General features: G+C 38.8%; 3 protein-coding genes across 4 annotated transcripts; 2 read left to right on the top strand and 1 right to left on the bottom strand.

Annotated features, from left to right (window-relative positions):
- On the top strand, window positions 23,141-26,554 carry LOC109233398 (cytochrome c oxidase subunit 6a, mitochondrial-like). 2 transcript variants are annotated; one of them, XM_019399256.1, is made up of 4 exons: window positions 23,148-23,354; window positions 23,918-24,024; window positions 25,300-25,342; window positions 26,323-26,554. In XM_019399256.1, exons 1-4 carry the CDS (start codon window positions 23,237-23,239, stop codon window positions 26,355-26,357), a joined length of 303 nt encoding a protein of 100 aa, XP_019254801.1. In that variant the 5' UTR covers window positions 23,148-23,236; the 3' UTR covers window positions 26,358-26,554. The 2 variants fall into 2 exon arrangements, with proteins under 2 accessions (XP_019254800.1, XP_019254801.1); XM_019399255.1 differs by lacking the exon at window positions 25,300-25,342 and having other exon boundaries at window positions 23,141-23,354.
- Window positions 34,161-37,767, bottom strand: LOC109233395 (dentin sialophosphoprotein-like). The gene is made up of 2 exons (XM_019399253.1): window positions 37,347-37,767; window positions 34,161-36,626 (listed from the first exon to the last, which is right to left on the bottom strand). Exon 2 carries the CDS (start codon window positions 36,590-36,592, stop codon window positions 34,433-34,435), a length of 2,160 nt encoding a protein of 719 aa, XP_019254798.1. The 5' UTR covers window positions 36,593-36,626; window positions 37,347-37,767; the 3' UTR covers window positions 34,161-34,432.
- LOC109233396 (cysteine desulfurase, mitochondrial) lies at window positions 38,037-39,804 on the top strand. The gene has a single exon (XM_019399254.1). The coding sequence runs from the start codon at window positions 38,074-38,076 to the stop codon at window positions 39,442-39,444; it is 1,371 nt and encodes a 456-aa protein (XP_019254799.1). The 5' UTR covers window positions 38,037-38,073; the 3' UTR covers window positions 39,445-39,804.

Below are 70,571 nucleotides of genomic sequence, written 5' to 3'. Positions count from 1 at the left end.
ACACCGGCGTCAAGCCACTTGATAACCTCTTTCTTTACCACTTCTTGCATCGCCTCATTTATTCTTCTTTGATGTTCAAGGGAAGGCCTTGCATCCTCCTCCAAGATGATCTTATGCAAGCAAAATGCGGGGCTTATTCCCCTAATGTCCGCCAGAGTCCATCCTATTGCCCTTTTTCGCCTTTGAAGCACCCCCAAAGTGGCCTCAACCTGCAAGTTAGTGAGGCAAGAAGAAAGAATAACTGGAAGAGTTGAATTAGAACCCAAAAATTCATACCTGAGGTGTGGAGGAAGTGGCTTCAACTCCAACACCGGTGGCTCCTCAATGGATGGCTTAGTTGGTGAAGTTTTGCGGTTTTCAAGATCCAAAGATAACTTCCTAGGCTCATATGAATATGAACCCATACCATGCAATGCATTCACGCACTCCACTCTACTAGCATCATCATCGACATCCATGTCAAGAAGCACGGCCTCAAGAGGATCTTCAACATTTATCATGGAACTTGTGTCATCCACTATCACAGATGTGACAATGTCCACAAGTGAACATACCTCCGTGCTATTGGGTTGTCTCATTGATTTGCAAACATGGAATACCACCTTCTCATCTCCCACTCGGAATGTCAACTCACCCGCTTCAACATCAACCAAAGCCTTCCCCGTAGCTAGGAAAGGTCTCCCAAGAATAATCGGCACCTCAAAGTCCACTTCACAATCCAATATGACAAAGTCGGCCGGCAATATGAATTTGTCCACCCGGACAAGAACGTCATCAATTATACCCAAAGGCCGCATCATCGATCGGTCCGCCATTTGAAGTCTCATCGAGGTTGGCCTAGGTTGCCCAATTCCCAGAGTCTTGAAGACTGAATACGGCATCAGGTTAATGCTAGCCCCCAAGTACAAAGGGCCTTAGCAAACTCCGCACTACCGATACTGCAAGGGATAGTAAAAGCTCCAGGGTCCTCAAGCTTCGGGGCCATAGAATGCACTATCGCACTGACTTGGTGAGTCATCTTTATTGTTTCACAATCCATGGAACGCTTCTTTGTGACCAAATCCTTCATGAACTTCGCATAGCCCGGCATTTGTTCAAGTGCCTCCACCAAAGGCACATTGATTGTAAGGCTTTTCATCATATCTATGAATTTTTTGAACTGATTGTCACTCTTTTTCTTTGCTAACCGCTGAGGATAAGGTGGAGGTGGTCTAGGCAAAGGTGCCTTGGCTTTTGGCACCACCGGCTCCGGCATGTCGATTATGTGCTCCCTAGACGGGTTCACGGCTTCTTGAGTTTCCACCTCGGCCTCATCAATATCTATCCTCACCTCATTGTTCACATTTGTCTTAACCACATCTTCAACAATCAAAGTACCCACATCTTCTTGGACCTCAACATCATCATCCACAACTCGATCTTCATTCGATGCATGCACATCACCGCCTCTTCCGCTTCTCTTTGTGACTGCCATCACATGATTGTTACCTCCCTTCGGGTTCACTACCGTATCAGTTGGTAGCGCACCCTTAGGTCGGGTATTCAAAGCTTGAGAAATTTGTCCTAGTTGCACTTCTAGGTTCCGGATAGATGTGTTGTGGGAAGCCAATTGAGCATCGGAGTCTTGGTTCTTCTTCATCATTTGTTCGAACATCATTTCTATTCTCCCCATATCACTTCCTGAAGAACTAGACCCTTGAGATTGAAACGGAGGCGGATTGTTCGGTTGTTGATACATTGGGGGCCTTTGAAAACCTTGCCCCCGGTTGCCTTGGTTTCCATTGTTATTCCACCCCCCTTGACCATTGTTGTTGTTCCAATTATTATTGTTCCCGTTCCAATTGCCTTGATTGTTACCTTGGTTACCCCAATTGTTGTTGTTCCAATTGCCGCCACCTTGTTGTTGGTTGTTATTATTCCAATTAACGCCACCTTGTTGATTGCCCCAATTTCCTTAGGGGCGCCACTGTTGATTCCCTTGATTTCCTCTATTCCCTTGGTAGTTATTGACATTCCTCGCTTTGATCATCATAGCACTCATTCGAATAACCACCACCATCATTGTTGTTGTCAAATTGCTCACAATTACCTTGAGGTTGTTGTTGCCCTCTTTGCCTCCTTTTTAACATAGAAACACCTTCCATTGCATTGACTTGGCGTGGGTTTTGGACTTGTTGCAATTGCGCCTTCGCCAATTGATTCATAGTTGTTGTTAGCTCGGCAATATCTTGGCCATGATCGTTCAATTCCTTGTGCAAATGGATGACCATGGGGTCACCTTGGGGCACATTCGCTCGGCTTTGCCATGCCGAAGAGGTGTCGGCCATTTCATCAAGTACTTCACATGCCTCTTGGTAAGAAAGTTTCATAAAGTTCCCTCCGGCCAATTGGTTCACAATGCACTGGTTCGTGGTGTTGATGCCCCGATAAAAAGTTTGTTGTATCATCGCCTCGGTCATGTCGTTATTAGGGCACTCCTTCACCATTGTTCTATATCTTTCCCATATTTAGTGCAAAGGTTCCGTTGGCATTTGCTTGAAAGCTAGAATCTCATCCCGAAGAGCCGCCATATGACTTGGAGAAAAGAACTTGGCAATAAATTTGTCCGCCAATTCATCCCATGTGGTGATAGAATGATTTGGAAGCCTTTCTAACCAGTCCAACGCTTTACCCCGAAGAGAAAACGGGAAAAGCCTCAATCTCAACGCGTCCTCTGACACGTTTGTTTGTTTGCTGCCCCAGCATGTATCTACGAACCCCTTCAAGTGCTTGTATGCATTTTGATCGGAGGCGCCCGTAAAATATCCTCGTTGCTCGAGCAGTGTTAACATGACATTTGTGATTTGAAAGTTCCCCGCCCGGATTCGGGGAGGAACAATGTCACTCGCGTACCCTTGATTTGGGAGAACTCTTGGGACTGCTCTTGGCGGTGGCGGAGGAGGGTCTGGAATAGGATTGTTATCATTGGTCTGACGACCTCTACGTGGAACTTGAGGTACGGGAACCTCATCATGATCAATATCTTCTACCTCCTCCCCCGCCATGGCATTGCCAATAGGATCATTAGCATTTAAAGCCATAGTACCTGAATGATCGACACAAACAAAATTAGTAAACAAGAAGGAAAGAGAAGCAAAACACAAAACGAACCAAACAGATAGTCAACACCGTAAGCTCCCCGGCAACGGCGCCAAAAAGTTGATCGCTGCCGACTCGACACTACGCTAAGGTAGGAAGAGCGGGTCGCAATAGCTTTTACCCGAATAGTGGTTCGGGATCGAATTTCCACAGGGAGCTAGTAGTGGAGTTGTATTGTCTGTCTAGTTTAGAATTGCGGTTGTGCTCCTAATGTCACTTCAAACATTTTTGGTTTTTGATTTTTATATCTACTATTATAAAACTAATGAGTAAAACTAAATTATGCTACGAGAATATTGCTAAGTTGTATTTAATATAGAGAAAGGCACTAGGGTCGTGGCATTGCCTAGGTGGCTAATTAACGGGTAGATGCTACTAAGGATAGATTGACATATTTGGGGCTTATGCTATAACCGTTACACAATTGTACCCACTCTCACACCTCTCGGTAGAGAGAGTGATTTTGCCCAATTGACTCTCTCGAGACCAATTGGGTAGGCCAATTAGACCAAGCAACTAGGGTTCAAGTAGGGTGATTACTCTCTCGAGATTTAACCCGTTAATTTGGACTACCATTTCTCATGGTTCCATCCCAATTCCTTGTTGGGTCAATTTTGGGGTCATAGACTCTCTTTCTCAAGAAGAGTTAAATCCACCAAGCTAGAATCAGTGTTTGCAACCACCAATCCTTAATTAAAATCTAAAATTAACCCAAATAACAAACACCCAATATCAATCTAACCTTAGATGGCAATATCCATCAATTACCCACACTAGGGTTGAGCCACAACCCTAGCTAGTGAGTTTAGCTACTCATGCTAGATACAGAAATTAAAGAAATAGATGAAGAAGTAAGCATATTAATTAATTGCTAGGAAGGAAATACAATAATGAAGAGCAAAAGTGCCAAAAATGGCTACAATATTCGGTCTCACGAGCTCAACTGCGTTCAGAACATAAAACTTAACCTAAAAATGGAAAAAGGTCCTATTTATACTGAGCTGGAAAAACTGGACAAAAATACCCCTGCGGGGTCAGCGCGGACCGTGCAAACATAACCGCGGCCGCACTGGCTCTTGAACTCCTGGTTTCTGCTTCTCTGAAGTTGAGGACCGCGGACCGCGTAAAAATGTAGCGCGGCCGCGGTGGAAGTTGGCGCAGCCGCACAGAAATGAACGCGGGCCGCTTTGCTTGGAATTGGCCAAATTTTTAGCTCTCTGAATCTCTACTCCGCGGACCGCGTAAAAGAGTAGCGCGGCCGCGGAGCCTAACTGCGGATCGCGTTGAAATAACCGCGGCCGCGTAGCATGCTCCGTTGAATTTCCATCCTCTGATCCTCCTAGTGCAGCCGCGTTCACAGTTGCGCGATGCGCACTAGGTCCTCTTTTCCTCAACTTACTTAGTCTTTGACACTTGAGCAGGTTTCACTCCTTTTAAAGCCGATATTTGACATTCGTCGCTTTGTCGATCAAACCTACAATCAAGTACAACTTGTGAGCATTTTGGGACTATTTTGTAGCAATTTATAACCAAAGCATAGGCAATTAGGGGCATAAAACACGTTAAAATCCTAACGTATCAGCCGCACCTGCGTGTGTGCGCTTGCAGAGCACCGTCCGCTTCTCCGGTCATTCTCCGCGCCTGTGATCCCTTTAGGCGCATCTGCGGGCATCGCAGATGCGGTACATCCCTCGCACCTACGATCCCTAGTCGAGCCTCCAAACTCCGTATCTCCACCCTTCACTCCGCACGTGCGAGTCTGCACCTGCGGTCTCCCCACCGCAGGTGCGAAAACACCATACCAGCAATTTTAGAAATTGCTTAAGTTCGATATTTCATCCGTTAAGCATCTGAAACACACCCGAGGCCCCCGGGACCTCAACCAAACATACCAACCAATCCTAAAATACCATACGAACTTAGTCGAGCCCTCAAATCACATCAAACAATGCTAAATTCATGAATCACCCTCCAATTCAAACTTAAAGAACTTGAAATTTCAAATTTCTACAACCGATGCCGAAACCTATCAAACCACGTCCGAATGACCCCAAATTTTGCACACAAATCATAATCAACATTACAAACCTACTCAAAACTTCTGGAATCAAATTTCGAGCCCGATATCAAAATTTCCACTACCGGTCCAAATCTCCAAAAAATTGACTTTCGCCATTTCAAGTCTAAATGATCTACAGACCTCCAAAATACAAGCCGGACGCGCCCCGAAGCCCAAAATAACCAAACGAAGCTAATAGAATCGACGAAATTCTATTCCGGAGTTGTCTTCACACAGTTTCGGCTACGATCCAAATCCTAAGACTTAAGCTTCCGTTTAGGGACTAAGTGTCCCAAAACACTCCAAAAACCAAAATGAAACCTCCCGGCAAGTCACACAAGAAGAAAAAGTTACGGGGAAGGCAGTTAATAAGGGATCGCGGCTATAACTCCCAAAACGACCGACCGGGTCATTACAACCTCCCCTTTTTAAAATAATCGTTCGTCCTCGAACGTGCATAGAGACATACCTGAAGTGGTGAAAAGATGCGCATATCCTGCTTGGTATCCCGAGTCGCCTCCTCGACCAGTTGACCCCTCCACTAAACCTTCACTGATGAAATGTTCTTTAACCATAGCTTTCGAACCTGCTTGTCCAAAATAGCCACTGGCTCCTCAACATAAGATAGATTCTTGTCCAACTGGACTGAGCTGAAATCCAACACGTGAGACGGATCACCGTGATACTTCCGGAGCATAGAAACATGGAATACCGGATGAACTCCTGCTAGGCTGGGAGGTAAAGCAACTCATAAGCAACCTCCCCAACTCGCCGCAACACCTCAAATGGACCAATGAACCTGGGGCTCAGCTTGCCCTTCTTTTCGAACCTCATAATGCCCTTCATAGGCGAAACTCAGAGCAAGGACCGCTCTCCAACCATGAATGCGACATCGCAAACCTTCTGATCCGCATAACTCTTATGTCTAGAATGGGCTGTGCGAAGACTATCCTGAATCACATTAACATTCTCCAAAGCATCCTGAACCTAGTCTGTGCCCAATAATCTAGCCTCGCCCGGCTCGAACCAACCCACTGGGGAACGACACCGCCTACCATACAAAGCCTCATACGGTGCCATCTGAATGCTGGACAGATAACTATTATTGTAGGCAAACTCCGCAAGTGGTAAGAACCGATCCCAAGAACCTCCAAACTCCATCACACACGCACGGGCATATCCTCTAAAATCTGAATAGTTTGCTCAGATTGTCCGTCCTTCTGAGGGTAAAATGTTGTGCTCAACTCCACCCGAGTACCCAGCTCATGTTCTACGGCTCTCCAGAACTGTGATATAAACTGCGTACCCCGGTCAGGGATAATAGATACTGGCACGCCATGAAGTCTAACAATCTCGCAGATATAAACTCGAGCTAGTTGCTCGGAAGAATAAGTAGTCATCACAGGAAGGAAATGAGCTGACTTGGTCAACCAATCTACAATCACCCAAACTGCATCAAACTTTCGCTGAGTCTGTGGGAGTCCAACAACGAAATCCATAGTGATCCGCTCCCACTTCCACTTCGGAATCTCTAACTTCTGAAGTAATCCACCCTGCTGCTGATGCTCATACTTCACCTGCTGACAATTTAGACTCCGGGCTACATATTTCACTATGTCCTTCTTTATTCTTCGCCACCAATAATGCTGCCTCAAGTCCTGATACATATTCGTGGCACCCGGATGAATGGAGTACCGTAAGCTATGAGCCTCCTGAAGAATCAACTCTTGCAATCCGTCTACATTGGGCACACATAGCCTGCCATGTATCCTCAATGCACCATCATACCCAATAGTGACCTCCTTAGCATTATCGTGTTGAACCGTGTCCTTAAGGACAAGTAGATGAGGGTCATCATACTGAGGTTCCCTAATACGATCATAAAGAGAAGACTGGGAGACCACACAAGCCAAAACTTGACTCGTTTCAGAAATATCCAATCTAACAAACTGGTTGGCTAAGGCTGAACATCCAGTGCCAATAGCCTCTCTGCTGCTGGCTAATTGCTAAGCTCCCCAAACTCCCCGCCCTACGACTCAAGGCATTGGCCACAGCATTGGCCTTTCGGGATGGCATAGAATAGTGATACCATAATCCTTAAGTAGCTCTAACCACCTCCGCTGATGCAAGTTAAGGTCCTTTTGCTTGAATAGATGCTGCAAACTCCGGTGATGAGTGTAGATCTCACAAAGGAGACCATACAAATAATGCCTCCAAATCTTCAAGGCATGAACAATAGCCCCTAACTTAAGGTCGTGGAAAGGATAGTTCTTTTCATGCACCTTCAGTTGTTTGGACGCGTAGGCAATCACCCTACGGTCCAGCATCAATATCGCGGCGAGACTAACTCGCGATGCATCACAATAAACAGTATAAGACCCTGAACCTGTAGGCAATACCAATACTGGGGCTGTAGTCAAAGCTATCTTGAGCTTGTGAAAGCTCTACTCACACTCCTCCATCCACCTGAATGGAGCACCTTTCTGGGTCAACCTAGTCATAGGTGTTGCAATAGATAAGAATCCCTCAATAAATTGACGCTAATAACCCGCAAAACCAAGAAAGCTCCAGATCTTTGTAGCTGAGGACGGTCTGGGCCAACTCTGCACCGCTTCCACTTTCTTCGGATCAACCTTGATCCCTTCACTCGACACCACGTGACCCAAGAATCTCGAGATACGCCCAAATGCGGGGCAAAATTAGAGGACACATAGGATTAAGTGGAGCCTGGATTGAATAGAATCGATGCATCTCTATGACAGATCGGAACAATACTTGTAATGACAGAATCGGAAGCAACAGCCTCTGTACGAGCAGGAAGGGCATAGTATCTGGCCTGGCCTCTTCTAGGGTGACTTCTACCTCCCCGACCTCCACCTCGAGCTGGCTGAGCAGGTAGAGTGGCAGCTTGTGCCGTAATCATAGCCTGGGAACCCTGTGGAGCACGCTGTAGAAGTTCACCCCTCCTAAGTCTGGGGCAATCCCTCACCATAAGGTGTGTGTCGCCACACTCAAAACAAGCTCTAGGAGGGCATGGCGGCTGTGGCTGGCTCGGGCTAGGTCTGCTGGACTGACCGCTAAAAGCACCCCGTGCAGGAGGTACACTAGATACTGGAGGTGCATAATAAGGATCCAGAGGTCTAGGAGGAATCAGAATACCACTAACGACTGGAAGAGCTGAATGAACGAGGTGACTCACGTAACCCCTACCATGACGAACTGCAGCTGGGGCACGGGCACCAGAATAATGGCCAGACTCTCGAGACCTCTTGGTCTCTCTCTCCTCCCTATCCCGAGCAAGCATGCTCTCCATTCTCCTAGCAATACTCAACACCTACTGATACGGGATATCCACCTCTAGCTCCCGGGCCATGCTAATCCTGATGGTGGGGTGGAGTCCCTTAATAAACCGACGGATCCTCTCTCGAACTGTAGAAACCAAGGCCGGTGCATGTTTAGCTAAGTCACTGAAACAGACTACATACTCTGAAATAGTCATAGCACCCTGGCGCAACTGTTGAAACACTGTGCGCCATGCGTCCCTAAGGCTCTGAGGGACATACTCTCTCAAAAACATGTCCGAGAACTTAGTCTATGTAAGGGAAGCTGCCTCAGTCGGACCGTCCAACTCATAAGTACTCCACCACTGATAGGATGCTCCTCGAAGCTGGAAAGTAGTGAAAGAAACCCCACTCGACTATGCTATGCCCATAGGGAGGATACGGTGGCACCCCTCCAAGAAACCCTAAGCATCCTCTGATGCTAGACCATTGAATGCAAGAGAGTTGTACTTCTTGTACCTCTCGAGCCTACGATGCTCCTCCTCTGAAACTGTTGCCCTACCCTCTGGATGAACTGGGCTACAGGTGGTGCCAGTATAACCTCTGGAATCTGATCAACCTGAACCCGCTGCTCTAAGGTGCGGACGGCGGGAGTCTGTTCTCCTCCCCCGGGCCTGAGATGTGGCTGGAGCAAGGGGAATCAACCCCGCCTGATCTAGAGTACCGAACATGCTTAGGAACTGTGCAAGGGTCTCCTAAAGAGTTGGTGTAGTGGTAGTAGGCGTCTCAAGTGCCTGTGCTTCGATTGGAGCTACTGGTGGCTCCTCGGTAGCAGCTTGCTCGGGTGCTCTGGCTGCACCATGTGGGCATCCTCAGCCATTATCCCGGCCCGACCTCTAGCGGCTCTAGTAGGGGGTACGCGTGCCTGGTCATCTCCGGCTGCACGTGTCCTCGCCATCTGTGAGAGAAAAGAAGACAAAAGTTCAGAATTTCAAAGTCAATAATTTTGCCCGACAAGGAATCAAATAAAGTGGAATTTTCCTAACAGTTCCATAGCCTCCTGAAGATAAGAACAGACGTCTCCATACCGATCCGCGAGACTCCAATAAACTGGCTTGTGACTCACGAATCCTATGAACCTAGAGCTCTGATACCAACTTCTCACAACCTAAGTTCTCCCTCCGTGAACCATCGTGACGGCACCTAGTCTCTACGACTAGGTAAGCCTAACATTTGTGGAAAAATGAAATGAAAACATAAAAGCTAACAACTAAAAGGGAATTTTAAATAAGAAATTAAGATGTCGCTCGGCATATACAATAATCACTCTCGAAATGTACATAAACTCTCCCAAAACCGGGAACATCGTAAGTTACAAACTACTGAAAGAAAACATTATTCCTATACTCCAGAGTCTAATACAAGAAGTGTTTGACATAAGGGAGAGTAGAAAGGGACTCCGAGGTCTGCAGACGCGGCAGATATACCTTGAAGTCTCTAAAGTTGTCTCGCCTTACTGATAATGCGGCTGATAAGCGGTACCTGGATCTGCACACGGAAAACATGTGCAGGGAAGGGCATGAGTACACCACAACGGTACCTAGTAAGTGCCAAGCCTAACCTCGGTCGAGTAGTGACGAGATCATGTAAGGGCACTACTGGTATATATATATATATATATATATAATAAAATAAGATAGAATGAAATATCGCAGTAAGAATAAATACTGAAATTTAACAACAATATAATCCTAGAAAGGCAACAACTCAGGTCACAGAGATAACAACAAGGGATCTCTCGAGATACTATCTCGTAGTCCAAAACGTAAATGTGCAGGGGGATCTCCCGGAATACCATTCCGTAGTCCCAAAATAAATATGCAGTGCAGGGGGATCTCCCGGAATACCGTTTCGTAGTCCCAAAGTAAATATGCAGTACAGGGGGATCTCCCAGAATAATGTTCCATAGTCCCAAAGTAAACATGCAGCTCAAACAATAGCGACACAACTACAACACAGAATCCTACAATTTAGAGTAAGTGCAAGTCAAGGAAGAAGCAGCAAATTCACTAAGCTTGCTGCACAGAGTTCATATAAGCAATTATGACACATAGACATGCTGTTCTAAACTAAACAGGATAATTACATATGCTAGTGTAGCTCAGTTAAAGGGAAAGCATGTATTTTACTTAATGAAAAGGGGGTTTTGCAATAATAGCCCGTCTACGCACTCGTTACCTCACATACACAGCGCACATATATCAAAAGCAATACCAAATCCTAAGGAGAGTTCCCCACACAAGGTTAGGCAAGCCACTTACCTCGAAGCTCAATTAATCAGTCACAATGCCTTTCCCACGAATATCTAGCTCTGAGTGGAATCTAGCCAAAATCAATTACATAACATAGATATAACTACAAGGAACTAATTTAGCTAATGAAGTCAAAGCTAAAGCATGAAATTGGAAAATCGTCCAAAAAGCCTTCCCGAGCCCACGGCTCGGAATCGGGTAAAAGTCACCAAATATGAACACCCATTCACTAACGAGTCTAAGCATACAAGAATTACTCGAATCCGATCCCAAATCGACTTCCAAAACTCGAAATTTAGACTATGAAGTTTCTACCATTTTCCCCCAATTTTCCAACTCAAATCCCTAATTAAATGATAAAATCAACAATGGATTAATGGAATACAACCAAAAGCGAGTTAGGAATCATTACCCAATAACTTCCTCTGAAAATCCTTCAAATTATCGCCTTAATCCGAGCTCTCAAGCCCCAAAATTGAAAATGAGATAAAACCCTCGGAATCCTCTCTTTTCTGCTCAGCGAACTCGCTTCTGCGAAGCTTCAACCGCACCTGCGGTACCGCACTTGCAGAAAATCCATCGTAGGTGCGAAAATCACTTAAGAGTGTTGGGTCCGCATCTGCGGCAAGGGAGCCGCACCTACGTGTGCGCTTGCGGAGCACTGTCCGCTTCTACGGTCCTTCTCCGCGCATGCGATCCCTTAGGCGCCTCTGCGGGCATCGCAAATACGGTACTTCCCTCGCACCGGCGATCCCTGGTCGAGCCTCCAAACACCGCATTTGCGCCCTTCACTCTGCATGTGCGAGTATGCAACTGCGGTCTCCCCATCGCAAATGCGAAAACACTAGAAACCAGCAACTTCACAAATTACTTAAGTCCAATATTTCATCTACTAAGCAATCGAAACACACCCAAGAACCCGGGACCTTAACGAAACATTCCAACCAATCCTAATACACCATACGAAGTTAGTCGAGCCCTCAAATCGCATCAAACAACACTAAATTCACGAATCACCCTCCAATTCAAACTTAAAGAACTTGAAGCTTCAAATTTCTACAACTGATACCGAAACCTATTAACCATGTCCGATTGACCCCAAATTTTGCACACAAGTCATAATAAAAATTACGGACCTACTCCAACTGTCGGAATCGAATTCCAACCCCGATATCAAAAATTCAACTACCAGTCTATATCTCCAAAAATTCGACTTTCGCCATTTCAAGTCTAAATGAGATAGAGACCTCCAAAACTCAATCCGGACACGCCCCTAAGCCCAAAATCACCCAGCGAAGCTAACGGAATCGACATAACTCAATTTCTGAGTCATCTTCACACAGTTCTAGCTACGATCCAAATCCTAAGAATTAAGCTTCCGTTCAGAGACTAAGTGTCCCAAAACACTCCGAAAACCAAAACGAAACCTCCAAGCAAGTCACATAAGCAGAAAAGATACGGGGAAAGCAGTTAATAGGGGATCGAGCTATAACTCTCAAAACGACCGGCCGGGTCGTTACAAAAGCCCAAGAAGCGATCAACGTTCTCATAGTCATCCCTCAAGTGGAACTCAAGGTTTATTCATCCAATGGGATTAACCAACTCGAGTCATTGCTTTTATTGACACTGGAGCTACTTGTTCACTCATGAATCCTGTTGTTCTCCTGGAAGATCAATGGGTGCCGCACTTTAAGGATTTCAACACTGCATCAAATGGAATCTTGACTACCACCGTCATCACAAAGAACCCGGTCATAATTGAGTTCTTTCAAGGATTGAAGTACAGAACCAAGCTGATAGGGTCCGATGTGCCAGGGAAAGATCTTATTGTTGGATTCGACATTTTTAGACAACTAAAAGATCAACTCCATATCAAGGCTAATGGAATAACCTTTAAGAAGCAGTTTAAACCTTATTCTGAAACTCCAAGGCTATTCCAAATACAAACGACAAATAAATCAAAGAGATTAAACAAAATCTCAGTGAGCATTCATGTGTTGAATCCCACAAGGACTTTATGAAGAAAGAGAAAAGCCCATTATGGATGAAAGGAGAACTTTTTATCAAGCTCCTTTTCAAGAAGAATGAAAACATCAATCCAACAGAATCCAGTCATTCAGGCATGAATCCAGATCATCTTCAGCTTGCAAAGAAAGATTGCGAAGAACTTTTGGAATTCGATCTAATAGAGCCATCAGATTAATAATGGGCATGCGAAGCATTTTATGTCAACAAAAGAGTTGAGCAAACAAGAGAAACACTCAGGTTAGCCATTAACTACCAACCACTTGACAACTTCCTCCGGGATGATAAATTCCCTATCCCAAATAAACTCACTCTTTTCTCCCACTTAGCCAAGGCCAAATGTTTTTCCACGTTTGATCTTAAATATAGATTTTGGCAATTGGGAATCCACCCCGAAGAAAGAGCCAAAATGGGATTTTACATCCCTGATCATCACTTCTAATGGAAAGTCATGCCCTTCGGATTAAATACCGCACCCTCCTTGTTCCAAAAAGCCATGATAAAAATATTTCAGCCCATCCTCCATACCTCTTTAGTTTACATTGATGACATCATGTTATTCAGTGATACATTGGAGGAACATGTCAACTTGCTTTGTCAATTTGAGGCTTTGGTAACACAGTATGGGATCATGCTTTCAGCAAAAAAGATGGTTCTTGCTCAAAAGGAGATTGATTTTCTCGGAATGCATTTTGTCCAAGGTGCATACAGTCCAGGACTACATATATGCCAGGAACTACTCAAATTTCTAGATAACGACCTCACAACAAAGCAGATCCAATAGTTCTTGGGTGTAGTAAATTATGCAAGAAATTTCATCCCAAATATATCTACATACATTTCTCCGGTCATAGAGATGCTCAAGAAAAAATGCTCCATCATGGGGAAAGAAACAAGATGAAGCAGTCAGAGAAATAAAGGAGATATCTAAAAATGTCAAGTCCCTTTACATCCCTTCAGAAGGCAAGAAGATACTGCAAACAGATGCCAGGAATGAATATTGGAGTGCCATTCTATTTGAAGAAATGGCCAGAGGAAAATATGCGGATATGCCAGCGGAAAGTTCAAAGATGCCGAGAAACATTATCACTCCACTTTAAAGGAAATTCTTGCAGTAAAAAATGGAATCAAGAAATTCAATTTTTTCCTTATTCATACAGAATTTCTAATAGAGATGGATATGAAGGCCTTCCCAAAGATGATCCAGATAAATGCAAAAATTATTCCCAATACTCAGATTCTCAAATGGACTCAATGGTTCTCTCCATACAAGTTTAAAGTCAAGCACCTGAAAGGAAAGGATAATATTCTCGCAGATTTTCTATCTCGACCAGAAGAATTCTCAAAAAGATTTTCCCCAACGAAGGTGATGTCAAAGCAAAAGTTAATCAGCCACATCTTCATGTTTTCAAATGTACCAAGAACAAGTTCTTTAAAGCCAAAAGATCATCCACCGGAGTTGTTCCACCTCATGGATCCCTTTGATCCATCATTTTTAATGGAAGAAGAACTTATTATGAGCTCCAAGTTTTCCGACAACATGGAGGATCAATTCTTAAGCCTTATGGGGTTAATCCAGACTATCCATTATGACATATATTCATAGCACAAGCCAAGGATTTCCACAAGAACTATTATGGTTTTTCTCGTACCTATGCCATCGGTATTATATTTTCATGTAATTCAAATGCAACGTCTTCAAGGATTTTGATAACATTGAACCAACTCTCAAAGTATTTTTGCTATGGTTCAAGCCTAGAAGATATTAGATAAAATGTTTCAATGATTCCTACACAACAAACGTATTCATGTTCCATAGGCAAATAAAGATTATTAATGAAAAAGTCCGGGCACAAGCAGAGGCATCATTCTGGTGAAAATTTCCCGTGTCCATTTTATCCATGGAAGTAGAATATAGTGAAGCACAAAGAATTATCTTCCAGCAAAACAGGTGCATCCTAAGAGAAATATGGCCAAAATATTGGGCAAGCTGGAATTATACCAGCACTCATCCGCACTGGGAAAGGGTACCGAAAGCAGCAAAGGAAAATCAAACCCCATACGAGGTCATCAGAGAAAAAATCACTCACGACATCTCCAGATTAAGGTTGCAGATTACATCTCTCAATCCAAAGGAGAAAGAACACAGCGAAGAAGGATCGTCAAGTTCCAGGCGTTACTACACAAGGTCTTTGAAAAGATGCCTAGAAGACAAACCCAGAAAATCAATGGAAGATAATTATCTAAATCCCTGCTAATCCTACCATAATCCTACGTTACCTAACAAATAACCCTAAAAAATCATCTACCCATGCCAAGACAAATTTCCACATCTTTCCACACTATCCGGCCCCACTTCCACTTGTTTTCACATGTTTCCACATGCTTCGTCACATGCAACACCCTACTTTCACATGCCGTCACATGCTCCTGCATATTTTCACATGCTATACCATGTATATTTCACCTCTTTCACATGTTTTCAGGAGCTTTTTATTTGCTTTGCCTAAGGTCCTTCACATGCTAAAAGGGACCCACTTGTAAATATGTTTGCCATGTAAGATAGGTTTATTTTATAATATAGGTACCAAAGTATAAGGAACAGAGCAAGAGACACCAAGAAAGCAAACTAAATCATAGATACGAAAGTTTCCCTACAAAGGGGCTGGCTTCAACAACCCATAGGGGACGGCTAGCCAAGCTACAAAACTCAGAAAACTTTTGTACTATAACCAACTTTAGCTGTTATAACTCAGAAAACTTTCTTACTACAATAAGCTAACTTTCTTAGAGTATTCTTACTCTATTTTCATACATGGACCGGCCTTTCCATCCATTCAAAAGAAACAAGAGGGATGTTTAGAAAGAACTCATATGTAATATATCACAAAGATTTACAAAGGTTACAAGATGATCTTACAACTACTACATGGCCTCCTTTATATAGGACTGAGAGGTTATTACAAGACAAACTTACATTATAAAATAAACCTATCTTACATGGCAAACCTATATACAAGTGGGTCCCTTTTGGCATGTGAAGGACCTCAGGCAAAGCAACTCAAAAGCTTATGAAAACATGTGAAAGAGGTGAAATATATGGTATAGCATGTGAAAGTATGCGGGAGCATGTGACGACATGTGAAAGTAGGGTGTTACATGTCTCGAAGCATGTGGAAGCATGTGGAAGTGAGGCCCGGATAGTATGGAAAGATGTGCAAATTTGTCTTAGCATGGGTGTATATGATTTTTAGGGTTTTTTTTTTGGTAGGTAATATGGGATCATGGTGGGATTAGCAGGGATTTAGATAATGATTTTTCATTGATCCTCAGGGTTTGTCTTCTAGGCATCTTTTCAAAGACCTTGTGTAGTAACGCCTGGAACTCGACGGTCCTTCTTCGCTGTGTTCTTTCTCCTTTGGATTGAGAGATGTAATTCGCAACCTTAATCTGGAGATGTCGTTAGTGATCTTTTTCTCGGATGACTTCGTATGGGGTTTGATATTCCTTTGCTGCTTCCCAGACCCTTTCCTAGTGAGGATGAGTGCTGGTATAATTCCAGCTTGCCTAATCTTTTGGCCATATCTCTCTCAAGATGCACCTGTTTTGCTGGATGATAATTTTTTGTGATTCACTATATTCTTCTTCCATGGATCAAATGGACACGAGAAATTTCCACCAGAATGATGCCTCTACTTGCGCCTGGACTTTTCCATTAATAATCTTCATTGGCCTATGGAACATGAATACCTTTACTGTGTAGGAGTCGTTGAAACATTTTATCAATTATTTTCTAGGCTTTAACCATAGTAAAAGTACTTTAAGAGCTAGTTCAATGTTATCAAAATCCTTGAAGACGTTGCATTCGAATTTCATGAAAATATAATACTGATGGCATAGGTACCAAGAAAACCATAATAGTTCTTGTGGAAAATCCTTGGATTGTGCTTTGAGTATATGGCAGAATGGATATTCTGGATTGACCCTATAAGGCTTAAGAATTGATCCTCCATGTCGCCGAAAAACTTGGAGCTCATAATAAGTTCTTCTTTCCATTAAAATTGATGGATCAAAGGGATCCATGAGGTCGAACAACTCCAATGGATGATTTATTGGTTTCAATGAACTTGTTCCTGGTACATTTGAAAACATGAAGGTGTGGCTGATTAACTTTTGCTTTGACATCATCTTCGCTGGGAAAAATCTCTTTGAGAATTCTTCTGGTCTAGACAGAAAATCTGCGAGAATACTATCCTTTCCTTTCAGGTGCTTGACTTGAAACTTGTATGGAGAGAACCATTGAGCCTATCTGAGAAATCTGAGGATTGGTAATAATTTTTGTATTTATCTGGATCATCTTTGGGAAGGCCTTCATATCCATCTCTAATAGAAATTCTGCATGAATAAGGAAAAAATTGAATTTCTTGATTCTATTCTTTACTGCAAGAATTTCCTTGAAAGTGGAGTGATAATTTTGCTCGTCATCTTTGAACTTTCCGCTGGCATATCCGCATATTTTTCTCTGGCCATCTTTTGCTTCAAATAGAACGGCACTCCAATATTTATTGTTGGTATCAGTTTGTAGTATCTTCTTGCCTTCTGAAGGGATGTAGAGGGACTTGACATTTTTAAATATCTCCTTTATTTTTCCGACTGCTTCATCTTGTTTCTTTTCCCATGATGGATAATTTTCTTGAGCATCTCTATGAGCAGAGAAATGTATGTAGAGATATTTGGGATGAAATCTCTTACATAATTTACTACACCCAAGAACTGTTGGATCTACTTTGTTGTGAGGCTAGTATCTGGAAATTTGAGTAGTTCCTGGCATATATGTGATCCTGGACTGTATGCACCTTGGACAAAATGCATTCGGAGAAAATCAATCTCCTTTTAAGCAAGAACCATCTGTTTTGCTAAAAGTATGAACCCATACTGTGTTACCAATGCCTTAAATTGACAAAGCAAGTTGACATGTTCCTCCAATGTATCACTCAATAACAGGATGTCATCAATATAAACTAAAGAGGTATGAGGATGGGCTAGAATACTTTTATCATGGGATTTTGGAATAAGGAGGGTGTGGTTTTTAATCCGAAGGGCATGACTTTCCATTGGAAGTGATGATCAGGGATGCAAAATCCCATTTTGGCTCTTTCTTCAGGGTGGATTCCCAATTGCCAAAATCCAAATTTAAGATCAAACTTGGAAAAATATTTGGCCTTGTCTAAGTGGGAGAAAAGAGTGAGTTTATTTGGGATAGGGAATTTATCATCTTGGAGGAAGTGATTAAGTGGTTAGTAGTTAATGACTAACCTGAGTTTTCCTCTTGTTTGCTCCGCTAATTTGTTGACATAAAATGCTTCGCATACCCATTGTGAATCCGATGGCTCTATTAGATCAAATTCCAAAAGTTCTCGCATTCTTTCTTTGCAAGCTGAAGATGATCTAGATTCATGCCTGAATGATTGGCTTTTGTTGGATTGATGTTTTCATTCTTCTTAAAAGGGAGCTTGATATAAAACTCTCGTTCATCCATAACGGTCTTTTCTCTTTCTTCATAAAATCCTTGTAGGATTCAGCACGTGAATGCTCAATGAGATTTTCTTCAATCTCTTTGATTTGTTCGTCGTTGGTGATTTGTAATAGCCTTGGAATTTCAGATAAGATTTAAACTGCTTCATAAAGGTTTTTCCATTAGCCCTGATATGGAGTTGATCTTTTAGTTGTCTAAAAATGTCGAATCCAACAATAAGATCTTTCCCTGGTACATCGGACCTTATCGTCTTGGTTGTGTACTTTAATCCTGGAAATAACTCGATTGTTACCGGGTGCTTTGTGATGACGGTGGTAGTCAAGATTCCATTTGATGCAGTGTTGAAATCCTTAAAGTGCGGCACCCATTGATCTTCCAGGAGAACAGCAGGATTCATGAGTTAACAAGCAGCTCCAGTGTCAATAAAAGCAATGACTCGAGTTGGTTTATCCCATTTGGATGAATAAACCTTGAGTTCCACTTGAGGCATGACTATGAGAGCGTTGATCTCTTCTTGGGCTTTAGCTGCTAGTTCTGAAATTTGATAGTGGTCATCACCATGATCTTCGTATATATCAAGAGAGAATAAGGTGTCTTCAGTGGGTTCATCGTCCATAGAGAATATGGACTCGAGGTCTTCTTCTTTTTCGAGATGTATGCCAGTGTAATCTTCAGTTTCTTGCAAGAGTTTGACGGATTTCCTCGATTGAGAACAATTACTTGCGAATGTCCAATCTTGTGGAAAATAAAGCATCTGTTCTTTTTGTGAAAATTTCATGGTCTCCTTTGTCTGAAATATTTTGTGCGCCTCCTGGATCTTGATTTCCCATCTAGAACTCTTGGCCATCTGAACCTCCTGAATACTCTTCATCGCCTAGATGTGTGGTAGGAACATCCTGATTTGATGATCAGATCAAATATGTGGCATGCTTTGTCAAGCGCTGGATTGTGTTGGATAATTTATTTTAGGGAAGAGCGCTTCGTACAAATGTCATCCAATGCGACGAAAATAGCTTGCCTGATGTAGCCAACTTGTAGGATTGTTATGGACTGAAACTTTTCTTCAATGATGGTCATGGTTCGGCTTGCCAACAACTTTGGAAGGGATGAGACAAAGGCTTGCTTCAGATTGATGTCTCCACCGATCTTGAAGTATATCTTCGCCATTTTTTTAAAATGCTTGTCAATGTCATTTCTGTTGAGTGACACACACTTCATCTCGAAGAGTTGTCTTCGTATCTTTTCTTATTTTTGGCCAGTATATCCACAGAAAACTTCATGTAAGATTCTGATGTTGAAGGTAAAGTCCTGGGAAGTAATAAAAGTATTTTTGTCTTGAATCCCAATTGAGTTCCACTAATCTCTGAGGATTCTTGAGAGCCGTGAAGTAAGTTCTGACAGGATGATATACTTTTCTCGTTCCACCAGATTTTTGGTCACCATCCAAGTATAGAAGTCTTGGATCCTTTGAGGACATTTTGAAACCTTAACGTCATCTAAGGAGAAAGTATGGAAACCAGTTCCAACTGGTTTTGACACCATGGCTCATATCTTCTTTCTGGGATTTGTTCATCTGTCATGCCTTCTTGTTCCTCATCTACTTCAGATATTTCTGGCCTCTTGGCTGGTTTATAAACATTGGGGGAACGTCATCTTCGGAAGAGTTTGTTATGGATCCATTACTTGATTGAGAGCTATCTTCCATTGTTTCATCGTCTGATGAATTTAGGGATTCTGAGCATGTGGTATCTCCTTCTAACATGTTTCTTGGTTGGGAGACATAGAGATCTGGAGCCTTCTAATCAGAAATCATCAGATTTTCGGGGTTGGACCCTTTTGAACTTTCACCATGATCTCGCCTTTTTTGTTTGTTTTTGTGCTGCAAGAGCATCTTTTCTTTCCCAAACCATTTTTGCAATGTCAAAATCATGTTCTTCTTTTAAGGATTAGGTAAAAGAAATAGGATTTTGTGAGGTAGTTGGAAAAGTAGAAAAGGTGTAGTCCAATTTTGGTGGGAAATATGCTTGTGGCGACATAGGGAAGAAGGTAGGTTTTGAGGGGAAAATTGGGGTCTTTTGTGACTCAAAGAGGTCATTTCTCAAAAGTTGAATTTGTTCTCTGATGGAAATCGTCTCCTTTTGTTGTTGTTGGAAGAATTGGAAAAGTGAAGTTCTTGGCGAACAAATCCCATAATGTAAGGCTTTGATTAGTCCTGCATGATGAGACGATGTCTGCTCCACCTTTTTCTCAATTGTTTCCACTTTGCTCATCATTTTGTTTTGTGTATGGGCCACGTTCTTTATGGTGTTGCCAATGTTGTTCAGCACTTTATTTTGGCAGATGGAATTTTCTGACTGCAAGTTCATTGTTGCCTCGATATCACTTGTCGGGGTTTTTTTTCTCCAGTAGGTAGAACTATATTTTTCTTGGGGATTTTTGGAGCATGGCTTATACCCTCTTTTTCAAAAGGTTGAAGTGAAGGAAAATCTTGGGTATGACTGGAGCTTGAAGGGCTTAGCATGAATATCTGTGGTAATCTAGAATTTGGGGTTTTTTGAGTTGGTGAAGTTTTAGGTTTAGGTGGCTTTTTGGATCTAGGGTATGAGCTGATGGTGGTTTGAGTTTGGGTCTGGTTTCACTATCTTCCCAGCTTGGAGTGAATTTTTCTGGTAATTTTGGCCATTCCTAGGGTTTGTAACTGACAAGAAATTCATATTTACCTGGACGGCTTAATGAGCCAATTGAAAGATCTTTGTTTTCGTATTTGGCTCGAAATTGCTTGTCAGTGGTTTTTCCTTTTTTTCTTGGATTTTGTTTTGGTATCGTTGGGGCAAAATCTTCCCCATGACGCAGGTGGTGTTCATCATATTCTTCAATTGGGTCTTCCAAACAGTCTTGGCAGTCACAACCAAGATCCCAAGAGCGTAAAGGGGCATTTGAACCACCAAACTCGTTTTCCTTCTTTGTCAAAATGTTGACACCAGTCATGTTCTTCCATGATAGTTTGTATATTTCAGAAGGGTTCACTTTCAGGATGTATCTTTGGGTTGGATCATTTGGCAAGAAAAGATGGTTTTATTGGGTTTTTTGAGATGGGAATGGTCAAAGCTTATGGAAACAATTTTGTCATTTCTTTTGGTAAAAGTTGGCTCACCAGATTGCAGAGATTCTTATGGTACCCTTAACTTTTCATAATTTGTGATCCGGGAATCAGGAAGAATTCTAACTAGTTCATCTCTAGAAAATTGTCTGGGTATTTGGGTGCACATGGTGTTTCCTTTGGTAGCATCAATATTCAAGAGTAAAGCATTTTCTCCTCTAGGAAGGCAGCGATCCATGGCGTGATTTTGTACCTGTCATGCCATTTGGTGATGAAGAGTGGCTTGGATAGAATCTTTGGCTTGTGGGGCTCCTTGGATTTGGACTTGGATTTTTAGTGCTTCAGTTAAGTATGGGTCATAAAGGAACATATTAAAATTTGGAAAGATAGTTATGAAGACAGTCCCAGCATTCAAGGTAACATCTGCAGTTCCTAAATTTGCATGTTGGTACTCCAAGTATCTTGTATCTAGAAGAGAAAATCGAGCTACAACACGTTGACCTTTTCTTCCGTGATATGTTAAAGCGATTTGGATAACACCAAAATGGATATGGGTAAAACCATGATCTCTCCATTGTCTGGGAAAATCATCTAGGATTTGGAGGGTGATAAATTGTTCCTCTCGTGTGGCAAGAATAGGATGCTGGTCAAGTTTTGAGGCAGCAACATATTCTTTGACTCCTTTTGGTCCGTGTTGGACTAGGGAACGGATTTGGGTCCAACAATACGGACCCACCGAGACCGTCAAAATATGAATCCCGGTCCGTTTGCTCAAAATGTTGACCGAAGTCAACTCAAATGGATTTTTTGAAGCAAAATTTCATATTTTATTAGTTTTTAACATAAAAGCTTTTCGAAAAAATACATGGACTACGCACGCAAATCGAGGAAGGCTAAAATAATGTATTTTAGGCTTCGAAACACAGAATTAGGTTCTAAAACATAAGGTGACCTATCGGGTCATCACAATTGTATATCATGTGTTCTTTTTCGTCTTCTTCGAGTTTCAATCTTAAACTCAACCAAAATCAAGTCTAATCTTCACCAAACACCCTCAAAATTGAGATATAAACTCCAAATAATATTCTCAATTGTTTACAACAACACCATATCCAAACAAATAATGATTTTTGAAAACTCAAATTCGAATTCAAAGCTTTAAAGCTTTTTAATGGCTATCAATGGTGGAGAGTCAAACACCTTCAAAATTTATTGATTGACAATTTAAATTTGAACACTAATTGTGCAACATGAAATGAAATTGCTAAGTTAGAACTCTATAGTAAAACGATTGAAATTCATCAAAACTATATACAAAAAATAGAGAACATTAAAATTCTAGGAAGAAAAATTGGGGAAAGAACAGAGAATGAGAGATTGAGAGACAGAGAGAGGCGGAGAGAGAGATGGGAGAGAGAACAAGGATGAAAAATAAATGATTCCTTATTCAATTCCTAATATAAAGGGATACTCATTTAAAACTAATTTGTATATAATTAGTAAATTGTATATGACCATATAATTAAATTAAAATTTGATTAGAGAGGGTAATAAAATTTTAAATATTGTATAGGAAGTAAAAATCCCTTTTGGAAATTCTCGAGCAAACGCTACCTTAAACTTAGTCAACAGTCCAAGTGGGCTACAAACCCGGCCCTTAAAAGATCTTCACACGCGCGAGAACGGAAAGCGTGCGAATTTGGTGTTTAACAAGGGCAAGGGCAGTAGTCTACACAGAGACGGAAAGTTCAATCCACCAGCACAGAGAACAAGAGAAATCCCTAAATGGCGACGGCGATGTTCAGATCTAGTATTCGCTCCGCCCTCCGCGGCGGCGCTTCTCGTGTAACTCCGGCTTCCAAGAGGACCTTCTCTTCTCACTCATCCGTTGAGGAAGAGGCCCGTATGTAGTCTCATTCATTTTTAATTTGAATTAGGTTTTATTCATTCGTACTGCTTTGAATCCGATCTTTAATTTTCAATATACAGCTTTTTCTTCTTTCTGGATGCGCTTTCATATGCTATTGTTTATTCACTTTATCTAGATCTTATGCTCCGTGTATGCTGTATTTACATGTTTTATTGGAATGTAATTAAGTGAAATTGACTTAGAGTTACATTTCATAAAAGAAGGCAAGATGTTGGAATAAAATTTGCCTGAGCCGAATTAGTAAAGAAGACTTTTGTAGCGTATCCTGACTAGTTTGGGATTGAGGCTCAGTTGATTGATTTGTTGTGTTTAAAGTGCTATATTTACATGTTTTATTGGAATGTAATTAAAGTGAAATTGAATTAGAGTTACATTCTGTAGAAAAGACAAGTTTCTTGGAATAAAATTGGGCTGAGCAGAATTAATATAGAAGATATGTATAGCTGATCCTAACTAGTTTGCGATTAGTCCTAGTTGCTTGATTCGTTGTGCTTAAAGTGATTAACTTGGATGTGTATCTTTTATGATGTGGCCAGGTGAAGCCTCTAAGTGGGAGAAAATTACTTATGTTGGAATAGTTTCCTGCTCTATTCTTGCTGCGATTTGTCTGTCAAAGGGTCACCCTCACTCTGATGAGCCTCCTGTAAGCATTTTCTTTGAAGTTCTTTTAATTTATTTAATGTCAGGAATCTGAACTTTTTGTGTTCAACAGTATGTTCCTCTGTCTCTCTTTCAATTTTAGATGCTGACCTTAGGCTAAAATTAGAAAGTCATATTGGCATTATCGATCGGAGGGATTTTCACTTCCCTTCACGTAGTGGAAAAAATCCTCTTAATGGCCTAGAAACAATGAATTCACCACATAAGTGCAATGTGAAGAAATATATCACATATTCATGATGAGCCGTCAGCCTTAAAAGGTTTAAGCAGCTGGAAAATTGCCAACACTTACGAATGCAAGGAAGATATTTAAGTTTCTTTTGTATTAATTCAAAAAGAGAATTGTGACAGAACATTATAAATCCATAATGGAGGTTTTGGTTGGTTTTCATCGATAATATATACAACTATGAATAAGATGACATAAGTTCTCTCTATTCTGAAATCTCTCAGTTATTCCTCTTCTATGCTTGAGAAACTCTAATAATTTAAGAAGGTAGTTAACAATACTATTTGAAGCAAGATATCAACGCCCTAAAAATAGTGGATAAAGCGCAATAGGGTTGGCGGGGGTAGTAGGAAACAGTAAGTAGGGAGGTGCAGTTAAAGAAGAGTATGAATGTCTTCTTTAAGAAAGACAAAATAGGGGGAATATGGTTTTAATTTCATATTGTTAAATTTTCATTATTTGTTGATAGATCCAATGTAAAGAAAGGGTAGAATGTACTTATCAGGAAAAAAGAAAAGAAATGGTAGATTGTTATTCCAGCAATTCTATGTTATGTGACAATTTGACTCGTGTTATATAAGTGGTAGTTGAATAAAATATTAAAATAGTAGTTGAGAAGTTAAATTGATATGAGCGGAGTAGCTTCTTCATTTTTTTCTCTTATTTAAAGGGTTTGCGGGATTTCTGTTATAGAAGAGACTTTTGAACAGTTGAGTCATAGTATAGAGACACTTGCTGCAAGTGGCCTCCTGAGAAGCAAATATCTAACTTTTATTCCCGACAAGGTTTACTCCTGTTATGCATGTTTTGGTGATTTATTTGGGGTTGCACAAAGGGAAGTGGCTTGATGGGATTAAAAGGATAGTTGCAGGAGTAAAGTGTCTCGATCTGTTAACTTCACGATGACAATGTGGGAAACCGTTCTATTGTCATATGCTTTTGAAGTCAAGTGTGTAATATGTCGTTTCCCTCATCCTGTGCGACTTAATATTACAACTTCAATTATACTGTTGCTTATTCTGCTCGCAGGCTTACTCATATCTGCACATTCGCAACAAGGAATTTCCATGGGGTAATTATGTGACATAAGTCATTTTTTCATTTTGCTTCTCGATAATTTCATGTTACGGACTCTTACTTTATGGATTAACTTATTTAAACGTGATGGTTTAAAAAATTAAGTTGGCGTTTGGACCATATTTGGTTGAAGTTGAAAGAGTATTTGGATGTTGTTATGTTTGGATATGCATTTCATCCGGAAAAAAAGTTGACGTTTTGTGAATGAAAATCATTATTTCACTTGAAATGCTCAACAGGTTTTTCAACATTTCACCAGAATTTTAAATAGTATAGCTCAAAATTTGCAATTACTGATTGTCAAACAATTATTTGCAAATACTGAACTAAGAAAGATTTGGATCATGTGCCTCCAAGTAGTCTTTTACAATTACACTAATTAAAGCTAGAATTTGTCTCAATCTCACATAAAGTTTTAGAAGATAGTGCATTATATGAACAATTCAAAAATGTAGGACAAAATTTGCATGGCCCTTGAAACTAGGTACAATATATGCATTTTGCTCTTCAAGATTTTACCTATGTGATTGCTCTCTTGATCCCTAGTCCCTTTTGGAATTGCATAAATTGATTATGTGATTTGTTGAACTAATTACATATTGTCGGCACCATCCCCAGATAATGAAATGACTGGATTTTTTTTCTAGTTGCATCTGTTGGGAATTGGAAACTGTGAGCTGAAATCAAGAATGTCATGTTCTGCTGCATATCTATTCCTGTTTTGGTTGATCAATCCAAGCTCTGAATTGCCTGTGCTACAGGCCTTGTTTTCAATTTAACCATGATTTCACGTATTCTCATTATTTTAATAATTAATTCAGTGCTTATAGCATGTTATTATACAGTTTCGGTGGTATACATCTCTCTGAGGATGTAATATCCATGTTTGCCATATTTGTGTTTGCATTTAGATCTTCTGTCTGGCTACACAATGTTTTAATACCATACTTTCTCTCTGGCCTTTGGTGAATGCAGGTCCAGATGGGCTTTTTGAGGTCAAGCACCACTGAAACTGTGTGGTTTCTCTGTGAAGTCGTTAAAATAATTTCTGTCCATCCGCCAGGATGACCACATTTGTTGAATTTTCATTAGATGTCTACCTTTGGTTCTTTGCATTGCCTTTTCTTTGACATATTTCTATCTTTTGCTGTATACTTACAATGTGCTTTAAAGAATAAGAATTCAGGGATAATTATTTGTTTCGATATGGTTGCTCTAATGTCCCATTATTAGAGGGAATTATAATTAGGTTGGAGCTGAATTTCTACTAATTTGCATTCTGAATGCCTTAATGCACGACCTTCATTTACTGGATATTATTGACATAGGAGGGTGCGTGTCTGGTGATTCATGGTTTTTGTAAATCTTCTAAGATATGATTGAATCGTATCTTTCGAGTGATGGAGGTTGGTTATTTAGCTTGAGTAAGCCTGCTGATACATGTGATATAATTTGGTATTCGCGACAATGACCCTCGCCGAACTTTTGGTATACATATAGTTTAAGAGCTGAAAGATGACGGTAAACAGGTCTTCTTCGAACGCTTGAAATTCATTGTTTCTACTTCACAACCTTCAAATTGTTTACCAAACTTAAATACTTTATATACGGAAAGGGTCCCAGATATGCCAATAAATTGTACACATACGCCCGTCGTTTAAAGATGGACTCAATCTTGTCTTTGCCGTGTATAAGTTGGGTCACATATGCCTTATTTTTAAAGACCTCACTAATAAAATATTTAGCACCAGATTTTGACACATGTCACAATCTGGAGAACGTTACATCTATACCCTGATTTTAAATAATAAACCAATCGGATCCATCACTCTTACTTTGTTAAACCATCGGATCCATCACTCTTACTTTGTTAAACCGTGCGAACCCGATATTCTTTTTTAATAAATCCCATTCTAATTTTATTAACCCACTCTCTCACCTAGCTTTCTTCTCCCAATTTCTCCTCTCATCATAGATGCTCCATTAGGGGGTTTCCCCAAATTGTTGACCCAATTTCAGCATTACTTAGGGTATAGTCTTTGATTAAAAACAACCTTAATCTTTTATTTCTTTTCTTCATTCGTGAAATGCCGCAAACATCGAGCTCTTCTAACCAAAGTGTAAGGAATTGTCGATGTAGAAATGTTGTGCTCCATCTCACTTCGTGGACGCCTGAAAATCCTGGGAGACATTTCTTTAAGTGTTATAAACTTGATGTAAGTTATTGTTTTCTTTTAAATTTTTAGATTTGTGTTTATAGGTTTTTTTGTTTTGTTTTTGAATTATAACCAAATTTAGTTGTTATATTGCAGCCAATATCATGCGGCTATTGAGAATGGGATGATGACGAATTTCATCAAAGAGCCACTATTGTCATCAACAAATTGAAAAGGGGAAAGGATACTCTTGTTGGTGAAAATGATTACTTAAAAAAAAGCTGATTTTTTTAGAGAGAAACCATGTATTTGAAGGAAAAAGTTGTTGTTGTTCAACTTGAAACTAAATTGTTGGAGGATATAATTGCTGATTTGGAGGTATCTTCTGTTATTGATAGTCTTCCTTCCTCTACTGAAAATGATGGGAGATATGCAAAGAAGAGAGAAAATGTATTTGTTATGTTATTGTGCATCCTTGTTGGGTTTATTGTTGGTTATGTATTACATAATTAAGTTATGTAGCTTTTGAATATTGGATGGAATGTAATCATATTTTGTGATTATATGAATGAATGGAATGTAATGACTTTATGTAATTTTTTCTTGTGTAATGATTTGATCTTAATGTAATGAGTTTGCAACAATCTAGATGAAATGTTTAACCCAAAACGATGGTTTCAACTAATATTGTGCAGCTTAGAATGAGTTTCAAAAAACTGGTTCACTTGTTAACAACGTGTAAATGCAATCTGATCAAATATGCCCTTCAACTAAACGATTTTGATCAAATATGCCCTCCATACATATAAGTTCTTTCGAAACCTATACGATAAAACCACAAACATACACATGCTTTCTTACAGAAAACATTTCAACACAAGCAAAATCCAACAACTACAAACCAACAGCCAGAACAACAACCAGAACAACATTAACAATATTCATTTTCATAAAACTATTTCAAGTCAAATAGAAGGTTTGAATTCACCAAAAACCAACATCCAGAATTTCATCCATAATGTAAGTTCTTAACTTAAAAACATCTATCCCAAAGTGCTGAAATCACCAAAAACACAACAGCTAGAATTTCATCCATAATGTAAGTTTTTAACAAAAGGACATCTACCCCAAAAAGGTTCCTAAACTTGCTAAACTTCGCAATTTGTTGCCATCTTCAATTTCTTTTTCTTTTTTTTTGCTTCATCTTGAATCTGCTTGAGTGTGACAGCTGGTTTCCCTTTCCAAGTTGCGTTAGTTGGTGAGTAAGGCAAATTTGATGGCATTGTCACTCCATCTGCATCTTCACAAGATTGAATTCTTCTTAATCCTGTTGGTGGCCTTACATGCAGCTTTCTAACTGCAAGTCTTGTTTTTGATTCAGCAATAATCATTGGCTTTAGAGGTGGATCTTTATCAGTACCAATAACAGGACCATAGCCTTGTGATAAACCAGTTGTGGCATAAGAGGATTCTTGTGTCTGTTATGTCACAGGTTCACTATCCAAGTCCATTCCTTCATCTTCAGAAGCAGCAGATGCAAGTCGAAAATCTAGAGCTGAGGTCTGACTTGAACCACCTTTCTGGTGTTTCCTTTTCCTTGATTTTGAAGTGTCTGCATTAGTTTCTCCTGGCACCCAAGAAAAATGTATTAGAAGTTGTGACAAATCATAGAAGCCAAATCAGAATTCTTTACCTTGAAACATCCCCTAATATTGTGGTTTTCCCCACAACATTTGCTGCATTTCACCACAACTCCCTTTCTTGAGTAACTCCACTCCCCAACCCTCTTTCTTGCTTCATCTGATTCCCTGGTTCTCTTTGCTCTAGGTCTGCCCACATTCTTGGAAACATCAGGAGGTTCCATTGTCTGAGATGGTTCTATTTTCCAAAAAAATATTCCCCCTACTTTCCAAGATTAGATTGTCTAAGTTCTTGCCCCTAGGCCTCAAGTTTCTTATAGTCATCAATAAAACTGCCCTCTAAGTGCCAAATTCTTGGCCTTTTAAACTTAGATATTGACACATTTAATTCAAACTCAGTCTCTAAATCATTTTTCATTTCCTTCAGGTTATACTGAGGATTATACTGTACTTTTCTCTTTAATAGGTGTGCTAAAGTATTCTGATCGACTCTAGGATTTTTGAAGCAAGGATCACATGTATGGACATCTTTTCATGTCTTCATTTGATAGCTATCACTATTGTCATCCTGTGATATATAACATCTAAATGAACAACCAGTAGCACACTTATAGCTAGCCCTAGTTAAATCAGTTTTTGATCACCTGCAACCTTCTTCTATTAGCCAATGCATAGAGGTTGAATGTCCTTCTAGCTTCTTCAATATCCTTAAATGTTATACCTAACTCAACTCCTTAAAATGTTCTAACCTATCATTTACAACCCTTTTTTTCTTCTAGTAAGCTTTAAGTTTTGAATAATCATATTCAGAACCTTCTGAATCATCAAAACTACCACCACCCAAACTACTTTCACATTTAGAAGCTGCATCAATGTCTACAGAATATTTCTCTTTATGATGAATAATATTTGAGCAAACACCATAGCTTCAAACTCATCCACAACAAAAAAGTTAATCACATTGAACTCTTTAGAGAATAAGTACTGAAGAGTCACCATCATCATCAGTTACCTGGTAGTACCTCCCCGAAGGTCCAGTCACTAAAAGTTGCTCGACTGAGCTAAATTCTAATTTTTTGGTAAATTCTTCACACAGATTTTTATAGTTGACAAGGCAAGAATCATAACTAGCCAAAGTGTACACATGCTTCTGATCATACACTATTTCATGTGAAAATATCCAATTACCCCCATAGTAAAATACCATGTCCACTTTAGCAATCATCTTCAGTTTGTATCACATGCAAAGTATAAAAAGATGGACAAGTGAGGGTCCACAACAGTAAGTAGAAAGCCATAATCATGACACACGTAAAAAAACCTAAAAATAAATGGCTTCAATGCAGGACCACAACCAGACAACAAAATCATCAATTACATCACATTATTCACTTTATTTTATTCTTTAGTAGGATAAAGTACAAATAGATATCAGTAAACAACAACCCTATTATAAGACAAGAAACCCTAACCCCACATATAAAATTTAAAAAAAAAAAAAAACCTAATCCACAAATAGATAAAAGAAAACAAGACAGAAAGATAACATACCTTGAAAAAGCATACAACTTCGAATTGTTTCTGAAAAGGAAACCCTAGAGGTCCAGCTTTGTAGTGTGGTCGGCTGAGGAGAAATTGGGAGAAGAAAGCAAGGTGAGAGAGTGGGTTAATAAAATAAGATAGAGGTTTATTAAAAAAGAATATCGGGTCGTTTTAATAAAATAAGAGTGATGGTCGGGTTGGTTTATTATTTAAACTAGTAATCGTATCACTTTGTTAATTTTTTGATGTTACATTTGGAATTATCACAATTATTTGATTATCCTATTCTATATAAATAGAATAGATATTTTCTAAATTTTAATAAATAAAATCTCTATTAAATTAAAGGGACTTATATAGTCATCAAATAATTTTTTCGTTATGTATTTTTATTTAGTATATTATCCAATATTTAGTATAATTATATTGTTAATAGAAATTATGACACTTGTCATTATAATATTTCTTTGCCTCTCCTATTATATATATATAGATGATATAGATTTCTTTGACTCTCCTATTATATATATTATATATTATACATATATTATATTATATTATATTATATTATATTATATATTATTATATTATATTATATTATATTATATATATAAATAGATTTTTTGTTTTTTTATTTTAAAATAATTTTAAAACTCCAATTTGAAACTACTCCCCAATTTGAATTAGTAATTCATTATTTTATTTAATTTTGTTTTTTATTTTAAAATTATTTTAAAACTCCAACTTGAAACTACTTCCCGATTTGAATGGGTAGTTTTTCTTCTCTTTTTTCGTTTTTTTATTGGTAATTTTTTTTTTTGGTTTTTATTTTAAAATAATTTAAAAACTCAAACTTGAAACTACTCCCACCCAATTTGAATGGGTAGTTATTTTTTATATATTTATTTTTCGTTGTTTTTTTATCATATTTAATTATACGATATCTATATTTATTAATCCAAATAAAGTAATCAATTACTATATATATATATATATATATATATATATGGTAGTTTTTTATTTTATTTTATTATTTTCGTTTTTTATATGTATATTATATATAAATAGATTTTTCATTTTTTTTATTTTAAAATAATTTTAAAACTCCAATTTGAAACTACTCCCCAATTGAATTGGTAATTCATTATTTTTTTTAATTTCGTTTTTTTATTTTAAAACTCCAACTTGAAACTACTTCCCAATTTGAATGGGTAGTTTTTCTTCTCTTTTTTCGTTTTTTTATAGGTAAATTTTTTTTTTTGCTTTTTATTTTAAAATAATTTAAAAACTCAAACTTGAAACCACTCCCACGAAATTTAAATGGGTAGTTATTTTTTTATATATTTATTTTTCGTTTTTTTATATTTAATTATAAGATATCTATATTTATTAATCCAAATAAAGTAACCAATTAATATATATATATATATATATATATATATATGGTAGTTTTTTAATTTATTTTATTATTTTCGATTTTTTTATATATTTAAATTCAAAAATAATAATCAATAACTAATTATAAACTAAATAACTAATTATGCCATGTGTCAGTTTTTTAGGTTGCCACTTGGCTTAAAAAGAGGGCTTTTTCCTCTCCTTTTAATAATATATAGATCAGGGTATAGATGGAATGCACCAGATTGTGACACGTGTCGCAATCTGGTGCTAAATAATTTATTAGTGAGGTCTGTTAAAAAAGGCATATGTGACCCAACTTATACACGGCAAGAGCAGGATTAAGTCCACTTTTTAGCAACGGACAAATATGTACAATTTCGTACAGTTTACTGGCAAATTTGGACCTTTAGAAACTTATTTAAGTATATATTGAGATCACAATCTCCAAAAAAATTTTCAATAATATTTCTCCCTTATAAGATTGTCTTTCTTATAACATAGGATTGTATCCTTCCATAAGCGTTTTTATGAAACACAACTTAAGCGATAACTTCACAGCACTGGTAAAAAAAAAAACTCAATTGTTTATAAAATAAATATTAGTAACTGAATATGCCATTTTACATATATAAACAGATGATTTCTTAAAAAAAAATTGTTTAAGTATGTTCAAATTACAATCTCGAAAATATTTTGCAAAAATATATTTTGATTTTAAGATCGTCTTTCATATAACATAGGCTATTATATCTATTCTGAAGCATTTTTTTGTGAAACACAACTTAGGTAATGCATTTTATTATATAAAAATAGAAAAAATGTATAGTTTACCACCGGAACTTAGGATCAAATCCCTGTGTCTCAGACACACTTTGGGAAAGATTGAGTGTGTAAAAGGTTAACCGTGCTCAGAAAGTGTGTCATAGAGATTTGGTCCTAAGTTCCGGGGGTAAACTATGTATTTTGCCTATAAGAATATAAAAGAGAAACTTACTGTTAATAATACCAAATATTAGTAACCGAGTAGGCGATATTCAAATTTAAATTTCAGTATCCATTTACTATTTTTTTTCCTTCCTCTGCAAGGCGTTAATATCGGGAAGAAAAATACCTGAAAAATATAAAATTGCCTCAATAAAAGGAAAAAACAGTGCACAACTGGTAGAACTTCACTATTGAGTTGTCATTCATCAAAAGACACATGACTATTGTCTCAAAGTACAAAGAATGTTGTCTGGCATTTTAAAGTGAAGCCTCAAATAGCTTATACACAGGCTTGTTCAAGCTTATTGATATACAAACTGCGACACTAATTCAAAAACTGCTTATGAATAGTGTTGTATCTTTTAAGCACGTCCACGGCAATCTCATGCCACAAACATCTAGTTAAGCAATCAAGTCCACGACCAGGGGATTAGGAATTTGGGATTTGACTATAGCAAATTCACATAAACTGGAGGTGCACTCATTTTTGGTAGCACCTCTTCTCCGATAGTGTTTCAGGACCTATGCCACAAGTAGGTATAATTACTTTTGTAGAAGCTAAGCAATCCCAAAAAGTAGACAACATAGCATGTCCAAATTAGAAAATAATGAAAATGATCCAATCACATTTTTACATGAAAGAGAGTAGTCTCTGAAAATGTCAAAGCAAACAGTTTCTAAGCTTGATCTTATTCACCCTATCAGGCATATTACCAGCATCAACAACCAAAACATAACAACAACAACAACAACAACATATCCAGTATAATACCACAAGTGGGGTTTGGGGAGGGTAGTGTGTATGCAAACCTTACCCCTACCTTGACAAGGTAGAGAGGCTATTTCTGATAGACCTCAGCTCAAGGACCATCATCAACCAAAACATAAAATCGACAAATAAGCAATATTTGTGATCGTCATTTCAATATAACATTACAAATAGGCGATCAAATTACGACATAAGCGGTCACCAAATGTAAATGGGAGGTTACTGGCCAGTTTATTAAAAAGCTAATAAGAATCAAAATTTCTAGAAAATGCAATAAGCCATTATCAATGATCAAAGTTGATAATCAGATGCTTTTGGCAGTATGCTCTAAAGATGGACTCTTATCATTAATCATGGAACATTGCAAGATTCAGACGCGCAGATACACGCTTATGCGATAGAGATAACCAATTCACAAAGTTTTGGCGCAACATCGAACTTTATATTTGTTACATAATGGGCTCTTCAGCATCGACCAGCAAGCAACCCAAGTTATCTTACTTTCACATTTGCCTTAGAATTTAAAATAAGGCAACAAAAGAAAAGAATGTGGAATAAAACCTTGAACAAAGAAATTATAAGAGGTATCTATGTTACTCTGCTGTAGCTTCTTCATGGCTGTTCCCATCGGTTCCTGTCTGTGGCAATGTACCCAGATCCGTACGAGCCTCTGTCTCTTCTTGAGGAATTGCAGAATTTGTTGACTCGACTTGGCTTTGCTGGCTATCATCAGAATTGCCATTTGAGCTGGAAGAATCAGTCGATTTGTTTTGATCTGTGTCTGTCTCGTCATTGTCATTTGAGGGATTGATTTTATTCTCAGAGCCAGGATCAGAATTAGCATCTGATTTCTGGTTTGCCTCATTTTGGTCGCTCCCACTTCCTGTTGATTCCTCAGTTGCCCCAGATGTAACAGAATTGCCATTTTGGTCAACTGATACAACAGATTCAGAGCTGTTTGAAATTGTTACTGATTCTTCATTTGCCGAGGTGTTTGAATCACTTTTCTCAGACTGCTGCTCATTTGAAATGTTCTGTGTGCCATCTCCAACAGAAGCAGCCTCATTGGCTGAGTTCTTCTCATTCTCCTGCTGCTTTTTATTGTCTTCATTGGTTCCTTCTGCAGAATTGGAGTCTTCACCAGAGTTCTTCTCATTTTGTGTGGTACCAGAGGCAGAACTGTCATTGTCCTGCTGCTGCTTATTGGCTTCATTGGTTTCTGCTGCAGAATTGGAGTTGTCACTAGAGTTGTTCTCATTTCCTGCTGCAGGATTTGAGTTATCGCTAGAGTTGTTCTCATTTTGGGTATGAGAGGCAGAGTTCTCATTTCCTTGCTGATGTTCATTGGCTTCATTGGTTCCAGCTGCAGCATCGGAGCTATCACTACTGTTGTTTTCATTTTGATTGGTCTCAGAGGCAGCATTGCCAGTTTCTGTCTGCTGGCTAGTGGCTTCATTGTTTCCTGCCACGGGATTAGAATTGTCCTCAGTGTTGCTTCCATTACTCGCTTCTCCAGCAGCATTTGCATCTGCAGAACTACTTTGTTCACCCATCTTATTTTCTCCAGCATCCGCCTCCGACTTGTTCAGACTTTCATCACTTCCCTCGTTCTTGTTTTTATCGTCCTGCAACTCATCTTCTCCCTTCTTGGATTGCTCCTCATTGTTCAAGGCTACATTACCATCTCCTTCTGTTCCTGTCATGTTTTCAGAATCTGAAGTCTCTTTGACCAATGAACTGTCTTCGTTTCCATTTTCTACTGTTGCAGCCTCATTAGTCCTATCGCTTTCATCATGAACCTTATCTTCTCCTAATGAGCCAGATTCTTCATTTTTGTTTTGGTTCTCTTCCTTCTCTTTGTTGACTTCATCGTTCTCTCTGCTATCTCCCTCATTCTTCTCTTCTTTGCTCTCATCATTCTCTTTTACTTTTTCCTCACTACTTTCCTCCGACTCTGCTGACTTCTTTTCGCTTTCATTTTCAACTGCTTCTTCGCTTTGATTCTTAGAGATCTCTTCACCTCCACTCTCTTCACTTTCTACCTTCTCTTCCTTCACATTAGTTTCTGCATCAACATTTCCCTTAGTTTCCTTCTCTTTACCATCGTCACTTTCACTTTCCTTGTCATTGTTTTCTTTTACATCTTTGTCTTCCTTTTCTACTTCTTGGTCCTTATTTTCTTCACCCTCAACGCCACTTAGCTTTCCCTGGTCTTTCTCCCTATCCTCTTCTCTAGATTCACTGTTGTTGGTGTTCATGTCAGTGGCTTCCTCATTACTCTCACCTTTGCCATCTTCGGTATTCTCTTTGCTTTCTGCTTCAGCATTGTCTTCTCCTCTCACTTCATTCTCCTGGATTTTCTCCGTCCCTGCATCCTCAGCCACTGAATCCCCTTTCTGCTCAGTATCCTGTGCTGATTTTTCTAGATCAAGATCATGCTCGTCCACTTTGGTGTCGTCGTTGAAACTTTTACCCTCTTCCTCCTCTGTCACCTCCTTCAGCTTCTCATCGTCAATTTCTTCTTCCCTCTTTTGAGGTTGGAGGTCCTTCCTTCCTAGCCTGATAACATCATTCTCACTCTGTACCTTCTCCGAAACACTTGTATTTTGTTCATAAGATGCTTTCTTGGTACGTGAGTGCTGGACTTGGTAAAGCAGCCAGATACAAACACCTACAAGTACACATATCTGAAGGGCATGCTTCACCTTGAATCCTTTATTTCTCTGGTTTCTACGTGGTGAATACTTGAACATGATGATGATTTTTTCCCGAATCCAATTACCACAACTTCAAAAAAGATCCAAAAATAAAAGGTAATTTAAGGGCTCGAGCCAGAGCAAGAATCCATGAAATCTAGAGAAAGAATTCTCTTGATAAAAATACTGACCTATCAAGAGAATAACACTAAAGATGGTACATCTAAAGAAAACAAAACAGCGACACTGGTTAACAGAGACCAAAGAGTTCAGATAAATTTGCAGACACTGTTAATCTGTTAGACAATCCAATATAACACTCAGTTAAAACTAAGGAATTGGTTATTTTGCTGGATCTGACTTGCTACTTCTTTACATCATCCAGATCTAAACATGTTCAGAGTAGCTAAAACATACATTTTTCGATGAAGTGAAAAAAAAACAGGTTTTTATCATCTATTCAACTCCAATAAAAACCTCAACAATCAGACCCAAACAAAATCTCTCCAAGTACAATTCATAGAAATGTTGACGTGTTACATTATGTAAAATCAAGTTACGATTTTACATATTGAAGGCAAACCAGCATGAAATTTTTTAAAGACAAAAGGCTGGCAAAAACATACAATTGTAACTGCAGCCATTAAAGAACACTCAGAAATACACGCACACATTGTTCTCAAAAGATCTGAATTTGTATATAAGCACGGAACAATCATGAATAAATACCCTTACCAACAAGTCAAAAAAAAAACATAAATTAGAAATCTTTCCACAATACTAAAAGAGAAAAAAGCTGAAAAGGGCATACCTGATATACAGTAATAGAAGCGAGTCTCAGCGTCTGGATTCAAGATCCCTATTGTAAATAAGCAAAAGTAGGTAACTTTATAGGCAAATTTGGTCAAATTATTAGAATGGAAGAAAAGGTACAAAGTTGCAATAAGATCCTTAAACCACAAACTTAGTAATAATAACAATACTATAATTGTATTACTGCAACCCCATAAACAATATTGTTGAAAAAGCCAAAGAGAAATGGTTTAAGAGTTTTATGGGTAGCAAGTAGTTTTTGTAGAGGTTGAATCACGAACTATCAGAAGAGGTGAAGACGTGACCCCTGAAACTTAAATGCCTTTTTTTATTTTCCTTTTAGGTTCAGATCAAGATCCAGTTTTTCTCACTTTATTACGTATTTAAAAACCACACATATTCCCCTCCTTTTATATAATTTAAACAACTGTTGCGTTTACACTGGCATCTCTCCTCTTCATCTCCTTATCACTCCCTTTCCCACGAGCCTAAAATTGTCAACACACAAATTGCCATCAATACGACGCCGTTACAGAAGATAACGACGTCGTTGCAATCGACCAAAGGGTTAATGAGTTAATGTACAGTGGAGAAATTGCCACGTTTCACCGAATAACGAAGGCGGTCTTCGTCGGTGATTCGGTGACCTTTTTTTTTTCTTTTAAATAAATATATATTTAGTATATTAAACAAAAAACTGTTGAGTCAGAAATCGGTGAGTTCAAATGATGTTCTCGAAATTTCTAACCACAGCGCTACGGCGCAATATCCTTAAACCCTGCGGCGGCCACGGCCGTCTCCGCCCGTTTTCCACGGCGGCAGCGGCGGTGGTGGAACCTTACGAGGAAGAAACTACCGGCATCACGATGAAAGGTGTGAAAATCTCCGGCAGACCTCTGTACCTAGATATGCAGGCAACTTCTCCTATTGATCCTAGGGTTCTCGACGCTATGCTGCCTTACAATATCTCCCGTTTCGGAAATCCCCATTCCCGAACTCACCTTTACGGCTGGGAATCAGATCAGGCCGTTGAGGCGGCCCGAGCCCAAGTTTCAGCCCTAATTAATGCTTCTCCCAAGGAGATAATTTTCACCTCCGGTGCTACTGAGTCCAATAATATTTCAGTTAAGGGGGTTTTACATTTTTATAGGGATAAGAAGCGACATGTTATTACTACTCAAACGGAGCATAAATGTGTGCTTGATTCTTGCCGTCACTTACAGCAAGAGGGCTTTGATGTAACTTACCTTCCAGTTGAGTCCGATGGACTTGTGGACCTAGAAAAGCTTCGGGCTGCTATACGGCCTGATACGGGTTTGGTATCAGTTATGATGGTGAATAATGAAATAGGTGTGATTCAGCCTATGGAGGAAATTGGGAAAATTTGCAAAGAATTTAATGTTCCTTTTCATACTGATGCTGCACAAGCGTTGGGGAAGATTCCAATTGATGTGGAGAAGATGAATATAAGTTTGATGTCGTTAAGTGGGCATAAAATTTATGGGCCGAAAGGTGTTGGAGCTTTGTATATTAGGCGTAGGCCGAGGATTAGGGTTGAGCCACAGATGAATGGGGGTGGACAAGAGAGAGGGATTAGGAGTGGGACAGTGCCTACTCCCTTGGTGGTAGGGTTTGGGGCAGCTTGTGAGCTTGCAATGAAGGAGATGGAATATGATGACCAGAGGATTAAGGGTTTGCAAGAGAGGTTGCTGAATGGGATAAGGTCTAAGATTGATGGGGTTGTTGTTAATGGGAGTGTTGAAAGGCGATATGCCGGGAATTTGAACTTATCTTTTGCATATGTGGAAGGTGAGAGTTTGTTGATGGGTTTGAAGGAAGTTGCTGTATCAAGTGGAAGTGCATGTACCAGTGCAAGTTTGGAGCCCTCCTATGTGTTGAGGGCATTGGGAGTTGAAGAAGACATGGCCCATACTTCGATTCGATATGGAATTGGGAGGTTTACTACTGAGCAAGAGATTGATCGTGCGGTGGATCTTACGGTCAAACAGGTTGAGAAGTTGAGGGAAATGAGCCCGCTTTATGAAATGGTTAAAGAGGGGATTGATATAAAGAGTATCCAGTGGGCGCAGCATTAGTTTGATTGCTGATTGATTGGAATTGGGACGATAACTGCCACTACATGGGGATGTGGTTTGAAGTTGACGGTCCAGGTTCTGCTTCAGAATATCTAGTACATGTCCCTGAACTTCAAGGCTATTGTTATGAGCTAAGTTTCTTCAATAAGATGTTTACTGTTGTCGACTCTAAGTTGACTCTGTAATTGTGCATGATATAGTGGTAGAGTTGTGCTTTAGTGACAGAGCATAGCATCTATTCTGGTTTGTTTCTGCCCTTTGTTTAAGTTTTGCTCGCAACCATTGAAAAGCTTACACTATGATTTAGACCAATTTGTGTTTGCATGATTATTTCAGCAAAGTTGATGGTGTTTCTGATTGTTTTAGGAAATAATTTACATTGTTTTACTGCATTCGACAATTCTGCAGTGGCCTATACTGTACATGTCAGGGTATAAAAAGATGGATGATTGCCTGTGATATAGCAGGGACTTTAATCATCTCATCGCCATCGGTGGTTTAAATTCAACAAAGTTATGTGTTATGTGGAGGAATATCAAGGGACACAGAATGAATGTTGGTTGTACCCTTTGATTATGTTGGTTTGGATATTATGGGTGGCCTTGCCTTGTGTCCTTCGTTGCTGTTTTGCTTGATGCCATCTTTGTTTAAGATGCTTTGCTTCTGGTTAGTTTTTGCAAATAACTGAAACTCGTGAAATTATATGACAAATTAATCTGAGGGATTCACGTTTGAAGATTTCAAGATTTGATGTCATGGCAGTGAAACATCTCAATTAGGTGTCAACATTTGCCTTATTAATGCTTTCATCTATTGAATTTGTGTGTGTTCCTGCTATTTCAAATCATGATTGAAGTTTGATTTCTGCTAGTTCTAGTTGCTTCCTTATGTTATTATATCTTCATGTTGTATTTCTCAATGAAATCCTCCCTCTACCAGCATCTACCATTTGCCCTTGTACTGAGGCTAGTTGTTGTTGAGCTTGTAAATGTAGTCTTACATTGTAAGGTAAAAGTGCGGATCTTCATTAATGCATTGCCATTATTGTTAGTTGATGTAACATTGGTGGTCAAGAGACGTTTGCTGGCTTTTAATAAGCTTAATCTTGGTGCATGCAATGGTTGTTGATCTTTTTAAGGCATCTATGTTTTAAATTAAGAATAGCCAGATTCTGCGCTAGAAATCTTGAAAACCTCATCACGTTTTGCTCTTCAAATGTTATTCCTTGAATTCCAATTGTATGTAAACTGTAATGGGGGAGTGCTCTCAGCAAAGGCCTACGGTCGATTAAGCTTAGTGGATCACGGGAGATCTCCCAGATACATGGCGTACATATTTGGCTCAACATTAAATAGAAGGTTTCAAAGGAGAATTGGTGATTAAGTAATCGAGTCGAAACTAGGAAAAGAAACACAAATAGAGAGGAATAAGCTTCAAATCTGAGCATAGGTGAGAATATGCTGGGCAAGTTTTCTCGATCCCTCCAAGTCTAGGTGAACAGGATTTACTGACTGCTGGGCGAGTTTTCTCGATGTAAGTCTTGGTGAATAGGATTATCGACACGTGCTGGTTGAAGGTCATTCATTAAGTGAACTAGTCGAGGTGTACAAGTTGGTGTCGGTAATCCTTTATCCAAAGAAAAAAGGGGCTCTTGATGCCGTCAATTATGGGCCCTCTATATGCTGTATGCTGCATTCTGTAAAGAACTGTAGATCCCGTCACCTTGTTGTGGCCTTTACTGTCTTGAGAAGTATTTTGGAGGCCTTCTGGCCTCACAGCTGCTACCAATGAGGGTTCACAAGGCTGCTGGAAGGAAGAAGACAGATGACGTCTCTTTCTGCTGGTTGGTAGTGAGAGTATATAACCAACCTACCTTTCTGTATAACTAATTCACATTAGTGAAGTGGTCGGATGCATAAGGGAAGTGCACATCTGTGAGACCTTAGTCGGGATGCATGGGTGAGTCAACCTACGATCACGGAAGAGCATGGTAAGATTCTTAGCCATGTAGATGACTCTATCTAAAATACAATAGGGACAGCTGTTTTTGGCTGTTCGTTTGGTATCTTGAAGAAAGAGTAGGCTTAAGTAATGTAATAGGGGTCAGGTCAATAATAGCTATGCTATTGCCTAATACTGATCCATTCCCGAATGCACATTTTTTCGGGGTCATCTTCAATTGATGTTTTCTTAACCTTTCGAAGACCTTACGTGAATTTTTGATGTGGTCGGTTCTTTCTTTTGAAAAGACTACCAAATCGTCCATGTAAGGCTTGTATATGTTACGCAGGAGGTCACTGGTAGTTTGTCAACGCTAGATCAACCGCCAATTTCTTAGGTTAAAAGGAAAAAAGAGATATCCTTGCTTAACTTGCCTATCATTGAGGGGTTGGTTACTCGTTGGCAAATAGATTCTTCGAGCTATCTCTAGTCCTTTGAAGTGTCAACAAGCTATGGTATGCTTCTGGCCACTAATATTTTGTGTGTCTGTTTTCAATTGGAACTTAAGTATGCTATCATACACCCTTGTTTCTGTATTCTACGAGCGTGGCAGCGTAGGTGATGAATACTAATATACTATCTAAGAAGTGAATGACTCAAGAATGTATGAAGAGTACTGTGCTATGCGTGACAAGTTAATGTTACCTTTCATTAATATATCTGGAATTAGGGGTCATTTTCGAGCTGAGACTTCCACGAAAGATTGCTTTGTTTCCACTCTTTCCAAAAGTACATTGGTTAAAGGTGAGTCGATTTTGTCCGTCATTTGAAGAGTAGGTGAAGGTTTTGATTATTTGATTGCGTACTGTAAAAAGCCTATAGAGCGAGAATGCTTTGGGTCACAGCTTTTCATGTCTATTTGGGCAAGAAAACTTTGAAAAAATAAAATAAAAATGGAATAGCATTTATCATTCTTAGGATGGACTTGATCATGTTACAGGATAGGTTATTCAAGAATTTCTACATTGATAATAGACTCACTTTTCTTTTTATTTGGATTATCATCATTAGTCCACACTTGTTATGAATAAATGTTGTTGAATTTTTCTTCCCTTTCATGTTTGATTAACCTGGCTCTTTACATTGTGAGGATTAATTACCTTTAATTTGGACTTTTGGAAGATGGAAATAATATGTTACTCTTCAATGCTTTCTGGACATGTGATCGAAGTCGTCATATGTTTGTATGTTTGTGCTTATGATTTTCCTTTGGAAACAATATGCTCTGTCAGAGTAGAACATCCACGGGAATCTGCCAACATAGCATGGCAAATCCGTCTAATGTACGTCTGTCCGGACGACGCTGCCATCCATGTGGCTTATTTGCTACGGTATTGAATTCAATTGTTTCCACACAAACATTGGATGTATATCTGAAAAGGCAAAATACAAAATTCAATAATATTGTGTTTTGAGTATAATAGGTTTGTGCTAACTAATTTAAGTAGGCGTTTGGACATGAATTCCCAAAAAAAAAAAAAATTTAAATTTGGAATTTCACTAAGATTTGAATTGAAGATGAAGTTGTGTTTGGTTATAATTTTTGCAATATATTTGGATGTCTTTTTTTTTTCAAAATCATGAAACATGATTTATATCTCATAACTTGTAAAAATATTAAAATCACCTCAATTTGATTATCCTACGTGAAATAAACAATCAAAATGTTATTGTTTAACTGTTATCATATTCCGTTTTACTGCAATGCACAGAAGATGCAAAATCAACTAGGACTGATGTTCCACTATCAGTCACCAAAAGTGTATCTGCCAAAGATGAAAAACTAATGGGTCATTTCATAAATTTTAAAAATATAGGGTAAATTGGTAAAGCTTTAACTAGCAAATTCCCATTTTCAATTGAAAAAGTGGTAAGAATCTGTTTTTCAAATTTGAAAATGAATTTTCAAGTGAAAAAGGAAAAAATGGTAAGAATGGGATAACCAAACATTGTTTTCAATTTTTCTTTTTTGGAAAAACGGAAAAATTTTGTATGTCCAAACGGGCTAAAGTTAAATTCATCAAGTTCAAGTCTTGGATTGACCTTTAATACCATCTTCCGTTAGCTTAGTAACACCTACAGAGGATCTTTTTCTAATAAAAGGTGAGGTAAACCATATTTAGAGCGAAAGGCAAACTTACTTGTGCTCTTTCTGCTGTAGCACCTGCAGAGGGTGTGCAACTAAGTAGCTAACATATTCTTCCCACATTAGCATAAGCAAGTGTAATCACGTTCCTTTGAAGGAAAACTATAGTTTGAGCGAATTCGATTACTTGGCGAGACTAACAGGTAAAGTAATTATATAATGAGTCGTAATTACATTCAAATTAGTTTCTTGTAGGCTTCCCTGACTCGCCTTGAAGAAGTAATGCCTTTCTGACACTAGGATCATTTTCATACAAGAAAGCTTACCAAACTTTCAAGTACTTCCAAAATATGCAGGAAGCTTAATAATCATGATGAAAGTGGTGTTGTTGAACATGTAGCGAATTTGACAGCCAATGGAAGACGATATAGTGCACCACCATGTGAAGTTGTGTTGCCGCTTTGCAGTGAAACTAATATATGATGATGATCAGCCAACACGTTTGTCTCAGTACGTACAAAATTTTCACTGGATTCAGGCAGGAATATGTTCCTGAATTGATTGAAGCCAGGGAAGGGGCACACTCTTATAGGACTAAATTGAGGCGGAGCCATAATTTCAACTTTACGGATTCTAAATTTTAGAACGATAATTTCATACGCTAATGATTAGGTTTTAAATTTAATATACATTCTAAATGAATTTCTTAACACAAATACATTTTTTGGGTAAAAGCTCTTGGCGGAGCTAGACTCATATCCGGGCTTTTAGCTCTGCTATTGGGAGTAAGGCTTTATTAGGGTAAAGCAAAAATAAAGGAAAAACTACATAAACTGTCAGTCAATAAATAATTTCAACCAAAACTAACCCAAAATAAAAAATTTACCAAAAAGAGCCCAAATGTCATTTGTAACACATCTATATTTTGTAAAACACAAAGATAGTTCAAACTTCTTGAGACTTGAATAATTTGCAATATTCCAATTCCTTTAAATTAAAATTCAGATAATCGAGCGCGTTAACTCGATTTAGAAGTAATTATTGAACGTTAGTTTGTTGGATTGGGTCGAAGGATTAAACTGAAAATGCCACGGACAACTATTGAAGCTTTATTAAGCTTGAAATCAAAAATTTGAGTTCACGAAATTGGAATTTATTTCGAGTGAGTGTTATTGGAGTAGATTGAGTACATCTTAAGGAGTGTGAATCTCAATTTTGAGACGATTTGGTAGAGATTTTAGGTGGTTTGAATTGAAATTTGAGTCAAATTGGAAGTACACAAGATAAATATGGAAGAAGATCATATGTGTATCACACATTGTGTAAGGGCTTTTGCATCTATACCCGATTTTGGGATCACAATTGAACCTATACCCACTTAGCAAAAAAGTTTGCAAGCGTACCCACTTTACGATCAAATTCAGACTTATCGGGTCTGAAGTTAAAAAAAATTAGTCTGAAGTGAAAAAATTGCACTTCAAATGCACTTACGTCCAAATAGGTCTGAAGTGCAACCAATGGTTTCATGCACTTAAGGCTAATAAGTCTGAAGTGAAAAGTTGCCTTCAGATGCACTTAAGGCGAATAAGTCTGAAGTGAAAAATTGCACTTCAGATGCACTCAAGGCCAAAAAGTCTGAAGTGCAACAAACATTTTCATTCACTTAAGGCCAATAAGTCTAAAGTAAAAATTTGCACTTCAGATGCACTTAAGGCCGAATGTCTGAAGTGTAACCAGTGGTTTCATGCACTTAAGCCCAATAAGTCTGGAGTGAAAAATTACACTTCAAATGCACTTCAGACCATAAGGTGTGAAGTGCAACAAACGTTTTGCTACACTTAAGACAAATAAGTCTAGAGCGAAAAATTGCAGTTCAAATGCACTTAAGGCAGATGCACTTAAGGCCAAAAGGTCTGAAGTGCAACAAACGTTTTGCTACACTTAAGGCTAATAAGTCAGAAGTGAAAAATTGCACTTCAGATACACTTAAGGCCAAAAGGTCTGAACTGCAACCAACATTTTTATGCACTTAAGGCCAAATAGGCCTAAAGTACAAATTGCCTAGAAATAGAAATTTGTTCTTTGAAATATAACAATCCAATATACGATTTAATACCTAAAGCTACTCCAAATGAGTTCAAATTTGAAACATAACCTCCAAATATCATCAGAAACAAACACCAATTATCAATTTGTCAAAATAGCAATAAATCTATTGAACTCATTTTACAATTAAGAAAAAGAAGAAGAAGAAACCTTAAGCAATAATAAAAAATAAAGCGTCATAACAACTCACCATTGTAAGACATCATAAACTACATTAAAATATGTTCACAACCACCATATAAAATCATTATCACCCGAAGAAGAAGAAGAAGAAGAAGAAGAAGAAGGAGAAGAAGAAGAAGAAGAAAACGAAGGAGGAGAATGAGGAGGAGAAAGAGGCTTTAAGTTGTTTAGAAAGTGGGTACAAGTTAAAATTTTAAAAAAAAAGTGGGTTTAGGTTAAATGGGGGCGACCAAATAGGGCGCCCGTGCAATTTTACCATTGTGTATCATTTGTGTATCATATATTTATCATATATGTATCAAATGTGTATCACATGCATATCCATGTTTACCTGTATGGGAGATACATGAGTGATGCATGTTTGATATATGTGTCGCAGAAGGATTTTTAAACTCGATTTTAACTATGAATCATGATATCAAACCAGTCCAAATCACCCCCAATCTTGCTCAAATTTTGTATATTGCCTCATCTATATGATTTCAACAAATTCAAATGTCATGCCCCGAACCTGGGCCTAGACGTAACACGGTACCCGGTGCCTGACTAAATGTGATCGAGCGAACCAACTGGCTGGCTGAATCAACATGTGATATCATAACATATTGAATGCAAAAGATAAACTAACACATGCTGAAATGCTCAAAGTCTGAATGATATAAGTCAAAGTGCGAAAACACTAATATAAGTCTGAAACATATCTGTAGCCAATATTGCTTATGAAAAGCATGCGATTCTGTGTAACTATTACTCTAGTCTATGAAGCCTATAATGAAGTACAGAGAACACTGACTGTTTGTAAGTACCGAAAGACTATAAAGTAATGATAATACCCCGAAAGAATCGAGGCTTGCCAAATAGCTAGTACGAGAATCATAGCCCTTAGAATCGTCAAGCTGTAAATCATTACCTGCATCATGAGATGCAGGCCCCCGTCGAAAGGGAAATCAGTATATTTGAAACACTGGTATATAAAGCAACTGAAAGAATGAACTGTAATACTGAAACTAAAATTGAACTGATAACTGATAACTGAACTGAACAATTGAGTAAAGATATGAATACTCCCTGTTAATTCTGAATGAGAAACTACATGTTTATCTGAGTAAGTAAGTTGCGGCCTCGGGCCCAAGTATACTTGTACATAACTGCGGCCTCAGGCCCAAAGATGCATAAAGCATAAACTGCGGCCTCAGCCCAAATATAGGTGTTCAACATTCAAGGATTTAAAATCAGGAACTGAGAATCATACTGCAATACATGATGCTGAATTACTGAGTTACATGACACTGAATGCTGAATAGGACTAGATTGAGACACGTTTCATGAACTGATTATGATAGCTGAAGCTTTAACTGTTTATGACATATTGAGTAATCTAGACTAAGACTCATGGACATGAAACACAAGTATATACTGATTACGCACTGAGCTCATAATGTTCGGAATGAAAGTCATGAACTAATTATGAAGCTAGAGAATAAAAGTTCTGCAACTATTCAAGGAACTAAGCTTGACTATGTTTCTTAGGCAATTAGTAACGTTGTAAAAGAAACGTAGTCTAGGGAGAATCATTAACATTCCCAAACGTAGACAGTTAGCCTCATATACCTGGACTCTGGCCTTTTTAAGCGTACCACAATGTTCATCTCCTTTTCCAACGATAATCTATGTCAATATATATCAAGAGGAACCAATATTAGCACTAGTGCTCATGTTTTAATCACTTAGGCATTTTATCAAGCACCATATGGGTGTAAAGCCTCATAGCCATTATTAATGGTGTTTTCTTCACCCAATTCTCATTCTACTACTTCTAGGTGATTCTATAATCCCAAATAGATGTAACTAACACCATATCACCCAAATATTTACAAAAATCTTAATTCAACAACCCAAAACTTTAGCATAGTTCATATGATTCTCTTTATCAAACCCATTTACTATTATCCCAAGAACTCATAATTTGTAACTATAAATGATTAGGGAGTATAAGCATTAACTTTTTAAAGTTCAATCCTCTTGAATTCGAGTTCTAGGGTTTCTCTTCTCAATAATGATGTCTCAATCGAATATCTAATGATTTGAAGGATTTAACCATGTTATAAGGTGTTGGAGAATTAAGATTAACTTAGAATCATCATTAGAACTTACCTTGGATGATGGAGAGGCCTTGGAGGAAGTTGGGTTCTTGAGAGCTTCCCTTTCTAGAGCAAATTTACTTGTTTGGGGTGAGGGAACGAGGTAGGGCTTAAGTGTTAGTTCAGATAGACATCGTCAGCGCGGGGACATCATCAAAGGCACCAAAATAACAATGCAAGACGCCATCAGAGGTGCCAAAACTACACGACCTTGCATCATTATGGGCGCTAAAGTTAGTGCTCTAGATAGTGCCTTATACTGTCTAAGGCTATGTGTTTTCATGGCCTTGCACTGTCTAAGGCTGGAAGACATACCTTCCATAAACTTAGTTGATTCTATCGAATCTTATGCACCCCACTCTCCGTCTTGATTCTGAAACAACGATTTCCACCCATACTCATTCCGATAGGACTTCATATGTCTAAAATGTAACATTAATACTCATTTAACACATCCACACCTAATCCCTGTTATTATTGGAAACCACTTGTTTATCTGAGTTAGTAAGATGCGACCTCAGGCCCAAGTATACGTATACATAACTGCGGCCTCAGGCCCAAAGATGAATAAAGCATAAACTGCAGCCTCAGGCCCAAAGATGCGTAACACATAAACTGCGACCTCAGGTCCAAATATAGGTGTTCAACATTCAGGGATTTAGAATCAGGAACTGAGAATCATACTGCAATACATGATGCTGAAATACTGAATCATACTGAGTTACATGATTTTGAATGCTAAATAGGATTAGAATGAGACATGTATTCATGAACTGATTATGAGAACTGAAGCTTTAACTATTTATGACATGCTGATTAATCTAGACTAAGACACATGGGAATCAAACACAAGTCTATATTGATAATGCACTGAGCTCACAACATTCAGAATGAAAGTCATGAACATATTACGAAGCTAGAGAATAGAAATTTTGTAACTATTCAGGGAACTAAGCTTAACTATATTTCTGAGGCAATTAATAATGTTGTAAAAGAAACGTGGTGTAGGGAGAATCATTAATATTCCCAAACGTAGAGAGTTAGCCTCACATACCTTGACTCTAGCCTTTTTAAGCGTATCATAATGTTCGTCACCTCCGTTAATGATAATCTATGTCCATATATATCAAGAGGAACCAATATTAGCACTAGTGCTCATGTTTTAGTCACTTAGGCATTTTATCAAGCACCTTATGGGCGTAAAGCCTCATACCTCTTATTAATGGTATTTTTCACCCAATTCTCATTCTACTACTTCTAGATAATTCTACAATCCCAAATAGATGTAACTAACACCATTTCTCATCACCCAAATATTTACAACAATCTTAAGTCAACAACCCAAAACCCTAGCATACTTCATATGAGTCTCTTTATCAAACCCATTTACTATTCTCTCAAGAACTCATCAAATCGCAGCTATAAATGATTAGGGAGTAGAAGCATTACCTTTTTGAAGTTCAATCCTCTTGAATTCTAGTTCTAGGGTTTCTTTTCTCAATAATGATGTCTAAATTGAATATCTAATGATTTTAAGGGTTTACCCATGTTAATAAGGTGTTGGAGAATTAAAATTAACTTAGAATCATCATTATAAGTTACCTTTGATGATGGAGGGACCTTGGAGGAAGTTGTGTTCTTGAGAGCTTCCCTTTCAAGAGCAAATTTATGTGTTTGGGATGCAGGGAACGAGGTAGGGATTAAGTGTACACGTCCGAAATTGAGGAGCAAATAAAAGTAGCTCGGATAGACATCGTTAGCGCGAGCATCATCAGAGGGGCCAAAATAACAATGTAAGGCGCCAAAACTACACATCCTTGCATCGTTAGGGGAGCTAAAGTTAGTGCTCTGGACAGTGCCTTGCATTGTCTAAGGCTATGAGTTTTTATGGCCTTGCATTGTCTAAGGCTATCTAAGGCTGGAAGACAAACCTTCCATAAACTTAGTCGATTCTATCGAATCTTATGCACCTCACTCTCCGTCTTGATTCCAAAATAACTATTCCACCCATACTTATCTCGATAGGACTTCATATGTATAAAATGTAACATTAGTACTCATTTAACACATCCACACCTAATCCGAATTTATGAAGTGTTACATTATTTCCCCCTTTGGATCATTGGTCTGCGAATGGTTGTCCTAATTGTAATTACTGCTAACTCTGGACTTTAAATGAGACTGATGGAAACATGTGAACACTGAATTGTCTGAACACATGCATACTAAACTAAATGAATATATGATTATTGAACTGACTGAATATTGAGCTGACTAAATACTGATGTCACACCTCCTTTTTTTACTACACCCCCGGAAGGGGTAATAAAGGGAGTTTTTCCAATTAAAGGACAATCAAAACGGAATCTGTTTAATTAAAGATTCAGAGTCACCACTTGGGAGATTTATGGTGTCCCAAGTCACCGGTTTGAAATCTCGAATCGAGGAAAAGAATGACTCTGTTTAACAGTCCGCGAACTAGAAATCCGGGTAAGGAATTTTGTTAACCCGGGAGAAGGTGTTAGGCATTCCCGAGTTCCGTGGTTCTAGCACGGTCTCTCAACTGTTATAATTGGCTTAGTTATCTGATTTTAGAACATTTTGAACCTATGTGCAAATTTTAAACTTTTAACCGCTTTTAATTGATTTTAAAGAAGACTGAACGTCGTTTAAAACATGTCTTTGGATCGCGCCACATGAAATGCACCCGCAATCCTACACATATTTTATTCAACGTTTTAGGATTTGGATTTGGGTCACATGAAATGCACACCCGAGTTTAGAAAGGTAATATTATTAAAGTACGCACCTAAAAGCAACTACGCGTTGTTAACTTTGCGAGGGCCATGGAAATTTGCTAAATGGCGCACCTCGAATTCTAAGTATTTTAAGAAAAGGTAATTAAACGAGGGCCAAGCATTTGAAATTTTGTTGGACTTGGCACGCCTCTATTCTAATTTTAAAGTCGTTCCAAATTACATTGTTGAGGGCCATAACTACGTTTGCTAAGTACGGCACACCTCACTTAATTGATTCTAGCGTCCTTAGCCTTTTTAACTCTAATGCTCGTATGGGCTAAGTAAGAAACTTTGCATAAAAAACTCAGGCCCAAATCTCTAAATCACTAGGCTACCAGACGTGATGGGGCTGCCTTAAACTTAAAGAATTTGGATAACACTCAGGCCCAAGGGGTCCAAACATTCCAACAAACGCCGGCTGCAAGCAGGGAATTCAGGATCGAATCCCTGAAGCCAAACAGAATGGACCGTTCCAATCATTAAAGGGGTATCTCTGATTTCAAAGCATAAGCAGTACCCTGATTTTAACATTTGAACGAAACTCTTCACATGTAGATGTCATATTACTTTGACATTCAGAACTATTGCAAGAGAAAATATTAACAATTCTTGAATCAACACTTTGACACCCAAAACCAAACTATCAACAACCAGCCTTTAGAAAACAGTAATTGGTATTGAAATAATGACCACCCAAGCTACATGTTATGCTTAACATGTTCATTTGATAATCACATACTTAAACTGAAACCTGCAGAGACATCTAACTATAAAATCATGCTTCCTCTTTTAATTTCTAACTAGTAATTTCAGCATGAAATGAAAATGCAAAATATAACAATATGAGAATCAGAACTATGTTCAACCATGGCTAGAGCTAAACACCTACAAATATGCTATGAGGTACCCTACTCTATCATTCACCTCTGGTTACCAAGTTTCACAAAGGAACTACCAAACAAGCAACAAACAAGGTTTCTGAGGCTCACATAAGCCTCTTTAATTCTCATGGCTACAGCACACAAAATGTCCCACGTCCAAATGATTTTCGAATCCCTTTTGTATAAACCATTTAGATCGAAATGCTACTGGAGTTTTTAAGCCTTTAAAAGGAATTGAACAGCGAGAAAAATAAAGTTAAACATCTACACATAATGCAAACTAAACTGAATACACAAAGTGATTAATTTCCAATGTGCAGAAACATCATTTAAATAGTTGCTCAATTACAAATCTCAATTCGACTAAACCAACTTCATGTCCAAACAGGCTCATTCATTCAAAGATGAGGTGAATACCTGGAAATTAAAAAGGAAGAGAAGACTAAGGATCAGTCAAGCAATAACAGCAGGTGTTTCGGCAACAAGATTAACCTAAAAATGATCAAGGAATAACCACTTTGCACCAGATTTGAAACCAGCACAGTGTCAACAAAAACCCAACAATCAAAATCCACCCAAAATGAACCAAAGACTCGATTATCAAGCTGATTCAGCTCATTTCAAACTTCAGCTGTTCAGAACTTGTTTCAGAATAGAGATCCTTAGGAATTTCAGGAAAATTTCAATGAAACAGTGAAAATTCTTTGTAGTTCTTAGCCGCCTATGATTCTCTATTTTTCAGCTCTCCAGTTCCCTCCTTCAAATGCAAGTTTAATGTACCTTTATAGGCAAGCAAATAAGGCAGCCTTGCTGAGTTTAGTTTACCCCTTAGGTCCCTTTTTAGTTTCTTGTTTTAGCTTAGGACTCCCTAAAATTCTGACTTGTTTTCCAAGTTAAACCACTCAAAAGCCTGAAATTGGCTAGAAACCCCTACTAGAAACTTCCTATTTCAGTTATGAAAAGATTCCCTAACCTAGACTACCCCAAACTACCCTCTATACCCCTGTTTATTACCCCTTGAAACCATTGAGTCGACTAGCCAATCTGAATGGGCTACAGACCCTGATTGAATCCCTAATTGGGCCTGGTGTTACCTAGAAATCAATCTGACCCAAACTCTTTTACACAGAACCCAAACAAGCAGCCAAAATGAAAACAAAATCTGATGAACCAACCCAACTAAAACATCATTGTATTAATTTAAAGCCCATTACCGTATAACAAAACTCAAATCAAACACGCAAAGTTCAAACCACTGGTTCCTAAAATTAACAGAAATTATCACTAATCAGAACTAAACACTGAATAAAGTAAAAAACTAGAAAATAGCAATCCTAAATCAATACTAATCATTATACTAACACGACTCGATCTTAATGACACTTTCAAAACAGTAAAAGAAAAATAGATAAATAAATAAAAAAAAAACAAGAGAGGGAACGGAAGGGGACAGTGATGAACATTGAAACAAGACGGAAAAGAATGAGAGAAACAATGGAAATACCCACAAGGCAGGCGGACGAGGCTTGACGAACTTCAAACGAACTTCGATTTGATCCGAAATCGGCATCAATCGAGTGTTCTCGTCGAGAACAAGCGACCAATGGCAATTTCAGCCCTAATCGCTTTCTGAAACTCAAAGATTTGGAGAAATTTTACCTCTCTTCCTTCCTTCTTTTAGATCCATATTTATTCCGATTTAGTGGAGATTTGAGGGGTTATGGTGATGGTTTGAAGGTCAAAGGTGGGTGAGGGTTTCATGGTTGGCTTTGGGTGGTGTTTGGAGCTTTTCTGCGGTGAAAATGGCGGACCTAGGGTTGAGAGAGGTGGAAAAGACGAGGAAGATGAGAGATGAAGAACTGAAGAGTCTGTCTCTGAAGAAGGTTCGGACATATTAATGGTAATGAGCAATGAAATCCTAGTCGTTGGATAAGATGTAATGAAGGGCCAAGATTAATTTAATTGACTGGAACTAGAAACGTTGTCGTTTAAGTCAAAGACGGGCTGGACCAGGGTAAGCTTGGGCCAATTGGGGCGGGTATTTGGGGGAAAACACATTGGGCTTGGGTGGAATTAACACCAAAACAGCCCAAATTCTGACCCTTTCTACTCATTTGTTTTCAATTCTTTTTCCTTTTTTCATTTCCCTAAATTCCTTTGTTTCAAGATTAAATAAAAATCTAAAAATACTAATTAATCCTAACTAATATCCACAATTAACAAATTATAGAAAAATTAACTCACAAATCACAAATTAGAATTAAAAGGTGCAAGATGACTATTTTTGTGATTTTCCTTTTTCCTTTTTTATAAAAGGACCTAGTTACTCAATTAGTCCTAAAATGCTAAATTAAATCCTGGAAACAGATGCACATATATTTTTGTATTTTTCATTAGTTAAAATGCACAGACAAAAATGCAAACAATTAACAGAAAATATCACGAAAATCCACAAAATTGCAAACACTGAAAGAAGTTATTTTGGTTTGAATTTCTGGGAATAATTCATATAGGGCAAAAATCACGTGCTCACAACTGAAAGACATGGAGATTATAATATAAGGTCTGAATGAAAATGTTAGTTACCTTCAATATTTCTCCAGAATACCTTCCAGCTAACAGAGCATAACACAAGCCTCACATGGAGTCATAATACGTATAATATGAAACATATATGTGAATACTGGTCTGTCGTGGATACGTGAATACTAATCTAACATGGATATATGAATATTGAACTGGCATGAATATTTGAGTACTGAACTGGCATGAATATCTGAGCACTGAACTGACATCAATATCTGAGTACTACACTGACATGAACATCTAAGTACTGGACTGACATGAGTATCTGAATACTGGAAACGTGAATGTTATAACATGACACGTAAAATACTGGGTGTATAGCCGCCAATTCTGGTGGTAACTCTAACTCGTAAGCTACTTGCCCGATCCTTCATAGGATCTTATACGGCCCGATGCATCTGGGACTGAGCTTTCCTTTCTTCCCAAATCTTATAACACCTTTCATACGCGAACTGTCAGAAACACCTAATCATTAACTTGAAACTCTAGGTATCTACACCACATATCTGAATAGGACTTTTGGCAACTCTCAGCTGTCTTCAGACGCTCTTGAATCAACTTGATTTTCTCCGTAGTATGATAGATCAAATATGGTCCCAACAACTCTACTTCGCCAACTTCAAACCAACCACTTGGCGATCTACACCTTCGCCCATACAGAACTTCTTATGGTGCCATCTTGATACTAGAATGGTAGCTGTTATTATAAGCAAACTGAATAAGAGGTATGTGATCATCCTCATTACCTTTAAAATCAAGGACATACCCTCAAGTGTCTGAATAGTGCACTCTACCTGGCCATCTGTATGAGAAAAACTATATTGAGGTTTACAATTGTTCCTAATCCTTTCTGAAAGGACTTCTAAAAGTTCATTGTACACTAAGCACCATGATTTGAAATGATAGACAACGGAGTCCCGTGCAATCAGACCTCCTGAATGTACAACTTGGCATAATTTTTTGGTGAATTTGCGGTCTTTACTGGCAAGAAGTGCGCTGACTTGGTAAGTCGATCTACAATCACCCAACCAAATCATGCTTTTGAAATGAGCGAGATAATCATTATAAAGTCCATATTTACCATCTCCGCTCAATAATATGTGTAATATGTGGTAAAACACTAAACTTTCTGCTACTCGACTTTCACTTGCTGACAATTCGGACACTTGGTCACAAAGTCTGCGACGTTCTTTTTCATGTCATTCCACCAATAAATCTCCTTAAGATCATGATACATATTTGTGGAACTTGGGTGGATAGAATACCTGAAATTATGGGCTTCTAACATGATCCTCCCTCTCTAAGTCCATTTATGTTTGGAACACACAATCTGTCTTGGTACCTCAAAGTACCATCATCTCCCCCTTGTTCAAAATCCATCGTCTTATGCTTGTGAATCCCCTCTTTCACCTGCAACAAATAGGGATTATCAAACTATTTTTCTTTCACTTCGGCTACTAAGGAGGAACAAGTCCCGTTCTGGATAACAATTTCACCATCTTCGGAGTCCGAAAGTTGAAATCCTAGCTTGGCTAAGCGGTGAGCTTCTTTCACCATACTTTCTTGTCTGCCTCAGTCATGAGCTATATTTCCCATACTTTTATTATCTTTTTAAGGTGCTTCCTGAAAATACTTATAGTATTGTTGTGAGCTAAGTCTTTGACCAATACCTCGAAGATTAGAGTCTCGTGCAATTGCATTACCCTCGTGACACTTAACTGGGCATGATTCTATAGTTTTTCTATGATCACTTTATTAACAATAACTAAGCTCAACGATCATTCTACCCACTTCATGTATCTTAAACACGCTAGGCACATTCCTTGTGGTAATTATCTTATTTTTCCCTCATTACTGAATTGAGTTTTTTTCATATCCCATGCTAACTATTCGGGTTTCGAATCTCCAACTGGACTTACTGACGATTTTCACATCTCTCTCTTAGACCAAAGGTTAAGGTCTTGTACTTGCAGATCCTTCTCTTTTGTTGGGATCCAAACAACTTTCCTTGTCTTCTACAATTCTTTGCACTTTACGTCAATAATGATTCATCTTTCGACTTACTTCTGAGTAATCTTTCTTACTAGGAAAAACTAAACTACTTATATAAACGGAAGATAATGTATTCACAACTATCATACCTAATCTTAATGATTTAACTCTGCCCACACTATCAATCTTGGGGAAACCCCTTTTCGATAACTCTAAAAGGTTATTCTTCTGTAGTTTTCTCTCTTACTTCCTAACTTATTTTGTTTTCTTCCTTTGTCACTGTACTTCGGGTTTAATTTAAACTCTTTGGGTTCTAACACGCGTTCGGTGTTTCAAACTATTACTCACTCACTAGTATTAACCTGGCTAAGTAAATCAAATCGTACTTCTACTAGCTCTGCTGGTATTGTTAATTCATTGTATCTACTCAAAACTTACTTAATATTCTTTTACTAACCACCTGCTAGCATTATGTTTTCTTGTTCTGCTTTGAATAAATAAAGTGAAGCATAAGGTTATTCCTAACTTCCCTCACCACCCGACCCTATTCTACGGTCGCATACCATCTTTTTTTTAACTATGTACATGGATCACACTTAGGGAAATTACATCCGTCTAAAAATGAAATTGGAATATCTAACCTCAAACTTTCTATACACTTTAAAATCATATCAGACTATAAATATCCGAGGCAAACACTTAGTCACATAACCCAAGGGGGAACTATCATATCTTTTATCTCACAATAATAGTTGCTTCTTAAAGTAACTTACTAATGTGGTACTTCCTAGTTGTGATTTGAATAAATCTGAACAACTTAAAATAATTCTCTGAAATCATATCGGATGCTCTTAGTTCTCATTTCGTACATAATATCTTCTTAGTCATATGCATGAGTCATAACGAAATACACATATTTGGTAATATCAAACGTTTCTGACTCCTAGGTATTTTTACCTTAGGCTCTTTTCTGACTAAAACTATAGTGATCAATGCTATGCCCGATGCGGTTCAATCTTAACCTGTTACACCGTAGGATCTGACATTTGAACTTTCATTATCCAACATGTGGCTCCATTTCCAAGAATTAAAATGAAATTGTTCTATGAGGTAAAACACATACAGACACTACTATACACAAACTTGTCCTCCAGAGAATACCATCATCAAATAAATCACTTCCTGCACCATTCAGCGAGTCTTGGGTCTTAATCCGGACCTAAAACATGCAAAGATTTTCCTATAATCATTGTTACTTACATTTTCTTTTACCACCCATAGGAATTATTGTATACTCACAAGTCACCAGGATTTGGATACATTGAAAATTGGAGATCTAGTAACTAAATAACTGAATATTGCCGTATTGAATAACCATAAACCTACTAACTGAAAGGTTGTATAACTGGTAACTGAGGTATACTGATAACCATAAAACATGATAACTATTTTGTACTTTCTGATAAGGTTATGCTCTAATCTATATTACTATCCATTGCATCCCACTTTCAACATCCTCTTATATCTCTTTGTTACCAACCTGTACTCCATAATTATACCTCAATGGACAATCATCCTCTCTAGGACCTCGATTTTTTCTGTTCGTCGTTTGGGCATTTGCTACGTCTGGAATTCGATAGGAAGAGGAGGTTACCTATTGCTCTAAGCTTCATGGTACGATCTAGAGTAGAAAGAAATGAGACAATCCTGAATGTCTTGGTATTTAAATGTTTATATGCATGGGTGGAACACACATATAAAGGAAACTCCACTGGACACGGCTTCATAAACTCCCTAGGACAACCTAATACTCTGATACCAAGCTTTGTTACGCCCCGAACTTGGGCCTGGATGTAACACGACAACTGGTGCCTGATTACATGTGACCGAGCGAACCAAGTGGCTAGCTGAATCAACATGTGATATCATAACATATTGAATACGAAAGATAAAATAACAAATGCTGAAATACTAAAAGTCTGAATGATATAAGTCAAAGTGCGAAAACACTAATATAAGTCTGAAACATATCTGTAGCCAACATTGCTTAACATCAAAAACATGTGATTTTGTCTAACTGTTACTCTAGTCTATGAAGCCTTTAATGAATTACTGAGAACACTAATTGTCTGTAAATACTGAAAGAATGTAAAGTAATGATAATGCCCCGAAAGAACTGGGCTCACCAAATAGCTGGTATGAGAATCCTAGTGCTCTGAATCGTAAACCTGTAAATCATTACCTGCATCGTGAGATGCAGGCCCGGAGTGAAAGGGACCTCAGTACATTTGATTTTCACTGGTATGTAAAGCAACTAAAAGAAAGAACTGTAAATACTGAAACTGAAACAGAACTGATAACTGATAACTGAACTGAACAATTGAGTAAAGATATGAATACTCCCTGTTCTGAATTAGAGACCACCGGTTTATCTAGGTAAGTATGTTACGGCCTCATGCCCAAGTATACGTATACATAACTGCAATCTCAAACCTAATGATGCATAAAGTATAAACTGCGGCTTCAGGTCCAAAGATGCATAAAACATGAACTGCGGCCTCAAACCCAAAGATGCATAAAGAATAAACTGCGGCCTCAGGCCCAAATACAGGTGTTTAACATTCAAGGATTTAACATTAGGAACTGAGAATTATACCGCAATACATGATGCTAAAATACCGAGTCATACTGAGTTACATGATACTGAATGCTGAATAGGATTAGACTGAGACATGTATTCATGAACTGATTATGAGAACTGAAGCTTTAACTGTTTATGACATGCTGATTATTCTAGACTAAGACTCATGGGCATCAAACTCAAGTCTATATTGATTATGCACTAGGCTCACAACATTCAGAATTGAAGTCATGAACTAATTACAAAGCTAGAGAATAGAAGTTTTGCAACTATTTAAGGAACTAAGCTTAACTATATTTCTGAGGCAATTAGTAACTTTATAAAAGAAACATAGCGTAGGGAGAATAATTAACATTCCCAAATGTAGAGAATTAGCCTCACATACCTTGACTCTGCCTTTTTAAGCATATCATAATGTTCGTCGCCTCTTTCAACGATAATCTATGTCAATATATATATATAGCAAGAGGAACCATATTAGCACTAGTTCTCATGTTTTAGTCACTTAGGCATTTTATCAAACACTTTATGGGCGTAGAGCCTCATAGCCCTTATTAATGGTGTTTTCTTCACCCAATTCTCATTCTACTACTTCTAGGTGATTCTATGTCACGACCCCAAACCCGGTCGTGATGGCGCCCAACACAATTGCTAGGCAAGCCTGACCACAGTCGTTCCCAAATCAACCGTAAACCTCAAAACCGACAATCTAAAGAGAATATAATAGTTTTAGAATAATAATCCAATATTTATCGAAGAATAATACTGAGAAAATACGAAGTCTGATAAAAACACTCCTAAAAGATCTGGGGTCACGAGTCTAGAGCCTCTAAAACAATCTGAATAACAATATCTGAACGAAAATACTCAAGTCTGGAAATGTATATATATAAATAAAACTGAAATAGGAAGAGTAGTCAGGTCCTGCGAACGTCAAGCAGCTACCTCAACAACTCTGATAAGCTCTGGAAAACAAAGACTGCTCAGCTAAGCCTCCGGTGTACCTGAATCTGCACACAAGGTGCAGGGAGTAGGGGTGAGTACTACCGACTCAGTGAGTAATAAGCGTATAAAATGTCTGAAGATAAGAAATCCACGAAGTGCCACAAAGTAAAGCTAAAACTAACTGTCCAACACCTAACCACGAACTAACAGCAAAACAACTTCAAATATATCAGTCAAGTATAATGTAAGGATGCAATGCACATGACCGCTATGGCGCGTAGCCCGATCCATTTAACGTCGACGGCGCTCACTGGGGGTGTGTACAGACTCCGGAGGGGCTCCTTCAGCCCAAGCGCAATATAATCATACCATTCGCTGCGGCGTGCAGCCCGATCCATACTCAGTCCACAATATGCATATGAGTCACATAACATGTTCAATTAATTTCCCAATTTTCAATCTATTAAGAAGAATATACTTTAGATATTTAACTTCAGGAAAAGTGACTTAGCATTTTATAACAGTGATTAGACACAAGACTGAGATCAATGATTACACAAAGCGTGCTATCACAATGACATTCCTCTAAGGATGCTACAGATCGGCACAAAGCCCCAAACGCGGCAATAAGCCCAGATATATTCAATACAGGGTGCGTATCAGTCGCCACTATAGAAATATTCTTGTTCGGGATGGACTAATTCTCAATCCCCAGTCATAACCAATCCCGCACCTGCCATGGGGTGCGAGTCACGCCCTACAATAGCGTCACAATGTGATAAGCCGGGGTTTCAAACCCTCAGGCCATCATATACACCAACTACTCACCTCTATCCGGTCGTAGAATGGTCCGCAATGCCTTTTCCTTTTGTATCGGCCTCCTCGCGCGTCGAATCTAGTCAAAATCACAACGAATACATAAATATGGGTTAAAGAAACTTAACCCAATCAAAAATACTCGAAAGTACTAAAATTCACGAAGTTGGTAAAACCCGAGCCCTGGTCCCACTTCTCGAAAAATTCCGAAAATCACACCAACAGATTCCACGTCTCGCCACGAGTCCGTGCATATAAAGTTTACCAAAATCGGAGCTCGTTTGACCCTCCAAATTTCATTTTTACATCACAGCTTTTCAAGCCCTAGCTTGACCCGTTTTTGATGAAATTTCTACAATTTACATGGATTTCTACCATAGATTCGAATATTTAGGCCAAGGAACTTACCTCCAAGTAATTCTCAGTCAAAACCCTCGAATTTCCTTGTTCAAAGCTCTTAAGAACGTCAACAATGGAGGAAAAATATGAAAGGGTCGTGGATGAAATATTATTTTAAAACCCTTCTGTCGCCCAGTCCAGTTTTCGCTTTTGCGGTCCCGCTTTCGCTTATGCGGGACCGCTTCTGCGGCCACATTTCCGCTTTTGCGATCTTCACTTAGAAACCCGGACTTCGCTTATGCGACGCGAAGTCCGCTTCTGCGGTTCCCTCAAAACCGCTTCTGCGGTACAGTGTCCGCTTATGCGGACCCGCTGGTGCGAGCCACCTTCCGCTTCTGCGGAATTTCCCTAGCCGGCCAACGACCGCTTCTGCGACCACGAACCCGCTTCTGCGGTCCATTTCCGCAGAAGCGGAGACACCAGATGACAGCAAAATTTGACCTGCAATACACCGCAAAACTCTCGTTTAACCACCCGAATTCACCCCGAGGCCCCCGGGACCTCTACCAAATGCACAGATATGTTCTATTACTTCATTCAAACCTGCTCGTAACATAAAAACACTATTATAAACACCAAAATCATCGAATTACCACGGATTCAAGCCTAAGTTAAACTAAAACTTCCGAAACTTGCATTTGATCTAAAACCCGACCTAAACACCTCCGAATGATCTGAAACTTTGCACGCATATCCAAAATCACCTAACAGAGCAACTCTCGGAATTCCATTCCGACCCTCGGATCAAAATCTCACCTACCATCCGGAATTCGCCAAAATCCAACCTTAGCCAATTCAAGCCTAATTCTACATCGGACCTCCAAATTCAATTCCGATTGCGCTCCTAAGTCACAAATCATCTCCCGAAACTGGTCGAATCATCGGAAATCCATTCCGAGCCTTCTAACTCATAAGTCAACATTCGGTTGACTTTTCCAAACAATCCTTCTCATAAAGAGACTTATTGTCTCATTTCTAACCGAACTCTATCCGAATTACTTCAAATTCTCCAAACACATATAATGAAACATATAGAAGCATAAAACGGGAAAAACAGGGCGGTAACTCCCGTAACGACGGGTCGGGTCGTTACATTCTATAATCCCAAATAGATGTAACTAACATCATTTCTCATTACCCAATTGTTTACAACAATCTTAAGTCAACAACCCAAAACTCTAGCATAGTTCATATGATTCTCCTTACAAACCCATTTACTATTCTCCCAAAAACCCATCAATGCGCAACTATAAATAATTAGGGAGTATAAACATTACCTTTTGGAAGTTCAATCCTCTTGAATTCGAGTTCTAGGGTTTCTTTTCTTAATAATGATGTCTCAATCGAATATCTAATGATTTGAAGGGTTAACCATGTTAATAAGTTGTTGGAGAATTAAAATTAACTTAGAATCATCATTAGAACTTACCTTGGATGATGGAGGGACCTTGGAGGATGTTAGGTTCTTGAGAGCTTCCCTTTCTAGAGCAAATTTACTTGTTTGGGGTGAGGGAACGAGGTAGGGCTTAAGTGTACACGTCCAAAATTAAGGAGAAAATTAAAGTGGCTCGGATAGACATCGTCAGCGTGGTGGCATCATCAGAATCGCCAAAATAGTAGTGCAAGACGCCATCAGAGGCCCCAAAACTACACGGCCTTGCATCATCAGGGGCGCTAAAGTTAGTGATCTGGACAGTGCCTTGCATTGTCTAAGGCTATGAGTTTTCATGCCTTGCATTATCTAAAGCTGAAAAACAGAAATTCCATATACTTAGTCGATTCTATCGAATCTTATACAACAAACCATCCGTCTTGATTCTAAATCAACTATTTTCACCCATCCCGATAGGACTTCACATGTCTAAAATTTAACATTAATACTCATTTAACACATCCACACCTTATCCAAATTTATGGAGTGTTACACCAACCATACCTATTGGAAAAAAAGTTTCTTTTTTGCCTAATTTTTTTTAATATTGTATATCATTGGTAATGAATTTTGACTTTAAATTAGTCTAATCCATCTTCAAACTTCATCAAATTTTGTGTATTGCCTCATCTATGTATTTTCAACGAACCGCAATAATACCCATTGAAAAAATCTTTTTTTGCCTATATCTTTTAAATGTTGTATATCATTGGTAAGTATTTTTGGCTATTTTTGGTAGCATAACTAAAATGACTAGTTGTTGGTAAACGGTGTAGTTTTTTGATACATTCTCGTAAGATTCCCAAGACTATATCTTTCGTATTATAGAAGATTCAATTTCCCATATTTTAGTTGGTTTAGCATTTTTCTTGTTATTTAATTAGAAAAGTTACTTATAATGATTTACGAGTTCATTATTCAGATGATCACCCAACTAGCCAAAATTATGTACTTAAGTCACTTTTTCTTTTGTATGTGATAGAAAAGTCACTCAACTATGCATAGTGCAAATAAATGATCATTCAACCGGAATTATCAATCTTTCCGGTGGAAATATATGGCGTGACTGTCCACATAGACTTTTTATATTTTGGACCATATAAAATATTTAACACCTAAACAAAATATAAATAGTTCACCCATACACCCAATCCGACCCGCTAAAAACAAAAATCAACCACTGAATAAAACTAAATGCTAAAATTCATCCACGTTGCAAATGCATCTCTTTTCTCCTTATAAAAAAATAATTTTATGGTTTTACCCTAGTTTATAAAAGCTAGAATAGCCCAGTAGACTCCTATACTAGTTCGAGTTTGTCATCTCCATCCCTATACTTCACGAAGTTTCATTCAAACACTTGTACTCGATCAAAATGAATGATTTAAATCCCTCTGATCGTTAAACAGGCTTATGTGGTATTTGTTTTGCTGAGTAGTATTGATTGCGTGGTATGCACGCGTAAAGAGAGCGTGAATCTATAGTTTATATTTTTTTAAAAAGCAAAACTCAAATATAATTAAATAAAAAAGAAAAAATAAAAATAGAACAATAGAAGTAGAAAAGAAAAATACCCCCTCCTCTCATCTTCAAACCTATCCAGCACCCCAAGAAAGTTATGCTACCCATTTCCTCCCCCCCCCCCCTCCCTGGCTACCTTCCACCCCGTACCACTCCTACATCAAGACCACTACCACCTTTTATGTTAAATGAGGTAAATGAGAACTACAGTGGGTATAAAAATTAAGGCTTTTTTTTCAATTTCTATTCTTTGACATGGGAGTTTATTTGAAGGAAATGCAAATTCCAAATGAGTCACAATTACAATATTGTTAAACTAGAAATTCGAAAATAAAGAATTTGTGGATTGATTCATTGAACGACTGATCTTGAGAGCTAAGAGGCATTGATTCTAGCAGATGAGTTCGCGACGAATGAAAATTAAATTATTCTTGAGCAAATGCATGATTTTGCCATTAAATACTTGCTCCGACGAAGGTCAAGAAGACAGTGATGATAGCTATCAGATTGTATGAAAAATTAGGATCTCTTTGCGTGAATAAAACTGTGGTTTAAGGGAAAGGGTTGGGATCTCTCAGCTGCCTTATTATTTATGCAACCATTTCCTTAATTCAAAAAACTAAATCCTAATAGTTTTACAAGCAGTATTCGAGAAAAAGAGAGAAGAAGTTGAAGCAAATGAATTTGGAGGTGAATTTTCCTGGAGGTTCTGAAAATAAAGAGAATATTATGAAGGTGAAAAATAGCGTGGAGGAGAAAGATAAATTAGTATTAAGAATATGATGATGTGGATATATGTATCGGACACGGATCTGATATGTTATCCATGTCATGGCAAGTGAGACTCACACAAATTAGGAGGGTTTAAATAATTCATTTTGATCTAGTACAAGTATTTGAATGAAACTTCGTAAAGTATGGGGACCGAGATGATAAATTGGAACAAGTATATGGGTCTGCTAGGCTATTCTGCCTTTATAAAATAATAATGGGTACGAGGTTAAGGACTAAAGAATAGAGTGTGATGACCCGATAGGCCATCTTATGAATTAAAACCAAATTCTATATTCTAAGACCTTAAAAACCTCATTTTATCCCTCCTCGATTTACGTGCACAGTTCGAACATGTTTCCGAAAAGCTTTTATGTTGAAAGTTGATAAAAATAAGGAATTTTGCTTAAAAACCTCATTTCAGTTGACTTCGATCAACATTTTTGGTAACCGGACCCAGACGCATGTTTTGACAGTCCCGATGGGTCCGTAGCAAAATATGAGACCTGGGCGTATGCCCGGAATCGTATTCGGAGGTCCCTAGCCCGAGTTATGAATTTTTGTTAAAAATTGAATATCTGAAAATTTATTTGTTTTTAAGAAATTATTGATGTTTGATCTTGTTGGTATCAGATCCGTATTTTGGTTCCGGAGTCCGGTACAAGTCCAATATAATATTTTTGACTTATCTGTGAAATTTGGTGGGAAACGGAGTCGGTTTGACATGATTCGGACGTCCGGTGGTAAAAATAGAGATTTTAATGCTTTCTTGAAAATTTCATTTGATTTGGTGTTCAATTCGTTGTTCTAGGTGTTATTTTGATGATTTGATCGCGCGAGCAAGTTCGTATGATGTTTTTAGACTGGTGTTCACTTTTGGTTTGGATTCCCGAGGGGCTTGGGTGTATTTTTGGATCTTTGGTTGAGAGACTAGTTAAGTTAAGAAGTTTGGGAGTTTGAGAATGGTCAATATCGGGTTAAGACGACCTCTTTTCAGTGTTTTATTATTGTAATTCGTATATGGTTTGTGTCCAGGAGGTTCCGGATGACTTTCAGGGTGGTTTCGGATCATTTCGGAGAAGTTTGGGTTTTGCTGGTTTCTGGTACGACACTGTTCATTCGCAATTGTGAACCTTCTATGGAAATTGCGAAAACACTGTTCATTTGCAATTACGAACCATTTATGACAATTGCGAAAACACTGTTCACTCGCGAATGCGAAGTTTTGTTTGCAAATGCGATACCTGTAGCTGAAAAAAAGATGACTTAGATGGGATTTTTGATTCATTTCCCAAATTTTCAAAACCTAAACCACAAGATGCGATTTTCCAAAGAACTTTTTTTCCCCAAATCATTGGTAAGTGATCTTAAACTAATTTCTTTCAATCTTTCACTACTTTTTCAGAAGATTCAACCAAAAATCTAAGGTTTTCATGGTGAAATTGGGGGGTTTTTAGGTAGAAATTAGGGATTTCGAAATTTGGGGATTTAGACCTCAAATTGAGGTCGGATTCTAAAACCAATTATATATCCAGGCTCGGGGGTTAATGAGTAATCGGATTTTGGTCCGACTTTCAGGTTTGGACCAAGCGGGCCCGGGTGTTGACTTTTGTTGACTTTTTCAGAAATGGCCTAAATTGAATTCTTTGCAATCGTGGGTAGATCCAAAGGCTCTATTAGAATCGTTTGGTTGGTAACTTTCTAGATTCCATTGGTACAGAGGCTTGTGTGAAGGGAAAAGCTGTGATTGAGCTGTGAGTTTAGCCGTTGGAGCGAGGTAAGTGTCGTGGTTAACCTTGGATTGAGGGAATAGGTATTATTTGCCTATTTGCTACGTGTTTGGATGTTGAGTACAACGTATAGGTGAGGTGACGAGCACGATGCGTTGTTGTCGAGTCATATCATGCGAGCGAGTCTTATTCTTGTAACTATTGTATTCTTTGATCATATTGTTAATGCTTAGACTAGCTATTCGTTATGTTAAGCGAGTATTATCATGTTTTACGAATTTTGGTATTGATTGAGTATTGACTCAAAGTTGAGGTTGGTATTGTGGAACTAAATGTTGAAGTAACACTGGTTCATGATATTTCTATCCCTCTGTTGTTATTGTTCATTGTTTTGGTCAGGGAGAGTGTTAAAACACGAAGGATGATGCCGTGCAATATTTTGTGAGTGAGAGTCAATGCACGAAGGGTGATGTCGTGCCATGATATGTGAGTGTTAATGCACGAAGGGTGATGTCGTGCCGTTTCTTTTGTTTATATGGTGGGGATGAGAGTTAATGCACGAAGAGTGATGCCGTGTCGTTTCTGTTAATTATTATGGTGAGGTTGAGAGTAAAAGCACGAAGGGTGATGTTGTGCACTTATCTTTACTGTGTTTAATACTTTCACTAGTGCAAAGCATATTGTCTGTTGTGGTTTCTTTACTGTTACAGTTTTCTTTATCTTGTACTCCCCTCAGTATGTTTCCCCTCCCGTTATTATCTGTTCAGCTTCTATTAGTCGTTATTGTGCTCGTATATTGTTTAACATGCACAGGTTTATGAATATGTCTTGTCTTAGCCTCGTCACTACTTCGCCGAGGTTAGACTCGACACTTACCAGTACATGTGGTAGGTTGTATTGATACTGCAGTCTGCACTTTCTGTGCAGATTTTGGTACCGGACTGAGTTGACCTTAAGTCTAGCTACTGGCTTGATCGGTTTGGAGACCCAAGGTAGTCCTGTTGGCATCCGCAGGCCCTGGCGTCCCCTTCTATGCATTTCCTTTACCATTTCATTTGTATCGAAAATAGTTGCATTTCCTTCAGACACCTTACTTGTAACTAAATCTTAGTAGTTCGTGGATTGTGACACCAGATTCTGGGTAGTTATGTATAAGTGTTAAAGTTATTATGGATTTTCGCGCTTTTCTTTTACCTTGTTATGGCTTATTTGATGTTCATCACTGAAAAACTTAAGAGTTTGGCTAAATGATCTCTAATGTTAGCTTGCCTAGAAAGTGAAATGTTAGGCGCTATTACGGCTCGACGGTGGGAATTCCGGGCCGTGACAAGTTGGTATCAGAGCACTAGGTTGCCTAGGTCTCATAATTCACGAACAGGCTTACTAGAGTCTGGAGGATCGGTACAGAGACGTGTGTACTTATCTCCCAAAGGCTACAGAGTTTAGGAAGAATTTCCCTTCTATTCTTCTCTGTAGTGCGATTTTGTTCTCTCCGTGCTAATCGAACTCTTCTACTCTTGTCCTTCGCAGATGGCGAGAATACGTATCGCGTCTTCAGCTTAGCAGCATCCAAAGAACCCAGTGGCAACTCCTACGAGGGGCAGAGGTCGAGGCCGAGGCAGGGGCAGAGCTCAGCCTCGAGCTCGAGCAGCAGCACCAGCGGTGGGGCCTCATGTTGAGTTTGACGAGGAGGTTCCAGCCGAAACTGTTCCAACAGGACCAGCTTAGGTCCCGCAGGGGTTCATTGCCACTCATTGCTTCAGGACGCCTTGGTCTATTTAGTGGCCTTATGGAGAGTGTGGCGCAGACCGGCACATTCCCTATGGCACCAGCCGTCTCCCGGGCTGGGGGAGGAGGACATACTCCCGCTACTCACACATCGGAGCAGATGGCTCCAAGTTTCAAACTCTAGCAGCCCAGACAGTTGGGGTAGCTCAGCAGGGTGTTGCGGCACCGGTGATGGATCAGCTATGTCTGCTGATGCTTTGTGGAGGTTGGACAGGTTTACCAAGCTCTTTCCAGTTTACTTCAGTGGTGCATCTTCAGAGGACCCCCAGGATTATCTTGACAGGTGTCATGAGGTGTGACGAAACATGGGCATAGTGGAGACCAATGGGGTCGAATTTGCTGCATTCCATCTGATGGGTTCCGCCAAGAGATGGTGGATGGATTATATGTTGACCAGACCAGCTGGCTCGCCTGCTCTTACTTGGGACCAGTTCTCTCAGCTATTCCTCAAGAAGTTCCTTCCTATCACTCAAAGAAAGGACTATCAGAGGCAGTTCGAGCGTCTTCAGCAGGGCTCTATGTCTGTTACTCAGACGAGACTCGATTTGTGGACCTGGCCCGTCATGCTATTCTTCTGCTTCCTACCGAGAGAGAGAGGGTGAGGAGGTTTATTGAGGTACTAGCCCAACCTATCAAGTTGCAGATGGCTAAGGAGACTGGGAGTGAGATTTCTTTTCAGATGGCTGCCAATGTTGCTAGGCGAGTCGAGATGGTTGTAGCTCAGGGGAGTGGTCAGGGATCTGACAAGAGACCTCGTCATTCTGGTAGGTTCGGTGGTGCCTCATTAGGAGGTAGGGGTACTTTTGGTAGAGGCCATCCTCCCAGGCCATTTCATTCAGCACTCCAGGCTTCTCACGGTGCTTCAGGTGGTCGTGGCCCTCATATGCATTATTTCGATCAGCTAACTTACAGTGCACCATCAGCTCCTATTACTGCACCTCCGCTCCAGAGTTTTCAGGGTGGTTATTCAAGCCGATAGGGTCAGTTTCAGGGTCAGCAGTCTTAGCAACCAAGATCTTGTTATACTTGTGGCGGTCCGAGGCATATTGCTAGATTTTGCCCTCGAGCATTGAGCAGTTCCCAGCATCATGGTTCTCGTGCCATGGTTCCGGCACCAGGTGCTTCACCGCCAGCCGAGCCAGCTAGAGGTAGGGGTCAGACAGCTAGAGGTGGAGGTCGAGGCATTAGAGGTGGAGGTCAGGCCGCTAGAGGTGGAGGCCAGCCAGCCAGGGCCCATCCTCGAGATGTAGATGAGAGTGGTGGGGCCCATCCCCGATGCTATGCTTTTTCAGTCGGGCCGGAGGTTGAGTCATTTGAAGTGGTTATCGCAGGTACGGTTTCAGTTTGCAGCAGAGATGCCTCAGTTCTATTTGATCCGGGTTCTACTTATTCATACGTGTCATCCTATTTTGCTTCATATTTGGTTGTGCCTCGTGATTCTTTGAGTGCTCCTGTGTATGTATCCACACCCGTGGGTGATGCTATTATCGTAGATCGTGTTTATCGTTCATGTGTGGTTACCATTGGGAGTCTTGAGACTCGTGTAGATCTCCTACTTCTCGATATGGTCGACTTTGATATCATTTTGGGTATGTTTTGGCTGTCACCTTATCATGGTATATTGGATTGTCACGGCAAGATGGTGACCTTAGCCTTGCTGGTTTGCCTCGATTAGAGTGGAGAGGGACTCATAGCTAGGGGTGTGCATTCGAATCGGTTTATCGATAAATCGAATCGATTATTTGTTATCGGTTTATCAATTTTGATTTTGATTTCAAAATTTTCCTTATCGAGTTATCGATTTCAATTTCGATTTTGTCCTTTTCGGTTATCGGTTTATCGATAAACCGATAAGATATACTAAAAAGACAAATATACCCTTATTCTATAATACCCTTTCCTTTACCCTAAGTCCCTAACCCTATTATTTTATCTACGCATTCTTCAGGAAGCAAGGAGAGAACACCATTTCTTAGGGGATCAAAATGACGAAAGTGTTGAGGCTGTTGAGAATCCTAGATCAATTGCAATTAAGGCTGTTCTATTGCTGTTGCTCGGCACTGTCATTGCTGCCGTGTTTGCTGATCCCCTTGTGGATGCTGTCAATAATTTCTCCAGTGCCACAAGCATTCCTTCTTTCTTCATCTCATTCATTGTGCTGCCATTTGCAACCAACTCCAGTGAGGCGTGTCAGCTATTATCTTTGCTAGCCGGAAAAAGTTGAGATCTGCATCATTAACATTTTCGGAGGTTTGTTTTCCTGATGCAGCTTCTATCATCTCTGCTTTATGGTAGATGTGTTTTCGCTAC

This window comes from Nicotiana attenuata, chromosome 10 (genome assembly GCF_001879085.1).
Source record: "Nicotiana attenuata strain UT chromosome 10, NIATTr2, whole genome shotgun sequence".
Lineage (NCBI taxonomy): Eukaryota > Viridiplantae > Streptophyta > Magnoliopsida > Solanales > Solanaceae > Nicotiana > Nicotiana attenuata.
Note: the sequence above shows the minus strand (reverse complement) of the source record. Positions and strands in the feature narration are given on the sequence as shown.

Coding starts and splice junctions, on each gene's coding strand:
- LOC109233398 (XM_019399255.1), top strand. CDS start 23,237: ATGGCGACGGCGATGTTCAGATCTAGTATTCGCTCCGCCCTCCGCGGC. Junction 23,355..23,917: donor ATCCGTTGAGGAAGAGGCCC/GTATGTAGTCTC, acceptor TGATGTGGCCAG/GTGAAGCCTCTAAGTGGGAG. Junction 24,025..26,322: donor CTCACTCTGATGAGCCTCCT/GTAAGCATTTTC, acceptor TGGTGAATGCAG/GTCCAGATGGGCTTTTTGAG.
- LOC109233395 (XM_019399253.1), bottom strand. CDS start 36,592: ATGTTCAAGTATTCACCACGTAGAAACCAGAGAAATAAAGGATTCAAG.
- LOC109233396 (XM_019399254.1), top strand. CDS start 38,074: ATGATGTTCTCGAAATTTCTAACCACAGCGCTACGGCGCAATATCCTT.